General features: G+C 48.3%; 1 protein-coding gene across 1 annotated transcript; it reads left to right on the plus strand.

Moving 5' to 3' along the window:
* Window positions 1-1,572: 1,572 nt before the first annotated feature.
* On the plus strand, window positions 1,573-29,495 carry LOC142722924 (ephrin type-A receptor 8-like). The gene is made up of 14 exons (XM_075848912.1): window positions 1,573-1,759; window positions 3,072-3,407; window positions 7,203-7,327; window positions 8,218-8,380; window positions 13,308-13,404; window positions 14,228-14,295; window positions 14,980-15,105; window positions 15,430-15,615; window positions 17,262-17,323; window positions 17,530-17,739; window positions 22,231-22,380; window positions 23,325-23,515; window positions 24,951-25,106; window positions 26,424-29,495. Exons 1-14 carry the CDS (start codon window positions 1,573-1,575, stop codon window positions 26,536-26,538), a joined length of 2,172 nt encoding a protein of 723 aa, XP_075705027.1. The 3' UTR covers window positions 26,539-29,495.
* Window positions 29,496-72,089: the final 42,594 nt, after the last annotated feature.

The following is a 72,089-nucleotide window of genomic DNA, read 5'->3' on the forward strand; positions in this document are numbered from 1 at the left end:
ATGTAATATGTGAGGAGTACATCAGGGTATATGTAATATGTGAGGAGTACATCAGGGTATATGTAATATGTGAGGAGTACATCAGGATATATGTAATATGTGTGGAGTACATCAGGGTATATGTAATATGTGAGGAGCACATCAGGGTATATGTAATATGTGAGGAGTACATCAGGGTATATGTAATATGTGAGGAGTACATCAGGGTATATGTAATATGTGAGGAGTACATCAGGGTATATGTAATATGTGAGTACATCAGGATATATGTAATATGTGAGGAGTACATCAGGATATATGTAATATGTGAGGAGTACATCAGGGTATATGTAATATGTGAGGAGCACATCAGGATATATGTAATATGTGAGGAGTACATCAGGATATATGTAATATGTGAGGAGTACATCAGGGTATATGTAATATGTGAGTAGTACATCAGGGTATATGTAATATGTGAGGAGTACATCAGGATATATGTAATATGTGAGGCGTACATCAGGGTATATGTAATCTGTGAGGAGTACATCAGGATATATGTAATATGTGAGGAGTACATCAGGATATATGTGAGGAATACATCAGGATATATGTAATATGTGAGGAGTACATCAGGATATATGTAATATGTGAGGAGTACATCAGGGTATATGTAATATGTGAGGAGGACAATTATATTTCACATTGCGCTCCCTCCCTTCTGAGCTCTGCTTTGTGCCTACACAGCAGTTTACAGACACATATGGGATATTGTTGTACTCTAATATTGTGTAACAAAGTTTGTGGTACTTTTTCTCTATTTCTTGAGACATTTTGATTGGGATTATTTTTTCTCATTTTCACTGCCCAATTCTAATAAAATCTTTGTAACGTCTGAGGGGTAAAGATTCTGACTGCACTTCAAGAGGATTTCCTTGAGGGGTCTCCACATGGTGCTCCTTCTTTTCTGAGGCCGGTGTTTCAGTCACGTAGCACACTAGGGCCACTTGTGGGATACTTCTAAAAACGGCAGAATTAGGGTAATAAATATTGAGCTGTGTTTCTCTGTTATCATCCGAAGTAAAGGATTAACATTGAATATCTGCAGAAAATGACATTTGTACCTTTCCCTTCACTTTGCTAAGATTCTCGTGAAACACCTCACGGGTTCAGAACCTTACAAAATGCTTTTCGAACAGGTTGAGGGGTTCAGTTTTTAAAATGGCGTTATCTATCGTGGGGGAGGGGGTCTAATATATCGGTCCCTCAAAACCACTTCAGAACTGAATTGGTCCCTAAAAAGAACCTGTTTAAATAGATAAACTTTGCTGCTAAAGTTCTGCGCAGATACGGGGAAGGTGGTCTTGTGACCAAATCCTCTAACTGCCGCCATGTTAAAAGCTATGGATGGGATAATCTCGCCTTCCGCTGTTTACTAAGCAGTTCCGGAGGAGCAGGGGCTCCTGTAATGAAGCCCAAGGGTAAGTGATGGGGCCACATAAAGTTGTCTGTGACAGAATACAGAACTCGTTTTAGAAAGCGGCCACCCCTCTGGGTGAGTTGTGGGACGGGTCCAGGTCTATGACTCTTATAATGTGGACTTGGCCTTTGTTTTATTTTGCAGCCTGTGATCTTGGATACTACAAGTCGTCACCTGGAGACCAGCTATGCTCAAAGTGCCCACCATTTAGTCTTTCGGACACCTTGGCCTCCCAGATTTGTGAATGTGATACCAACTATTACCGCTGCTCCACCGATCCCCCCTCTACGGCCTGCACACGTGAGTCTAATACCAGAACTCCTTACACGAGGCACATCAGGAAGGGGTGAGGCGGCCGTTCTGCGGAGAACTTTGTATTCTCTATAGTACGGCTGCTGGGTAGGGAATCGTCGGGGTTTCAGCATCTTTAGCTTCAAGTTCTTCAGTTCTTAAAGCAAAACACAACCAGAAATGGGATCTGAGAAGGTTTGGTTACTGGACAGAAGAGGAGACCTCCAGATAAGTAGTGCCATGTGCCCTCGTCCCACCTGAAACTAAGAGGTCCTTCATTGAATCTCTCCCCGGTATAACCACACGTGATAATATTAAGGCTTACACTTCAAGGACGCGGCCCATGCAGCTGCTATAGGGATTCGGGGGGGGGGGGAGATCAAGTTTCCCCAAGATGTAGGAGGAACTATCGGGGCTTTCCCTCTACCCAGATTCTGCCACATTAGAGGAAATGAGTCCAGGAGAGGCGTCCGCCAACCCTACAAAGAAGCAGTCATGAGTGGCTGTTGGGTGAACGTGGGACTCTCCACCTCAGATGGGACAATGTGGAGCCAACGTATGGAAAGCCCATTCTCCTCTATATCCGCACTGCATGATCTCTAGTTGCCACATGTCCTAAATATTCTAAAATCGAGGCCAGAAATGAGAACGTAGTGAACTTGTAGCATTTATATGGGCACAGCGGGGTTAGGGACTCTGTGACATCTTTATACAAGTGGCGTAATTATTGCATGTACGTGAAGATGTAGTAATGGTGGAAATGCTGTAGACCTCCGTGTAACGGATCCGTCCCCATATAATGACGCTATTACAAAGCCCAGACACGTGTGCCCATCAGCCTGTGACCCATGCCCTGCAGTCCCAGACATCACCCAGATACTCCCATGTAAAAAACATCTACCGCAGGGGTGTACTTTTTTTGTGGGATCGGGTGGGATGGAAGGACCGTCTACTACACTATTCCATACCTTTTTATTGCAATATACTCACACACTGTATACCGGACAGACTGAGGCCACCATGGAGCCCTATAGACACATTTAGTGTTCACGTTAAGACCTTTCCCGCTGTGTAAGCGAAACGTAGGGAGAAACGTGATGTGAACAGGGCTTTATATGTCAGCCGTGGGGGGCACATTGCATCAATAGGGAGTGACTGGAATATGAAGAGACATAAAACCACTCAGATTATTCATAAGATATTAACAATCCCATGGACAGGACGATACTGCCCCCTACATATGGACCCCTCACATGAAGCATTACTGCTGGATAATCCTCAGGGGTTGTGTGTAATCTTAACCCTGTGTTTTCCCTGCTAGGTCCCCCTTCTGCTCCAATCAATCTGATCTCCAGTGTTAATGGCACCACCATAACCTTAGATTGGAGCCCACCGAGGGATACAGGTGGGCGCAGAGATGTTACGTACAATGTCATTTGCCGGCGCTGTGCTTGGGATGCGGGTCAATGTGAGCCTTGTGGGGGAGGTGTGCGATACACCCCCCAGCAGATGAGCCTCGCAAAGACCTCACTTACAGTGGCAAATCTCCAAGCCCACATGAACTACACCTTCTGGGTGGAGGCCGTCAACGGGGTGTCCGACTTTAGCTTGGAGCAACGGATGTTCTCAACTGTGAATATAACCACGAACCAGGCAGGTAGGAACCGACGCAAAACTTGTGAGTTCTTCAACTGCGGCCATGATGTTCTGCGGTGTCACCGTGTAAGAATCATTAGTATCATCATCATCCTCAGTGGTGCTCGTCTAAATACCAAGATGACTTTATGCTTTTACATTGATACACTGATCAGCCAAAACATTAAAACCACCAGCCTAATATTGTGTAGTCGCCCTCGTGCCCCCGCACAGCCCTGACCCGTCGTCATGTACTCCACAAGACGTCTGGAGGTTCCAGTGGTCTCGTGGTCTCTGGTAGCTGATCCTGTAAGGTGTGGGGTCCGGCCTCCTCAGATCGGACGTTTCTCCAGCACATCCCACAGATAATTGGTCGGACTGAGATCTGGGGAATTTGGAGACGTCTTTGTCATGTTCCTCATCATTCCTGGACAATGTTTGCAGTACGGCGGGGGCGTTATCCTGCAGTGTGGCGGGGGCGTTATCCTGCAGTGTGGCGGGGGCATTATCCTGCAGTACGGCGGGGGCGTTATCCTGCAGTGTGGCGGGGACATTATCCTGCAGTGTGGAGGGGGCGTTATCCTGCAGCGTGGCGGGGGCGTTATCCTGCAGCGTGGCGGGGGCGTTATCCTGCAGTGTGGCGGGGGCATTATCCTGCAGCGTGGCGGGGGCGTTATCCTGCAGCGTCGCGGGGGCGTTATCCTGCAGTGTGGCGGGGGCATTATCTCGCAGTGTGGAGGGGGCGTTATCCTGCAGTACGGCGGGGGCGTTATCCTGCAGTGTGGCGGGGGCATTATCCTGCAGTACGGCGGGGGCGTTATCCTGCAGTGCGGCGGGGGCGTTATCCCGTAGTGTGGCGGGGGCGTTATCCCGTAGTGTGGCGGGGGCATTATCTCGCAGTGTGGAGGGGGCGTTATCCTGCAGTACGGCGGGGGCGTTATCCCTTAGTGTGGTGGTGGCGTTATCCTGTAGTGTGGCGGGGGCGTTATCCCGCAGTGTGGAGGGGGCGTTATCCTGCAGTGTGGAGGGGGCGTTATCCTGCAGTGTGGCGGGGGCGTTATCCTGCAGTGCGGCGGGGGCGTTATCCTGCAGTGTGGCGGGGGCGTTATCCTGCAGTGTGGAGGGGGCGTTATCCTGCAGTGTGGCGGGGGCGTTATCCTGCAGCGTGGCGGGGGCGTTATCCTGCAGTGTGGCGGGGGCGTTATCCTGCAGTACGGCGGGGCGTTATCCTGCAGTGTGGCGGGGGCGTTATCCCTTAGTGTGGCGGGGGCGTTATCCTGTAGTGTGGCGGGGGCGTTATCCCGCAGTGTGGAGGGGGCGTTATCCTGCAGTGTGGAGGGGGCGTTATCCTGCAGTGTGGCGGGGGCGTTATCCTGCAGTGCGGCGGGGGCGTTATCCTGCAGTGTGGCGGGGGCGTTATCCTGCAGTGTGGAGGGGGCGTTATCCTGCAGTGTGGCGGGGGCGTTATCCTGCAGCGTGGCGGGGGCGTTATCCTGCAGTGCGGCGGGGGCGTTATCCCGCAGTGTGGTGGGGGCGTTATCCTGCAGTGTGGTGGGGGCGTTATCCTGCAGTGTGGTGGGGGCATTACACCCCACAAGACCGGGAACATCCTAAAAGACCGGGAGAACCCCATAAGACCCGTTGTTCTGGAAATGACACAGTCATCTGGACATCACAATTTGGTCCGTGTCTTAGGGTCCTTTTACATGGGTCAATTTGGGCCCTAAAAACTATTACCAATTAACGAGATATCTCATTGATCGGCGCTCGTTTGCTCGTTTCACAAGGAGCTACGATCAGTAATGTATGGGGACCGGTTACCACGACCGCTTGTCACCATCCATCTCCATCATGTCAGGAGCAGGTCGTTGTTTACACAGGGAGAAGATGCGTTGCCGACAACGATGATATTTTGTGCTGCATGAACGATTCGATCAGTTGATGAACGCTCGTTTGGCTCGATCATTGGCCCATGTAAAAGTGTTTTTAGTCACTCAGATCATCACTTTTCCTGCTTCCAGCATCAACTTCAAGAACTGGCTGTTCACTTTGTGCCCGATATATATACCACCCCCTGATGGGTGCCTTGTAACAAGACAACCAATGTTATTCACTTCCCCAGTCAGTGCTTTTCATGTTCTGGGTTATCAGTGTGTAGGTTGCTAAGTTTGAAGCACACACATCAATTCCGGGGACTTCATTGTGTCTGAAATGGTCGTTTATTCGGAACTAAGAGTAAAAATTCAAAGAAATATATTTATGTGATAATGAGGAGTTAAAACATCCAAATAGGGAACATTACCAGAACCCCCATTTATTAAGTGTGGTCAGTCAGAGCCTACAAGAGGCCTTCAAAAACACTAGGAAGACATACCACTGAAAACAGAAGAAAAGGCTAATAGAGAGAAGGAGAGAACCTCAAGATCTAAGCATTCAAAGTCTAGAAAAGTAGGTGATACTATAGACCTAAACGCCAGAACAGAACACAAGCCCTAAAATCATGATTATTAACAAGGATAGAAAGTTCTTACATAAGAAAGGAAATACTAATAATGAGTTTCTTTAAATAATGAAGATGTAATAAAGGGCAAGGAGTCATGGAAAGAGAGGAGTGTCTGAGGGAGTGGAGTCTTGGAAAGAGAGGAGTGTCTGAGGGAGAGGAGTCATGGAAGAAGAGAATGGTCTGAGGGGGAGGAGTCATCGAAGGAGAGGAGTGTCTAAGAAAGAGAAGACTTAGAAGAAGAGGAGTGTCTGATGGAGAGGAGTCATGGAAAAAGAGTAGTGTCTGAGGGAGAGGAGTCTTGTAAAAAGAGTAGTGTCTGAGGGAGAGGAGTCATGGAAGGAGAGTAGTGTCTGAGGGACAGGAGTCTTGGAAATAGAGTAGTATCTGAGGGAGAGGAGTCATGGAAGAAGAGTAGTATCTGAGGGAGAGGAGTCATGGAAGAAGAGTAGTGTCTGAGGGAGAGAAGTCATGGAAGGAAAGGAAAGGAAAGGAAAGGAGAGAAGTCATGGAAGGAGAGGAGTGTCTGAGGGAGAGAAGTCATAGAAGAAAAGTGTCTGAGGGACAGGAGTCATAGAAGAAGAAGAGTGTCTGAGGAAGATAAGTCATGAAAGGAGAGGAGTGTCTGAGGGAGAGGAGTCATGGAAGGAGAGGAGTGTCTGAGGAAGAGGAGTCATGGAAGGAGAGGAGTGTCTGAGGGAGACAAGACATGGAAGAAGAGGAGTGTTAGAGGAAGAGAAGTCAGAGAAGAAAAGGAGTGTCTGAGGGAGAGGAGTCATGGAAGGAGAGGAGTGTCTGAGGGAGAAAAGTCATGGAAGAAGAGAAGTGTCTGAGGGAGAGAAGTCATTGAAGGAGAGAAGTGTCTGAGGAAGAGGAGTCATGGAAGAAGAGAAGTGTCTTAGGGAGAGAAGTCATGGAAGAAGAGAAGTGTCTGAGGGAGAGGAGTCTTAGAATGATAGAAGTTATGGATGTAAAGGCGTCATGGAAGAAGGGGAGTGTCTAATGGAGAGGAGTCATAAAAGGAGAGGAGTGTCTGAGGGAGGGAAGTCATGGAAGGAGAGTAGTTTCTGAGGAAGAGACATTATGGAAGGAGAGGAGTGTCTGAGGGAGACGAGTTATGGAATGATAGAACTCATGGAGAGAGAGATGCCATTGAGCAGCAGAATCAGAAGAGAGAGGAGATTATTGGAAGGTGTGACCAAGAGTCATTGAGGGCAAATAGTCATTGTCAATGAAGTGATTATATAATAAATCCACAAGGCACTTTATGTAGTAGAGTAAATGAATGTTCCTATAAAAGCATCTGTCATCTGTCAGCCCCTTCTCAGGTTGTGGTCATTCGTAAAGAGAAGACGGCTGAGAATAGCGTTACCCTGATATGGCAAGAACCCGACCAGCCCAACGGCATCATCTTGGAATATGAGATCAAATACTTTGAGAAGGTGACTAGTTCCAGCTGTTCATTACTCTATAGATACGTTAAGCAGTTTTTGACATATTTACTCGACATTTTATACCCCATCCTACGGCTGATTCAGTGATAGATTCTTACAGGGGACTGGATGCAGCTCTTGCAAATCATAATATTACAAGTTTTAGTTGCTAGAATACCGGATTTGGTAATTGATCCGGGGATTTATTTTGATTGACAAATTTGTAGTCGGGAAGGAATTTTTCCCCTAAGATGAGGACTTGTCTTCTCCCAGGAGCAGAGGCTGAACTGCATGGACTGATGTCTCTTCTCAGTCGTCCATCCTCTGTTACTTTATATTATTTACAAACATGAGCATGGACATTGACTGGGGATACCAGCGCCCATGCCCAATAGCTTGTTGGCAGCTTCCCATAGCCAGATACACGTTCTACTATTTCTTAGCTGTCATTTCATTAATTGCCAAATGTTCTTATTTCAGCTTCCATAATCCAAAATGGGGGAAATATGACATAGAATAGAAAATGTGTTCATTTGAGAAACATTAGGTAGACCCGGAGCGCACCTTGCCTGCGCCATTGTGTAGTATACAGGTGGTAAGCGTGGAGTAGAGAAATGCTGTAATTATATGAGGTGGAGTGTGATCCTCGGTTGTGGGACAGAGGATCGTCCTCGCCATCTGTGGTCTGCAAATAGTCCTCCAGTAGTCCTGATGTATCCAAGGTCGTGCTGGTAAAGTCATTACAATTAGAAACAGAACTGGCAGACCAGTGCAGGACTGTTGACATGTTCTACCTGAAGAGGTGACGGACACAGTGGTGGTTGAGTGGCCGGGAATCTTCCCCGCATTATGTGCATCGTGTTTTATAATCATGACAATGATTGGATTTTGACTCCCAGGACAAGGAAATGCAGAGCTATTCTACACTCAAGGCTAAGGACACGCGAGCTGTGGTGACCGGACTCCAGCCCTCCACTCGCTATGTCTTCCAGGTCAGGGCTCGGACTTCAGCTGGATGTGGCAGGTTTAGCCAAACTGTAGAGGTGGAGACGAGTAAAGGAAGTAAGTAACTGTTCAGACTGGGACATAAACGTTAAATCACATGCTACATGATGTACATTATTGACTGTAAGGTACAGGTATATACAGCTTAGATATAGAAGTATTCCAACACTAGACCGGTATGTGTGTTATCCCCATAATAATCTTCTCAGTATTATATCATATCTATCCTGTCCTGAGCTCTGCCCCTCTGATATACTGTAACATGCTGATATATGATCATTATACCTCATATCTGTCCTGTCCTGAGCTCTGCCCCTCTGATATACTGTAACATGCTGATATATGATCATTATACTTCATATCTGCCCTGTCCTGAGCTCTGCCCCTCTGATATACTGTAACATGCTGATATATGATCATTATACTCCATATCTGCCCTGTCCTGAGCTCTGCCCCTCTGATATACTGTAACATGCTGATATATGATCATTATACTCCATATCTATCCTGTCCTGAGCTCTGCTCCTCTAATATACTGTAACATGCTGATATATGATCATTATACCTCATATCTGTCCTGTCCTGAGCTCTGTTCCTCTGATATACTGTAACATGCGGATATATGATCATTATACTCCATATCTGTCCTGTCCTGAGCTCTGCCCCTCTGATATACTGTAACATGCTGATATATGATCATTATACTCCATATCTGTCCTGTCCTGAGCTCTGCTCCTCTGATATACTGTAACATGCTGATATATGATCATTATACCTCATATCTGCCCTGTCCTGAGCTCTGCTCCTCTGATATACTGTAACATGCTGATATATGATCATTATACTTCATATCTGTCCTGTACTGAGCTCTGCCCCTCTGATATACTGTAACCTGCTGATATATGATCATTATACTCCATATCTGTCCTGTCCTGAGCTCTGCTCCTCTGATATACTGTAACATGCTGATATATGATCATTATACTTCATATCTGTCCTGTCCTGATCTCTGCCCCTCTGATATACTGTAACATGCTGATATATGATCATTATACTCCATATCTGTCCTGTCCTGAGCTCTGCTCCTCTGATATACTGTAACATGCGGATATATGATCATTATACTTCATATCTGTCCTGTCCTGAGCTCTGCCCCTCTGATATACTGTAACATGCTGATATATGATAATTATACTTCATATCTGCCCTGTCCTGAGCTCTGCCCCTCTGATATACTGTAACATGCTGATATATGATCATTATACTTCATATCTGCCCTGTCCTGAGCTCTGCTCCTCTGATATACTGTAACATGCTGATATATGATCATTATACTTCATATCTGTCCTGTACTGAGCTCTGCCCCTCTGATATACTGTAACCTGCTGATATATGATCATTATACTCCATATCTGTCCTGTCCTGAGCTCTGCTCCTCTGATATACTGTAACATGCTGATATATGATCATTATACTTCATATCTGTCCTGTCCTGATCTCTGCTCCTCTGATATACTGTAACATGCGGATATATGATCATTATACTCCATATCTGTCCTGTCCTGAGCTCTGCCCCTCTGATATACTGTAACATGCTGATATATGATCATTATACTCCATATCTGTCCTGTCCTGAGCTCTGCTCCTCTGATATACTGTAACATGCTGATATATGATCAATATACTTCATATCTGTCCTGTACTGAGCTCTGCCCCTCTGATATACTGTAACCTGCTGATATATGATCATTATACTCCATATCTGTCCTGTCCTGAGCTCTGCTCCTCTGATATACTGTAACATGCTGATATATGATCAATATACTTCATATCTGTCCTGTACTGAGCTCTGCCCCTCTGATATACTGTAACCTGCTGATATATGATCATTATACTCCATATCTGTCCTGTCCTGAGCTCTGCTCCTCTGATATACTGTAACATGCTGATATATGATCATTATACTTCATATCTGTCCTGTCCTGATCTCTGCCCCTCTGATATACTGTAACATGCTGATATATGATCATTATACTCCATATCTGTCCTGTCCTGAGCTCTGCTCCTCTGATATACTGTAACATGCGGATATATGATCATTATACTTCATATCTGTCCTGTCCTGAGCTCTGCCCCTCTGATATACTGTAACATGCATATATATGATCATTATACTTCATATCTGCCCTGTCCTGAGCTCTGCTCCTCTGATATACCGTAACATGCTGATATATGATCATTATACTTCATATCTGTCCTGTACTGAGCTCTGCCCCTCTGATATACTGTAACATGCATATATATGATCATTATACTTCATATCTGCCCTGTCCTGAGCTCTGCCCCTCTGATATACTGTAACATGCATATATATGATCATTATACTTCATATCTGCCCTGTCCTGAGCTCTGCTCCTCTGATATACCGTAACATGCTGATATATGATCATTATACTTCATATCTGTCCTGTCCTGAGCTCTGCCCCTCTGATATACTGTAACATGCTGATATATGATCATTATACTCCATATCTGTCCTGTCCTGAGCTCTGCTCCTCTGATATACTGTAACATGCTGATATATGATCATTATACTTCATATCTGTCCTGTCCTGATCTCTGCTCCTCTGATATACTGTAACATGCTGATATATGATCATTATACTCCATATCTGTCCTGTCCTGAGCTCTGCTCCTCTGATATACTGTAACATGCTGATATATGATCATTATACTTCATATCTGTCCTGTCCTGATCTCTGCTCCTCTGATATACTGTAACATGCTGATATATGATCATTATACTCCATATCTGCCCTGTCCTGAGCTCTGCCCCTCTGATATACTGTAACATGCTGATATATGATCATTATACTCCATATCTGCCCTGTCCTGAGCTCTGCTCCTCTGATATACTGTAACATGCTGATATATGATCATTATACTCCATATCTATCCTGTCCTGAGCTCTGCCCCTCTGATATACTGTAACATGCTGATATATGATCATTATACCTCATATCTGTCCTGTCCTGAGCTCTGCTCCTCTGATATACTGTAACATGCGGATATATGATCATTATACTTCATATCTGTCCTGTCCTGAGCTCTGCTCCTCTGATATACTGTAACATGCTGATATATGATCATTATACTCCATATCTGTCCTGTCCTGAGCTCTGCTCCTCTGATATACTGTAACATGCTGATATATGATCATTATACCTCATATCTGTCCTGTCCTGAGCTCTGCTCCTCTGATATACTGTAACATGCTGATATATGATCATTATACTCCATATCTGCCCTGTCCTGAGCTCTGCCCCTCTGATATACTGTAACATGCTGATATATGATCATTATACCTCATATCTGTCCTGTCCTGAGCTCTGCTCCTCTGATATACTGTAACATGCTGATATATGATAATTATACTCCATATCTGTCCTGTCCTGATCTCTGCTCCTCTGATATACTGTAACATGCTGATATATGATCATTATACTCCATATCTGTCCTGTCCTGAGCTCTGCTCCTCTGATATACTGTAACATGCTGATATATGATCATTATACTCCATATCTGTCCTGTCCTGAGCTCTGCTCCTCTGATATACTGTAACATGCTGATATATGATCATTATACTTCATATCTGTCCTGTCCTGAGCTCTGCTCCTCTGATATACTGTAACATGCTGATATATGATCATTATACTCCATATCTGTCCTGTCCTGAGCTCTGCTCCTCTGATATACTGTAACATGCTAATATATCATCATTATGCTCCATATCTGCCCTGTCCTGAGCTCTGCTCCTCTGATATACTGTAACATGCTGATATATGATCATTATACTCCATATCTGCCCTGTCCTGAGCTCTGCCCCTCTGATATACTGTAACATGCTGATATATGATCATTATACTTCATATCTGTCCTGTCCTGGGCTCTGCCCCTCTGATATACTGTAACATGCTGATATATGATCATTATACTTCATATCTGCCCTGTCCTGAGCTCTGCCCCTCTGATATACTGTAACATGCTGATATATGATCATTATACTTCATATCTGCCCTGTCCTGAGCTCTGCCCCTCTGATATACTGTAACATGCTGATATATGATCATTATACTCCATATCTGTCCTGTCCTGAGCTCTGCCCCTCTGATATACTGTAACATGCTGATATATGATCATTATACTTCATATCTGTCCTGTCCTGAGCTCTGCTCCTCTGATATACTGTAACATGCTGATATATGATCATTATACTTCATATCTGTCCTGTCCTGAGCTCTGCTCCTCTGATATACTGTAACATGCTGATATATGATCATTATACTTCATATCTGTCCTGTCCTGAGCTCTGCCCCTCTGATATACTGTAACATGCTGATATATGATCATTATACTCCATATCTGTCCTGTCCTGAGCTCTGCTCCTCTGATATACTGTAACATGCTGATATATGATCAATATACTTCATATCTGTCCTGTACTGAGCTCTGCCCCTCTGATATACTGTAACCTGCTGATATATGATCATTATACTTCATATCTGTCCTGTCCTGAGCTCTGCTCCTCTGATATACTGTAACATGCCGATATATGATCATTATACTCCATATCTGTCCTGTCCTGAGCTCTGCCCCTCTGATATACTGTAACATGCTGATATATGATCATTATACTCCATATCTGTCCTGTCCTGAGCTCTGCTCCTCTGATATACTGTAACATGCTGATATATGATCATTATACCTCATATCTGTCCTGTCCTGAGCTCTGCCCCTCTGATATACTGTAACATGCTGATATATGATCATTATACTTCATATCTGTCCTGTCTTGAGCTCTGCCCCTCTGATATACTGTAACATGCTGATAATATCTGAGATACTGTATACTGTGTACATTGTGTAGCTGATGTTGAAGTTTAGTACTTTAGCTATAAGTTGTTGTCTATTTGTTTTGTCTTAGTGGCCCTCAGATACGACACCATGACAATTGTTTGGATTTGTTTGACATTAATTTCCGGACTCATTGTTCTCCTCACTGTGATAATCTGCAAGAAAAGGTGAGATAGTGAACTATGAGTTTTCTTGTATGTTTTCTGGTGACTGCTCATTATTTTCAGCTTTTATCTCTATCTGCTTTCTATTTAATATACTTATGAGCTTTTTTGAGTGTTTTTACATCTGTCTCCTATCGTTGTGTGCTGTCATATCTGCCATAAATTTTGGGATGCTGTCACATCTGTCATTTATCTTTGGGGGCTGTCTCATCTGTCTCCTGTCCTCGGGGACTGTCTCATCTGTCTCCTATCCTTGGGGGCTGTCTCATCTGTTTCCTGTCCTCTGGGGCTGTCTCATCTGTCTCCTGTCCTTGGGGGCTGTCTCATCTGTCTCCTATGTTCGGGGGCTGTCTTATCTATTTCCTATCTTCTGGGGCTGTCTCATCTGTCTCCTATCTTTGGGAGCTGTCTCATCTGTCTCCTGTCCTTGGGGGCTGTCTCATCTGTCTCCTGTCCTTGGGGGCTGTCTCATCTGTCTCCTGTCCTTGGGGGCTGTCTCATCTGTCTCCTGTCCTTGGGGGCTGTCTCATCTGTCTCCTGTCCTTGGGGGCTGTCTCATCTGTCTCCTGTCTTTGTGGGCTGTCTCACCTGTCTCCTGTACTCGGTGGCTGTCTCACCTGTCTCCTATCTTCTGGGGCTGTCTTATCTGTCTCCTGTCTTTGAGCACTGTCTCATCTATACCCTGTCCTTGGGGGCTGTCTCATCTGTCTCCTATGTTCGGGGGCTGTCTCATCTATTTCCTGTCCTCGGGGGCTGTCTCGTCTGTCTTAGGTCCTCGGGGGCTGTCTCATCTGTCTCTTATTTTGTGTCTTTTTCCATCCTGCAGACACTGTGGATACAGCAAGGCTTTCCAGGACTCTGATGAGGAGAAAATGCATTATCAGAATGGACAGAGTAAGTTGAAGTCATGATCAGGAGGAGCAGGAGATGAGAGATGATCAGAAGGAGCAGGAGATGAGAGATGATCAGGAGGAGCAGGAGATGAGAGATGATCAGGTGGAGCAGGAGATGAGAGATGATCAGGAGATGAGAGATGATCAGGAGGAGCAGGAGATGAGAGATGATCAGGAGATGAAAGATGATCAGGAGATGAGAGATGATCAGGAGGAGCAGGAGATGATCAGGAGGAGCAGGAGATGAGAGATGATCAGGAGATGAAAGATGATCAGGAGATGAGAGATGATCAGGCGGAGCAGGAGATGATCAGGAGGAGCAGGAGATGAGAGATGATCAGGAGGAGCAGGAGATCTGTTCATGTCATTGTTGCCTTTAATGCTGGAACTTATTATCCTGCTGAGGAATTATAAGCAAAAGAGGAATTAATGTTTCTCCACTTCTGCTGTAATTTCTAGAACAAGATAGAAAAATGCTTTGAAATGAAATTCACGCCGGTTTGTACCGTGATATTAATGGGTCGAGGAGGAATTGGGACAATTAAAACGTTATTACAACTCCAGGTTTCTGAGGTCTCGGAGGAAGGGAACAATGGTGGCTGCTGGGTGGAGTAGTTGACTTCCTAACACTTAGATAAAGGGATCGGCTTTTGTGATGGGCTCTCGAGTCGTCTTTGTCTTACAGTCACCTTGGCGGAGTCTAAGGTCTATGTTGACCCCCACACGTATGAGGATCCCTGCCAGGCTGTCCGGGATTTTGCTAGAGAGATCGAAGCTTCTAGGATCAAGATTGAAAAGATAATTGGTTCTGGTTTGTATCATTTTGAACCTAATAAGTGACTTCCCGAGTTCACCTAAAACCATAATCCCTAAAGAAAGTTTCCATGCGTCCGTCATCCTCCGAGAGAACGTGTCAGTGGTGACCACCTCATGAATGACCGTAATGAAAGATTCACGCCTCTTCTCCGTCCCCGTCGGTAATACTCACATTAGATCTGTTGTCCGTGATCCTTTATAGTCACATGATGTTTGGGTCCGGGTGGATTGTCTCCGTCCACTTGACCTTCCCAGATCTCTGCTGCCTGTCCTGTCTCATATCAACATCATGGGCCATGTCTCTTCTCGGTCTTTCTAGGGGAGTTTGGAGAAGTTTGCTATGGTCGCTTAAAGATACCTGGGAAACGTGAGGTCCCTGTCGCAATCAAGACCCTAAAAGTCGGCTATAATGAGAAGCAGAGACGAGACTTCCTCAGCGAGGCCAGCATCATGGCCCAGTTTGACCACCCAAATGTCATTCATTTGGAGGGTGTGGTGACCAGGAGTAAGTAACACAATGTTATTCCTGCCATGTTTTATTGATGAGAATAATGTGGGAGTCATATATTGAAATGGGAAATAGCAGAATGATATCTGGATATAATAGGGTAATATTGGGACGTGACAACGGGAGACCTTCAGGATGTTGCTACACTATAATGAGAAAAGTATGTGACCCCTCCACATTCCACCTCCAAGAGCTTTTATGACATCCCATTATAAATCCATAGACATTAACATGGAGTTCCCCCCCCCCCCAATTGCTTCCACTATTCGGGGGTTTTCTACAAGACTTTGGGGTCTGTGGGAATTTTGGCCCCTTCATCCAGTAGATCATTTGTGAGGTCAGACACTGATGTTGGAGGAGGGGGCCGGGCTCAGAATCTCAATTCTAGTTCACCCCCAAAGGTGTTGGATGGGGTTGAGGTCAGGACTCTGTGCGGCCAGTCAATTTCCTCCACCCCAAATTCCCCCAACCAACCAGCCAGCCAACCAACCAACCAACCAACCAACCAGCCCACAAACCAACCAACCAACCAGCACACCAACCAACCAACCAGCCAACCAACCAACCAGCCTTGTCTTTAAGACTGAACCCCAAACTGTTCCCACAAAGTTGGAAATGACTATTGTTGAGAATGTCTCGTGTGCTGAAGAATTAACCCCTCACTTGAACTAAGGGGCCGACCCCTGGAAAGCACCCGCATTACCCCTCCCCACCAAATTTTACAGCTGGCACAATGCAGACCGGCGGATAACGTTCTCCTGGCATCACCAAACCCAGACCCTTCATCAGACCCCCAGATAGAGAAGCGTCACTCCACAGAACACGTCAGATAGAGAAGCGTCACTCCGCATAACACGCTGCTCCAGAGTCCAGTGGCGGCTGCTTTACCCCCCTCTATCTGACGCTTGGCATTGTGCTGGGTGATGTTCGGCCCCCGTGCCATGAAGCTCCCGGGCACAGTGCGGATGTTAATACCAGTGAAGGTCTGCAGTTATGGAGTCAGTGTAGTTTAGGTGACTTTTCTGCACTTGCTCCTCAGCACTCGGCCCCCCACTCTGTCACTTTACGTGGTCTGCACTTCGTGGCCGAGTTGCTGCAGTTTCTTCCAGTTTACAGTAATATCAGTCACAGGTGATGGTGGAAGATCTGGGAGGAGAGACATTTCCAGAAATGACGTGTTCCCCCGGTGACGTCCTATTACAGGGGGAACACGTGGGGGTCACTGAACTCTTTACCCCAACCCGTTCTACCACTAATGTCTGTAACGTGACCGCAGGGCGAGTGCCGGATGTTATACACCGGGGAGGGGGGGGGGGGATGGGGGAAACAATGATGAGAGGGGGGCACATACTTTTCTCCATATAGTGTACCTTTTAATGGGAACTTATACAGTATAACAGAAGGCAACTTTGGTACATTGTAATGAGATATAATAATGGGGCAGGATACAACTGTATAATTCCATATGAAGAAGGTGACAGCAATAGTGTGACACGAGACCTTCATCAGGAGAGCCGTATAATCCGCCGCTCCTTACAAGTATTCAGAGCGGAGTTGCCCCTTTTCTGTCACTTATGGTCAGTTACAAGCGCTGAAATGCAGCAACCCCCATACGTTCACCTTTATCCTCTTGTGTTTTACAGGCAAATTAACGATGATTGTGACAGAATATATGGAGAATGGTTCTCTGGATACATTTCTGAGGGTACGTGGATAGTGAGAACAGCTCAGGGTAGGATTTATCATTCATTTACCTTAGTGAGGAGACCCTGGGCCTATGGCTGGACATTGATGTGTTCTGGGGCACGCTCCGGCTTATCATATTATATTATTATACAGTAGATTATTATGGTGAGAGCTGCAGGAAGATGATGTTACATGTGGAGACTGTGATACGTGTATTTATTCCAGAGTCGTGACGGCCACTTCACTATAATCCAGCTGGTCAGCATGTTAAGGGGAATTGCCTCCGGAATGAAATATCTTTCTGATTTGGGCTACGTTCACAGAGACTTAGCAGCTCGTAACATTCTAGTAAACAGCAACCTGGTGTGTAAAGTTTCAGACTTTGGATTGTCTCGGATCCTGGAGGACGACCCTGATGCCGCATACACAACGACGGTGAGATAACTACATGGGTGGCTACAAGTCGGAATGAGGAGTCAATCTGCTGCCCCTTTTGATTCTATGTGAACTGTGTATTTACTGTATATGGGGAACATATCAATTGGAAGGTTTCAGTTTTTTATTATATTAAGAAAAAGTGTAAACCAAAATGTCTCACAAGTGGTAAATACAAACCTTGAGACCGCGCCGTGGACGATCTTACAATTTCTGCCTTTTTCTAGTCTCATAGTCAGTCATTTGTGTTTAATTGTTCTCTGGTCGCATTGTTCTCTGGTCGCATTGTTCTCTGGTCGCATTGTTCTCTGGTCGCATTGTTCTCTGGTCGCATTGTTCTCTGCTCATATTGTTCTCTGCTCATATTGTTCTCTGCTCATATTGTTCTCTGCTCATATTGTTCTCTGCTCATATTGTTCTCTGCTCATATTGTTCTCTGCTCATACTGTTCTCTGATAACATTGTTCTCTGCTCATACTGTTCTCTGCTCATACTGTTCTCTGCTCATATTGTTCTCTGCTCATACTGTTCTCTGCTCATATTGTTCTCTGCTCATATTGTTCTCTGCTCATACTGTTCTCTGGTCACATTTTTCTCTGTTCGCATTTATCTCTGGTCACGTTGTTCTTGGTCACGTTGTTTTCTGGTCACGTTGTTCTCTGGTCACGTTGTTCTTGGTCATGTTGTTCACTGGTCACGTTGTTCTTGGTCACGTTGTTCTTGGTCACGTTGTTCTTGGTCACGTTGTTCTCTGGTCACGTTGTTCTCTGGTCACGTTGTTCTCTGGTCACGTTGTTCTTGGTCACGTTGTTCTCTGGTCATACTGTTTTCTGCTCATACTGTTCTCTGATAACATTGTTCTTTGGTCACGTTGTTCTCTGGTCACATTTTTCTCTGCTCATACTGTCCTCTGGTCGCATTGTTTTCTGCTCATACTGTTCTCTGGTCACAATGTTCTCTGGTCACAATGTTCTCTGGTCACATTGTTCTCTGGTCACATTGTTCTCTGGTCCCATTGTTCTCTGGTCCCATTGTTCTCTGGTCACATTGTTCTCTGCTCATACTGTTCTCTGCTCATACTGTTCTCTGGTCACATTGTTCTCTGGTCACATTGTTCTCTGGTCCCATTGTTCTCTGGTCCCATTGTTCTCTGGTCACATTGTTCTCTATTCACATTGTTCTCTGCTCATACTGTTCTCTGCTCATACTGTTCTCTGCTCATACTGTTCTCTGCTCATACTGTTCTCTGCTCATACTGTTCTCTGCTCATACTGTTCTCTGCTCATACTGTTCTCTGGTCACGTTGTTCTCTGTTCACGTTGTTCTCTGGTCATGTTGTTCTCTGGTCACATTGTTCTCAAGTCCATTGAACTCTAGTTACTTTGTTCCCTGATCAATTTTTTTTTTCCATTGTTCTCTGTTCACATTATTCTCTGGTCACATTGTTTTCTATGTCCAATATTCTCTAGTCATGTTGTTCTTAAGTCCTTTGAATTCTGGTCACTTTGTTCTCTTGTCATATTATGTTACGTTTCATTATGCTATGGTCACGTTGTTCTCTAGTCCTTTGTACTGTCATCACATTGTTCTCTGATCACGTTGTTTTCTCCAATGTTCTCTGGTCCCATTATTCTCTGGTTGCATTATTCTCTGGTCGCATTGTTCTCTGGTCGCATTGTTCTCTGCTCATACTGTTTTCTGCTCATATTGTTCTCTGCTCATATTGTTCTCTGCTCATACTGTTCTCTGCTCATACTGTTCTCTGCTCATATTGTTCTCTGCTTATACTGTTCTCTGCTCATATTGTTCTCTGCTCATACTGTTCTCTGGTCATATTGTTCTCTGGTCATATTGTTCTCTGCTCATACTGTTCTCTGCTCATACTGTTCTCTGCTCATATTGTTCTCTGCTTATACTGTTCTCTGCTCATATTGTTCTCTGCTCATACTGTTCTCTGGTCACATTTTTCTCTGTTCGCATTTTTCTCTGATCACGTTGTTCTCTGGTCACGTTGTTCTCTGGTCACGTTGTTCTCTGGTCACATTGTTCTTGGTCACGTTGTTCTCTGGTCACGTTGTTCTCTGGTCACGTTGTTCTTGGTCACGTTGTTCGTGGTCATATTGTTCTCTGCTCATACTGTTCTCTGCTCATACTGTTCTCTGCTCATATTGTTCTCTTCTCATACTGTTCTCTGGTCACATTTTTCTCTGTTCACATTTTTCTCTGGTCACGTTGTTCTCTGGTCACGTTGTTCTCTGGTCACGTTGTTCTCTGGTCACGTTGTTTGTGGTCACGTTGTTCGTGGTCACGTTGTTCTCTGGTCACGTTGTTCTTGGTCACGTTGTTCGTGGTCACGTTGTTCTCTGGTCATACTGTTTTCTGCTCATACTGTTTTCTGCTCATACTGTTCTCTGATAACATTGTTCTCTGATAACATTGTACTTTGGTCTCATTGTTCTATGGTCACGTTGTTCTCTGGTCACATTTTTCTCTGCCCATACTGTCCTCTGGTCGCATTGTTCTCTGGTCATAATTTTCTCTTGTCATATTGTTTTCTGCTCATACTGTTCTCTGGTCACAATGTTCTCTGGTCACATTGTTCTCTGGTCACATTGTTCTCTACTCATATTGTTCTCTGGTCCCATTGTTCTCTGGTCCCATTGTTCTCTGGTCACATTGTTCTCTATTCACATTGTTCTCTGCTCATACTGTTCTCTGCTCATACTGTTCTCTGGTCACGTTGTTCTCTACTCATATTGTTCTCTGGTCCCATTGTTCTCTGGTCCCATTGTTCTCTGGTCACATTGTTCTCTATTCACATTGTTCTCTGCTCATACTGTCCTCTGCTCATACTGTTCTCTGGTCACGTTGTTCTCTGGTAGCGTTGTTCTCTGCTCATACTGTTCTCTGCTCATACTGTTCTCTGCTCATACTGTTCTCTGCTCATACTGTTCTCTGCTCATACTGTTCTCTGGTCACATTGTTCTCTGGCCACACTGTTCTCTGCTCATACTGTTCTCTGCTCATACTGTTCTCTGCTCATACTGTTCTCTGCTCATACTGTTCTCTGCTCATACTGTTCTCTGCTTATACTGTTCTCTGCTCATACTGTTCTCTGCTCATACTGTTCTCTGCTCATACTGTTCTCTGCTCATACTGTTCTCTGCTTATACTGTTCTCTGCTCATACTGTTCTCTGGTCACGTTGTTCTCTTGTCATGTTGTTCTCTGGTCACATTGTTCTCAAGTCCATTGAACTCTATTTACTTTGTTCTCTGATCAATTTATTTTTTTTCATTGTTCTCTGTTCACATTATTCTCTGGTCACATTGTTTTTATGTCCAATATTCTCTAGTCATGTTGTTCTTAAGTCCTTTGAATTCTGGTCACTTTGTCATGTTACGTTTCATTATGCTATGGTCACGTTGTTCTCTAGTCCTTTGTACTGTCATCACATTGTTCTCTGATCACGTTGTTTTCTCCAATGTTCTCTGGTCCCATTATTCTCTGGTTGCATTGTGGTTTTTTTTAATCCACTGTTCTCTGGTCCATTGTACAATAGTCACATAGTTCCCTGATCTCATTGTACTCTGGTCACATTGTTCTCTATTCTATTGTTCTCTAGTCACATTGTTCTTTAGTCCATTTTTCTCTGGTTATATTGTATTCTGGCTTCATTATCCAGATTGTTCTCTAGTCCATTCTGTTCTAGTCAGATGGTTCTCTGGTCCATTGTTCTCTCTGGTGGTCACATCATTGTGCGGGGACATTGTACTCCGGTCACTGTTATCTTGTCACATTGTTTTATGGTCCCTTGCTCTCTGAACTCTTATTCTCTGATCACATTGTTCTCTGTTCACATTATGTTCTCTGGTCCATTGTTTTCTGGTCCATTTTTCTCTGATCAGTTTTGTCTATTTACATTGCATAGCACAGATATATTTATACTACAGACAGGGACAATTGGTGCTTGTTAAATATATTAGTCCTGATTTTCTACTAAGGAATCCTAACAGGACAAGGAGGAGGGAGCTGTTTTCATGGTCTGTTCGTGGTGCAAAAGGATTTCCTATAATAATACACATAGAAGATTTGATCATGTAAAGTCCAATTATAATAGTCAATCAGACATTCATATCTAGATTTGTAAGGACATCAGACGGGTGAAGATATTCAAATTGTTTCTATTTTCCAATCATATGAAAATGGTAAATGTTGTAAAGATCCAACATCGGAACCCACGACAGAGTGAATCCATTTGAGTAGGTAACAAGGATAATTCCAGGGTTCACAAAATAACTAGAGAGGTTCAAATCAACATCTCCTGCTCTGCACCTTGTAGTAGGTTTCCGGGGGACATCTTAATTGTATTTTTCCAAAAATGATAATTAAATAAATTGGAACTCAGTGCGCAGCGACTGTACAAGGCAATTTAATTTACTTCACTTTGGAAAATATGATCCAAGATGACACGACTATTGTCTCATTCTAGGGAGGAAAAATCCCTATTCGCTGGACGGCACCAGAAGCCATCACCTACCGCACGTTCTCCTCTGCTAGTGATGTGTGGAGCTACGGCGTTGTAATGTGGGAGGTCCTGGCTTACGGAGAGAGGCCCTACTGGAACATGACCAATCGAGATGTATGTATGTATGTATGTGTGTGTGTATGTGTGTGTGTGTATGTATGTGTGTGTGTATGTATGTGTGTGTGTATGTATGTGTGTGTGTATGTGTGTGTGTGTGTGTGTGTGTGTGTGTGTGTGTGTGTGTGTATGCCGCCTGTGCATGTTGTGTCCGCTGCACGAATTTAAAGAATGGGAAGGGTCTGTCAAGTTCATTGTAAACATACATTTTGTGGAAAAGGAAGTACAATAAAGGTGACAAGTAGGTGTTGGACGTGAGTGATCCAACCGTTTAGTCCTAACGTTTTAGTCAAGGTCTAGAACCGCGGCACCTTCCAAAGGTTTAGTGACATCATTATCCACAAAAACTCCACTTACAAAACCCCCTGACTCTGCGCACAGAACCAGCTCTGCATTCTTTTCCTTAAATCCATTCCTCTAGCCACCCAACTTAGCCCAGGAATGGAAACCATCTCTTCTAGCTGTTCTGGCTTCATGGATGGCGCCTCCTTCCCTGTTCTCTCCACAGCTTCTCTGTAACTCATCGTCTGTCACCGGCACAGTCCAGTATTTGAGGAGATGAGACTTTGTGGTCACTAAGACAAGAAGTGATGTCATTTAATGGACAGATGTAGACAGGAGGAGATTATGTGGAGCAGAAGAGACGTCACACTGGAAAGTGGCTGCAGTCGTGTCACGGCACGTGGAATCTGTCACATAAGTCTCATGTTTATCACTGACTATGGCAGAGACTGGGGCAATGATGAGTGTTAGGAGCACATGGACCTGAACATGATCCAATGCAGTTTTATCGTCTGACCTATTGTTATTCGTGGGGGCCCAGGAATGCCTGTGTGATTCCCTGTTTTACCATCTGCCCTTCCTCAGTGCTTAGGGGGATTGTAAGGAAATGGTAAGATGCTGCAAGAGATACTACAGCCGGTTACTTTCACTCGTTTCAGGTGATAAATTCAGTTGAAGAAGGGTATCGCCTGCCCGCACCTATGGGCTGCCCAACAGCATTACACCAACTCATGCTGGACTGCTGGCAGAGGGACCGCAATGAGAGGCCTCGCTTCTCCCTAATTGTCAGTATTCTGGACAAACTTATCCGTAACCAAGAGCACCTGAAGCTGAGCTCCACTCTCAACAGGTACAAGGGACACTGTAGAATTTCTCCTATTCACCTAAGGTAAAAATACAGAAATGAGGACAGTAAATACATTGAAAATACTTTATTATCAATCATCATACACACAGTGCAAGCTACGACACAAGACACAATAAATAGTCACCCTCATGGTACATAGCACGACAGTATAACATACAGCACAGGTGACCCTACACTATATACCACATTCCCACATACTTATATATAACAAGACCAATAAGGCTTTACAGGCAGTCATGATAGGTGGGGAGTGGGACGAATAGAGTCACAACATCAAAGCTTTATTAAAATGCGGACACATAAGTGGTGAGAGGGAAGGCGAGGTCCGGTATATATCACACCTCATGTGGTTACTGGTAGGCGAGAGTGAGGCACCTGGACCTATAGCGCAGTGTCATTGACAGTGGGGTGAAAGAGTCCACCTTAGTGCCAGACCCCGTCCCCACCTGAATCATACATGACGCTTTGTTCAGGTAATTATTTCAATACAGAATGGCTTATTGTTCAAATCAGGATTTTATATTAAATATATTTATTTTTATTTTATTTTAAGTCACTATATTTATTTCAAAAATTAATCCTGAATTCTTGTAGATTTCATACTGATCAATGAACCTCACAATAGACTGATCCTTCCTGTTCTGTAGAGATCACTTCTCAGCAGACATTATCATCACATGTAGGATTACACTGACAGGTAACAACTATATATAGAGAACACAGGATCCACCATTCATGAAATAAACTAATCCTTCCTGTTCTGTAAAGATCACTTCTCAGTAGTCATTATCATCACAGGCAGGATTACACTGACAGGTAACACCTATATATAGATAACACAGGATCCACCATTCATAATAGACTGACCCTTCCTGTTCTGTATAGATCACTCCTCAGCAGACATTATCATCACAGGCAGGATTACACTGACAGGTAACACCTATATATAGATAAAGGATCCACCATTCATAATAGACTGATCCTTCCTGTTCTGTAGAGATCACTTCTCAGCATCATCTCATTATCATCCCAGGCAGGATTATACTGACAGGTAACACCTATATATAGAGAACACTGGATCCACCATTCATAATAGACTGATCCTTCCTGTTCTGTAGTGATCACTTCTCAGCAGTTATTATTATCAAAAGCAGGATTACACTGACAGGTAACACCTATATATAGGTAACACACAACCACCATTTAGAGTACACTGATTCTTCCTGTTCTGTAGAGATCACTTCTCAGTATCAGCTCATTATCATCACAGGCAGGATTACCATTTAGCCATAAACAGAATTCCTATTTACTCTCACAGCTGAGAGTCCTTCTGCTCTGCTCTTCCTCCTCGAGTTGTGACTGGTGCATTGTACTGAAAGCAGCTCCAGAATACAACGGACTTCTTTTCTGCTTCCAGATTCACCCACCCACGACTGGACAGAGGATTGTTTGATTTTGCCAGCTGTGCTACAGTGGATGACTGGCTGGACTCTATTAAGTTGGGCCAATACAAGGACAACTTTTTAATGGGTGGATACCGCTCGCTAGGGATGGTCATGAGGATGAATATAAAGTGAGTACACGGATATGTAGTGTGGGGGCCACTTACACATGGAGTAATTACACGGAGATTCATGCAGCTTTATCATTTGCATTTACATGATAGGCTAAAATGGCATTTATCATTACAAAGTTACACGGCACTCCGTTTTTTTGTGGTGAACAAGTAGGATTCCACTCCATAAGGATATAGAATATAGGACTCGGCACTCATATATTCTGCTTTTGTAATTTCAATATATTTCAAACAATCCACAGTATAATTGAACATATGAGTGTAACAGGACGTTCATCAGATAATAATACATCTTAATATAATATGCTCTTTACCATATCGAAAAAACAATGATACAATTATCTCCTCTACTGAATGATGCGTATATGGCTCCTCTACTGAATGACGAGTATATGGCTCCTCTACTGAATGACGAGTATATGGCTCCTCTACTGAATGACGAGTATATGGCTCCTCTACTGAATGACGAGTATATGGCTCCTCTACTGAATGATGAGTATATGGCTCCTCTACTGAATGACGAGTATATGGCTCCTCTACTCAATGACGCGTATATGGCTCCTCTACTGAATGACGAGTATATGGCTCCTCTACTGAATGACGACTATATGGCTCCTCTACTGAATGACGACTATATGGCTCCTCTACTGAATGATGAGTATATGGCTCCTCTACTCAATGACGAGCATATGGCTCCGCTGGGGTTTTTATGAATGAGCGTTACTTCATACATATCGGTAATGAAAGCCCGGTTACAAGTATACAGACAAAATGTGCCCCATATCCAATGACCAGAATAAACTAACACGACGACAAACCCTACACATAAACAAGTACATGGGGGTCTTACCGGATTGATAATGGATAGACCGGACGCTGGCATATGCGACACGAGTAGCGCGAGTCTATTCTTATCCGTATCAATACATTCCCAATATGTATGAAGTAACGTTCATTGATAATAACCTCAGTGGAGCCATAATCTCGTCATTCACGGAGTGAGATAATTGGCTGTATTATTTATGTATTATTTATTCCTATCTGATGGAGGTCATGTTACACGGAGATGATATATTATACTTTGGAGTGCCGGGCTCTATATTCTATAAAATGTTGTTTAGCCCCGGAGACCCTCCGTGCTGTAATGAGATCCTGACCATATCATGGGCTTGGACACCATATGGCTGCTAGTGGTGTAGGGTGGTCTTAATTTTTCGGTGTTGAGGGCATTGACGACCATGGTTGACTAGGAGATACTGTTCATGAAGTGATATCTATGAAGACATTAATAACTTCTGGACTCTGTTTCCACAGTGACATCAGGAGACTTGGCATCTCATTAATAGGACATCAAAAGAAGATCTTAACGAGCATCCAAATCATGAGGGCTCATCTCATCAACACATTGGGACCCAGAATGCACTTGTGATGAAGTCTACCATAGGAGAAGACTGACTGTCAATAAGCCACAAGATATGGGGGGCTGAACACGGAGAAAGGACCCTCTGCTTGAGACTGGGTTCCTCAGCAGAAGTCAATTGATCAGGCATGGCACAGCAGAAGCGTAGGACAGGGCTTCCTCTATGGACTCATTCCAAGCATCTCGTTTTGGGTTTCACGTGTGCTGTGTTTACATAGATATCTCTTAGTGCTGCAGTCTTATTATAGCAATAGAACAGTGTAATATATACAGGGTACTTCTGGATACAGGGTGTAACTGGTACCTCAGCTGTGTACGGAGCTCCAATGGACAATTCTAAAGAGGTCCAAGTGACTGTCACCTGAGCTTCACAATGGTGGCCACTCAAATCCTCTACGTAATATAAAAATCCACAGACCAAAATGTTGCTTCAGGTTTAAATGGAGAAGAAATCCTAATGCTGAATCTTCACATTTATCCCCAGTGATGTGGCGTGAATGTCTATAGGTTTCCACACACATGATGAGGAAATGGTGAGGTCTTCACAAGGTGACCATGAAGAGGTCTTCATGGTGGGTGGTCCTCTCCATTGAGTGGATCTTCCATATGATACACTAAATCTACAGCTTTCTGGGGGAGCAGGGAATTCATGGTTGTTTTTTTACATGGAGCTGATTCCTCACTCGGCTGTTGGTTTCCCACTAAAGACATTGGAACTGCACATTTTTGAGGAGGTTATTTGGCCTTCTATTTAATCATTCTTCGGGATGGAGGTTTATGTTAAGCAATGGTTTGAGCACCGAGAAATCCTGGAATCGTGAAATAGAAAGATTGTCATATATTGACAGTAGCGCAGGAGGTCAGGTGGAGTATTCTTGGCATCCGGTCACCATGCGATGAGTACAGAGAGGGATAACTATTCATAGGAAGGCTATTAGTGGCTGAAGACAAGTCTTTGGACCATAGTAGCCGTACTGTGGGATCAGTTGGGGTGCTGGTCTATGAGGGATGCTGTTCCTGGAGCTCCGGTGGCATTACGGCCCTGTAGTCCACATAAAGTTGTCATTTCATGCTGTGTACAGTCAGGTTAGATATGGAATATGAAGCAATAAGCACTAGAGGGGGAGGTCTGCAATACGAAGATATATGGATGTCATCAATGGGTTGGTGATGATATCTCGACGTTTTGGTCACTAGATTGTGGGAATGACTGTGACCTGCTGGGTGGATAAGAAAAACTCTGATGAAATGTGAAAGGAACGAGCTGACACAATCAATATACAGATGAGTTCAGAGAAAGCCTCATTAGCCTGTAATTCCAGCAGAGATGTGTGGCCCGAGGCGCACACAACAAACTCCATTCAGGTAAAGGATGAACCAATGTCAGACAATCACTTTTCTCTCATTCCTGATTATCCTCCAGATGACTGGGAGATGGGGCCATGGTGTGGACCCCAGGACATCTCCTCTGATGGGGGCTCAGTAACGTGGAGCATCAATGAGGGGATTATTCATGCTGTTTAAACGCACAAAGCTGAGCCGAGTCTCCATTTATCTCTCCACACCAAAGCTGCTACTGGATGGATGGTGGGAACAAATGGCTGCGGAGCTCCTAATACTAGCGGAATACACGGGTCTCATGCTCCTCGGACACACGGCCTCCACTAAGTGACAATCAGGGGACTGAACCTTCCCGAAGGTGAAATAATAGAAACTGCTGGAGACTCCCAACAATGACTCCAAGGCAATGGACTCAATAACTCATATATCAATGATGAGATGATGTGTAAAGCGGCCTCCGTCTCTAATGTGTCTCACGTTATATCCGTGCTGCTACCAATGATGTGAATATTAAAGGGAACGTTTAGCAACTCGTGATTCAGTAGATGTCATAAAGACTAAGGATTGTAAGTTGCCGCCATATCCAACAGACAGACGATTTACCACAGAGCAGGTCGAGGACAATGAGCCGGAGGCCGCAGCTCTGGGATAGTTTTCTTCAGGTTTTTACCTTGACAAGCGCCACCACTCAGCAAACAGGGCGTTAAAAATGACCCGGAGAGGGCCGAGAATCTGGCAGAGGGCGAAGTGTTTACCCACTGGGCCCGGTGTTACCCATGTTCTTGAGTCTGGGAGATTTCTGGTGATGGACCAAACGGCCAACTCCGAGGCTGCAGACCGCCCAGATTGCCGCCTTGTGTCCACGCACACGCATGTGGTACTGGAGTGGCCCCTTCTGCACTTTATTTTATGTCTTAAGAGTTGGTTTTATTTTTTTAAATTTAGTTTAATTTCAACATACTGAACTTTAAAGATTGTAAACTAAAAAACCTGCCCATGACTGAGCGTAATGTCACAGAATGCCTTCTAATAAAGCACCGAACATGAACCTCGTATCAATGCGCCAATTGTAGAATGACCTAGAGGAACGCGCTCCCGGGTGCTGGGCGTCCTGGCTGGTGATTCTATCCGTACAGTAATGATGGGGCTCAGGATCCTTTTCATTCACTTTGATAGATTTCAGGGTGTTGATACAAGGTTTGTGTTCCGTTAGTTGATGAGCGGGGATTTGGTGACGCTCTGGAGTCGGCGCTCGATGACTTGACCTTGTGTCTTGGGTGAGGATCCAGGAGGTTTAACTTCTGTAACCTGCAGACCTCATAATGCAGCAGAATAATAATACAAAGCAGCTGCTCGCCCGTATATAAGAGAACGCAATACTCAGAACCACGACATCTGATAAGCTTGACGTTTCATTTCTCGGGATCGTCCCGTTTTCTACGCACAAGTCTCGATATCTTGTATATTGGTCATTTCTTCCTATGGAAGCTGTTTTTGTATGAACAACCTCAATGCCGTGTGCTGTTTTACTGTACATCTCCATGTGCTTCCCGGGATGGTCCTCTGTACATGTGACCCTTCATGACTTTATTGTAAATCTTCACATTGTCTCATGGGAATAAAATATTGTCCTAATGAACCTCCTCCAGCTCATTGTGTGGGGTAGTGACCGGGGGACGGGGGTTTCCGGCTCTGATGTGAGATGCATTGATGATTGTGGAGTAGTACCCCTAGGTAGGTGCGGTGTGGAGAAAGTCATGTAGTCTAGTGTCACCCAAATACCATCATACACGATCAAAATAACTGCCATCCAGTGCTTAAGTATACGTTCACCTCTGAACCCCATGTCACATATGGAATATCCGTCTTCGTGGCTCGGTCCCCTCCCGCTGGTCTAAACGTGGCCCTTCCAAAAACTTAATCTGACCATGAAGGTCCCAGCACTTTACCAAATAATACATTTGTTTTTTTGTATGTGGCTCCAAAGTTACTATATGGAAGAATAACACAGAGGTTTTCCTTTTCAAATCAGAAGTGTCTCGAAAATCCTGAAAGCTTCTGAGGAGATGCGGGGAGACAGTTTATGGGTTTGTAATCATAATTAACAGATCGTCCACAAATGCAGCCACGTAACCACGTCTGTGCCACCAAGGACTGAAGGGATTATTTCTGTATTGGCATAATGGATGAATAATAGGATTCAACGTCCCCTCTATCAGCTACAAACCCCATCTGCTCCGGACCCATATATTTTGGCAATATATTTTTTGTCCATTGGCCTAATATCTTTGCCCCCCATTTCATGTCTGCACGGAGCAGAGATATGAGTCTATGGTTACCGCGTTCTCTGCGTCTTCTCTATAATGGAGGGGGATCTGCACCTCCAAGGCCTGACAAGCGTTTGCTGACAGTTTTCACAGTAGTCCATAGAACAGACGTCGGGGTTGGGCAGTTTCCATTTGGTATGGAGGACAGGACAGAGGAGAGTCGTGAAGTTGCCGCTCAGCATGAATTGGTCCTGCTACTCACAAACACTAAGAAGTAGTGAAAGGTTCTTCATGTGAAGGGAGTCCTGGAGATGAATAGCAGAATAGTCTTCGTGTAAGGTAACCCATAGAGCATCGGTGTATGTAGCGCCCATGGCCGCGGGCCGTCAGGTTCACTCACCTCCCGACGCCCGCAGCCATGGATCTGTGATCGCTGGCCTCCGTCTCCCTCCTAGGAGATGCCAGCGCTCACTTCCGATCAGTCCGGCTGGGTCCCGTAGGGTGCGCGCGCACGCTCGCGCCCGCTCTTAAAGGGCCAGCGCGCGCACATGAAAACAATAATCATTAACCCACATGATTTCCTGGTCTATAAGAATGCCCCAGCCCTTCTGATCCTTGCCTGAGCGTTGTTAGTCTTTCTCAGTCTGTCTCGCAAATGGTCCCTTAGTGTCTCCCGTTCCAGCTGTTACCCGTGCCCTGTTACCGTTCCTGTATTCCGCATTGTTCCTGTGCCTACCCGCGTTCAAGTGCCATCTGCCACGTCAAGTGCCATCTGCCACGTCAAGTGCCATCTGCCATGTCAAGTGCCATCCGCCACGTCAAGTGTCTTCTGCCACGTCAAATGCCATCTGCCACGTCAAGTGTCTACCGCTCATCGGATACTGCCCGTCACGTCTGGCGCCACTTGCCGCACCTGCCTCCATCCGTGCTGAAGCCACAGCCACCGCCCGGACTATTTCAGGTACCTAAGCATTACTGTCTGCCATCTTACTTTCACATAGACTGTGACCTGGTCAGCTGCCTCCCCGCTACGGCGGAGCGGCCTAGTGGGTCCACAAACCCAGTGTCCGTGACAGTGTACACAATGATGAGGGGAGTAGTTCAGGTGGCATCAGCTCTGGGTAGTCGACATCTCACTAAAACTTGAATCTGCTCCTCCATTGCCTATTTTCTTGTGGTGGTAATTGAGAAATACTAGGTCCAGTCTAATCGGCATCTATGAGGGGATATCAATCGGCTCAATTTCCAGTTTTTGGGGCTTCCGGCACTCTAAGGGTCACTTGCGTGCCATTTTTCATGATGGCCAGACCACGTGGATAAGGCCAACGGAAGGGCCATTTATGAGCCCTCAATGTGTCTGGCAGCGGTCTCCGTGCCGGTCGTCTGTAAAGAGTAGAAAGGGCCGTGTCCTGGAAGAGAGTTATTTCCCCCATCATGAACATTTTTAGGAGACTCCCTGGCATTCGCTTGTATGGCGGCGGTGTCAAAAAAACTGAGGGGGCCAAAAACCACAACTCTTGGGAGTCACTGTTCCAAGGCTTAGGCTGGAGGGCACAGCTGATGCATTCATCTATTACATGTCCAGCAGGGAGGCCAATATTTGGAGAGCTGGCGGATAAAGAGTCCATGTCCCTCGGCAATTTCCCCAATCCTAATATTTTTGCTTCTGCTTCGGTTTTCTTGATCCTAAATGGACAAGAAATCAGTAATAATTTTCTTTTGATATAAATGCCAATGTCTGCCCGAGCTGGTGACGTCGGAAATTATCAGGTTTTGTTTCTTTTCAACTCTATTAATTAAATGCTTCAGGTCATCGTTAATATATTTAACTGGTTGCTGACCGCCGTGTGTGTGTGTGTGTGTGTGTGTGTGTGTGTGTGTGTAGGTGTAGGTGTGTGTGTAGGTGTGTGTGTGTGTGTATATATGGTGGGCGCTCCAGGTCCTTAACACCTTTGCCACAGTATATCTATTATGGCGCGGACTTTCACCGGCTGCCCGAGTATTCAAGCAGCTAAATGTCGGGTGTCCGGCGCTCAAAAACTGCCGGGAACCCTGGAGAGAAGACAAGAGCAACGTGTCTTCTATGTTTCCTTGTACTCAGGGAGTGTGATGGATAGAATAGAGGCAGCAGCTGCTATTGGTCCTGGTGATCACGTGACTGGAATCAGTCGCTATAACACGGCAGATCCCCCCGCAGTGCAGCGCCTGTAACCGTGAAAAACAAGGTGTAAAAAAAAATATATATAAGAAGTCCCAAAGGAACAAACTAAAATAATAAAAAAATGAAAGCAAAATAAAGTAAAAATAAATACAAAAAATAATCACCCAAAAAATGACCATTCCCCAAACCAATCAGACCAATCATTGTTACGCTAAACCAGACCCAATTACCCAAAAATAGACAAGTAATATATCAAAATGTACGGCAGACAATGACAAACACCAAACTATATTATTACCAGAAAAAAATTGTCTTTCAAACTAAAAGCCTAAAAATTCTAAAATAGCAAAAAAGGAAGTGTATGAAAATAATCAAAAAGAATAAACCTGCATTGAGCAAGAAAAACATCACAAAAATCACTATTAGTTCAACAAATAAAGAAAGTTATGCTAATGTGTGCTAAAAATGGCTAAAAGGTGCCTGGTCCTGAACTGAATAAGCCTCCTCACTATCTCCTACTGATCCTGAGTTATATCCTGTATTATACTCCAGAGCTGCACTCACTATTCTGCTGGTGGAGTCACTGTGTACATACATTACTTATCCTGTACTGATCCTGAGTTACATCCTGTATTATACTCCAGAGCTGCACTCACTATTCTGCTGGTGGAGTCACTGTGTACATACATTACTTATCCTGTACTGATCCTGAGTTACATCCTGTATTATACTCCAGAGCTGCACTCACTATTCTGCTGGTGCAGTCACTGTGTACATACATTACTTATCCTGTACTGATCCTGAGTTATATCCTGTATTATACTCCAGAGCTGCACTCACTATTCTGCTGGTGGAGTCACTGTGTACATACATTACATTACTTATCCTGTACTGATCCTGAGTTACATCCTGTATTATACTCCAGAGCTGCACTCACTATTCTGCTGGTGGAGTCACTGTGTACATACATTACATTACTTATCCTGTCCTGAGTTATATCCTGTATTATACTCCAGAGCTGCACTCACTATTCTGCTGGTGCAGTCACTGTGTACATACATTACATTACTTATCCTGTACTGATCCGGAGTTATATCCTGTATTATACTCCAGAACTGCACTCACTATTCTGCTGGTGGAGTCACTGTGTACATACATTACTTATCCTGTACTGATCCTGAGTTACATCCTGTATTATACTCCAGAGCTGCACTCACTATTCTGCTGGTGGAGTCACTGTATATATACATTACATTACTTATCCTGTACTGATCCTGAGTTATATCCTGTATTATACTCCAGAGCTGCACTCACTATTCTGCTGGTGGAGTCACTGTGTACATACATTACATTACTTATCCTGTACTGATCCTGAGTTACATGCTGTATTATACTCCAGAGCTGCACTCACTATTCTGCTGGTGGAGTCACTGTGTACATACATTACTTATCCTGTACTGATCCTGGGTTATATCCTGTATTATACTCCAGAGCTGCACTCACTATTCTGCTGGTGGAGTCACTGTGTACATACATTACATTACTTATCCTGTACTGATCCTGCGTTATATCATGTATTATACTCCAGAGCTGCACTCACTATTCTGCTGGTGGAGTCGCTGTGTACACACATTACATTACTTATCCTGTACTGATCCTGAGTTACATCCTGTATTATACTCCAGAGCTGCACTCACTATTCTGCTGGTGGAGTCACTGTGTACATACATTACATTACTTATCCTGTACTGATCCTGAGTTACATCCTGTATCTCTTTATTTTATATAAATTTACAAAACATAAACTGAAAAACAAATACATAACTAATTCCATATAACCAAAAAGTCCCAACCAAATTCTTATAAACAAATTTTCTTATATACATCTCTGTATATGAGAAGAGAAAACGATACCAGACCCGGCCACATACACCCCACTCTTATATACTTACATCTACACTTCATCCGAAGCTAAACAATAACTAGAATATATACAAACATCATATAAACGTCATCCAAAGTACTAACAGAAAATCCCCCGACCCGCGTCACCCAAGGGCCTAAAGAAACAACATAATAATGATAACAAATAAAATAATAATAATAACAAAAACAATCCAAAATATAATAATACTAATCCCAATTTTTTTTTTTTTTTTTTATCACACTATACACATCCTGACTTTCCCTAACCTTACCCTTCTTACCTAAACTCCACCACCCCAGCCAGCATCTCGCCTCATGTCCTCTCACGTCCGCATAGTCCAGATGCTGGCCCCCACCACCACACCCAACACCCCAGCCCAGCCCCCCGCCCCATGTCCTCCCATGTCCGCATAGTCCGGGGCTGGGTCAGGCAAACCCCCCCCCCCCCGACCCCCTCCCAACCTATCTATTAACCCCCTTAAGTCTATCCCTATTCTAACAACATTTCTACATTATAATACAATACACGTCACCAACCTGTCCAAATACCAAACCATATACAAAATACACCGTACCCGAAAGCACCAAGTTCGGTCGCTTGTAAACCTTTTTCCTGCCATTTCAATCCTAAACAAAACAAAAATCTTCCAGTGCTTACCTAGCCCATCACCAGATAGAGAGAAGGGAAAGCCCCCCCCAGCACCCCCCCAGAGGCCAAGGTACCACGTCCACCGCTGCACCCTCCCTATCACTTGCCCTATCTCCTTACCCTATTACTAGCCCTTTCTTGACCCTATTGAAAGCTGACCCTATGCTGACCCTCACCTTTCCCTTATTCCGAGCCCTATCGCTATATTTTTTTTTTTGGTGCCTCAGCGGAACGCAGACCCCCACCTCCAGTTGAGCACCGGTGACGACCCCCCCCCCTCCCTCATGAAGGCAGACACATTAAGGCACCCAAAAGGAAAAGCCCCTCCAAAGACGAGAGGCTTTGGATGCTCCCAATCTGCCAACCTCCAAAGAATGTACCTTCACCAGGTCACCCATGATATTGCTAACAACCTCATCCACTAGGAGGATTTTCTTCTGGGTAGAAACTAGACATCGTGCATTCCACATAAAGTGCCTGACCACTATACTGACTAGAAACAAGGTTCAATGGTCCCTACCACCGAGGTCTCCGAACACTCCATAGGCCCACCCAGCATAGGAGAGGCTGGTTAGGCCTGGCCAACCAATGGAGGCTCCCACCCTTTTGTATACCTCTGTATTGAAAGGGCAATGAAGCAGGAAATGCTCCATGCTTTCCAGCACTCCGCCACACTCCTCCCGGGGGCAATCCCGATCATCAGAGCTTCTGCACTTTAGATTGTCCCTCACATACAGTCTCCCATGGAAGCAACGCCAAGCCAGATCCCAAAACTTCTGGGGAATCCTCGCTGAATTTAAAAGTTTTAATCCCACCCCGAGGTCACTACTTGGGCAGTCTTTGAGCGCCAGGGGCTTCTGGAAGTGGGTCATCAGGACCCTCCTGTCAAGAAATTTTCTCGACATGGTCCTGATCTCCCACACCTCCAGACCCCACCGGCGAACAATCTTCAGCGCCAGGGTGGCATAAGCCGGGAGATGTCCGTGAGGTGTACGCAGGTCTTTCACTTGCCCTCCTCTCTCCCATTCCTGGAAGAAAGGCCGAAACCACCCCCTGCAGGAGGATATCCACCAAGGAGCCCTCTCTTGCCAGAGGTTTGCCAGGTTGATCTTAACAAAGGTGTTCACTAGGAACACCACCGGGTTAACCATACCTAACCCGCCTAGTGTCCTTGGTAGGTAAGTAACCTCCCTCTTGATTAGGTTGAGCCTGTTCCCCCATAACAGCTGGAAGAACAGGCTATAGACCCGAGTCCAGAGAGGTTCTGGCAAGATGCACACACTGCCCAGGTAAAGCAACATGGGCACCAGGTAGGCCTTGGCCAAGTGAACCCTTTCCCTCAGGGTTAAGGACCAACCCTTCCATTGGTCGACCTTCTGGGCAACTAGATTCAGCCTATCCTCCCAGTTCTTCTTGGGGTAATCACCCGGGCCAAATTCGACTCCTAAGATCTTAGCAGACCCCTGAGGCTCTGGAAGGGTGTCCGGGAGATCAAAACCAGGATCTCCTCCTCCCAGCCAGAGACTTTTGCACTTATCCCGGTTGATCTTGGACCCAGATGCCAATGAGTAACGCTCCACTTCCGACATCACCCACTCTGCCTCCCCTCTCGAGGAGACAAAAATGGAGACGTCGTCTGCGTACGCAACCACCCTCTGAGTGGCCTCCGGCCCCTCCAGGCCGGCCCCGACTCCCGCCAATGGCCCACGATCGATCCTTTTAAGAAAAGGATCAATTGCGAACGCATATAGCAAAGGGCTCAAGGGACAACCCTGGCGGACACCAGACCCAACCTCAAAGGGGGTTCCAACCCAACCGTTCACCAGCGCAAAAGTCTCAGCCCCAGTGTATAAGGTCTGTAGCCAATTGACAAACCCCCCCGGTAGGCCGTACCTCAGAAGGACCGACCAGAGGTACTCGTGGTCCACCCGGTCAAAAGCCTTGGCCTGGTCCAAGGACAGGATGTACCCCTCCCACCGACCAGAATTTCCCTGCTCCACTGCCTCTCTGACACTGAGGACAGCACTAAATGTGCTGCGGCCTGGAACAGAGCAATGCTGGACCGGCGAAAGGAGCCGGGATGCAAACTTCACCAGCCGATTAAACAGCACCTTTGCGAGAACCTTTCTGTCCGTATTGAGCAGCGCTATGGGACGCCAATTCTCAATACGGGTCGAGTCTTTACCCTTCGATAAAACGATCAAGGCCGACCTCCTCATTGACATTGGCAAAGTACCCGAGGAAAGGCACTCATTAAACACCTCAGTCAAGAGGGGAACTAGGGTTCCTTTAAAAGTCTTATAAAACTCGGATGTTAAGCCATCCGGCCCTGGCGATTTTTTGAGGGCAAGCCCATCAATCGCCAATCCCACTTCCTCTTCCTTGATCGAATCTATCAAAACACCGAGAGAGGGGTCTACCCCTGGCTCAGGGATGGTTTCAGCCAGGAAAGCCGACATCTCGTCTCGGTTTGGATCTTGCTTCCCCAAGAGGTGCGAGTAGAAGGATCTGACGACCTCCAAGATCCCTGATTTGGATCTCTTCAGAGATCCTGTACTATCAATCAGTCCTGTCACAACCTTACGACTCACTGACATCTTACAGTTCCTGTAGGGGTCGGGCGAGCGGTACCTCCCGAAATCCCTCTCAAGAACTAAAGATGTGTGCCTATCATACTGACACCTCCTGAGCAAAGCTTTCACCACGGAGATCTCCTCCCCACTACCCCCGGTTGAGACCAGATGTTCGAGTTTCCTCCTCAGTTCCTGATATAGGCGGTACCTACTCATGGACCTGAGGCTCGAGAGCCTGCGGAAAAATCCTGCCACCCGGACTTTAAACAACTCCCACCACTCAGACTTAGTACCACTGAGATCCAACAAAGGTACCTGGCTCTGAAGAAAATCCTCAAAGGCCTGTCTTATCTCCGCTTCTTCCAAGAGAGTAGAATTCAGCCTCCATATACCTCTTCCCATCTGGAGGGACTCTGCAATGTTCAAAGAGAAAATAATCATACAGTGATCGGAGAACTCCACCTCAACAACGGACACTGGTGAAGAGATGGCTTCCTCCTTCAAAAAAAACCTGTCTATCCTAGACCTACAACTACCTCTACGATAGGTGAAACCCGAGTGGCCTGGGGTATGCCTGATGTGGATATCCACCAGGCGAGCATCGCTAACTATATTTTTTAATGCTACACTATCGTAGGTCAATTTTTTATCTCCGGAACCTCCTCTATCTCGGGGTCTCATGACAGTATTGAAGTCCCCTCCAAAGATAACTTGTCGACCTGAAAAAAGGAAAGGCTTAATCCTCATGAAGAGACTTTTACGGTCCCATTTGCTCTGGGGTCCGTATATATTGATTAGTCTTAATTCCTGTCCCCTCATGAGGACATCTAAGATCAAGCACCTCCCCATTTCTAACTCAATCATCCGTCGGCATGTTACCGGTGCGGTGAAAAGGACCGCCACTCCGCTATAGGGCTCAGCCGCAAGAGACCAGTAGGAGGGCCCGCGTCGCCACTCCCTCCTAGATTTAACGACGTCTGCCAAAAGTGACAGCCTGGTCTCCTGCAAAAACAAAATGTCGGCTTCAACTCGGCCAAGAAAATCAAAGGCTGCAAATCTCGCCCTATCTGACTTAATGCTGGCAACGTTAATTGATGCCAGCGTCAACGGAGTGGGTGCCGCCATCATGGATGTTTGAGTTAGACGGCTTTCTTCTTCCCACCCCCCCCTCTATCTGATGAGGACCCCCCTTCTTTGCCTCGCTTCTTGCAAACTGAGGAGTCCATATTCACCACCCTATTCCCATCTTCATCCCCAAGTACCGGGTCAACCTCCCCCTCTGGGGGCAACGGCCCCTGCAGCAGGGGAGGCTCAACGACTCTAGGGTGCCCTACCATGCCCTCCCTCTTAGTATGAGAGGCTGGAATGTCCACGAGAGCATGGTATCGATCAGTAGAGCGCACCAGGGGGGTACAGGATTTACCTTCCTGGGCCAGGGCGGGGCCAGATGTATTTGGCCCTTGGGTTTTGCCCGGTGTCCCTTTTGCTGTAGGCTGAGTCCTCTCTTCCTCTCCCACACTTTCATAGTGGGAGGACTGAGAGTCCTCAGCCCTCTGCTCCCTTTGGATCCTCCTCATCTCCCCATTCAATTCGGCCTCCCCAGGGGCATCAGATTCAGGGGGGGCATCCAGATCCGAATCAGAGGTTGTCCCAGTTTCCTGGAGCGCCCTCCAAATCCTCTCCTTCCTTCGCTTCTGCGCCCTTCTCTGGCGAGAAGGAGGACCCTTCTTTGCATTCTTCCCTTGCCCCTGTGCCCCATCGTCCCTGCCCGCACCCTCACCCACGGAGGCCTCCCTCCTTTCATCCTCCGCAGGTTTGGAACAAGCATTGACAACAGAGCGAGGACACCGACTGAACGGGTGACCTAAGTCACCACACAGGTTGCACCGAATACGGTCACACGATGCGGCTAGATGACCAATCCCCCCACAATGAGCACACTTCTGCACCTTGCAGCCTGCACTCAAATGTGAGGGGTCGCCACACCGGTGACACAACTTCGGCTGCCCCTGGTAGAAGACAAGGATCCGATCTCTTCCCAGGAAAGCAGACGATGGTATGTGGGACACCGTCTGTCCCAGACGCTTTAATTTAACCATGAACGTCCAGGCCCCTGACCAGATGCCAAACTCATCCATGTTCTTCCGTGGCATCTCTACTACCTCTCCGTACCTTCCCAACCAGGTCATGATATCAATACAAGAGAGTGACTCGTTACGGGTAAGAACGGTCACTCTCTTGGGACCACTTTGGCGAGAAATTGCTTGTGCAGCAAAGTCTCGCCAGCCAGGCTCGTCCTTCATCAGCTCGTAGTTCCCCCAGAAGACCTCAAGGCCCCCTAGGTGAACAAAGCTGATGTCAAACTCGACCGAGCCATGAGGATGTATCAAGGCAAAGATGTCACTCGCCTTGAAGCCCATCCCCAGCAGCAGCTCCACCACCCTCTTTCTGGGAGGGCACGCATCATTGCCACGCCACCGGAGACGGACCACATTCCTCCTGGCTACAGCCTGCCCGGCTGTTGGGAGCGACCCAGGGGCGGACATACCGCATGTGCAGCCGGTGCAGCTGCACAAGGGCCCCGCGTGGGAAGGGGGCCCGTTCCTCTGCTGGCCGACTCAGTTCTCAGCTGCGCGATGCTGAGGACTGAGACAGAGGCCCGTGGACCACTGGCGTAGCTATAGGGGTCGCAGCGGTCGCAATTGCGACCGGGCCCCGAAGCCAGGGGGGCCCACGGCCCCCCGCACCACATCAATAAAAAGTTACTATAGTAACTCGGGCCGCGGGCCCCTGTTACTATAGTAACATACTTTACTTACCTTCCTGGTTCCGGATCGCAGCGGAGGTCCTGACGTCAGGCGCTGTGCGCAGCGCATGACGTCACAGCGCTATGCCGCCGCGCACAGCATCGAGACTACAGAACTCCCGCCGCGGCCGAAGAGGAAGGTAAGATAGCCCTGACTGGCGGGGTCCGACTCCTGGGACCCGCCAATCAGCTGTTTTGAAGGGGCCGCAGCACTCGTACGAGAGCTGCTCCCCTTCATTCCTGTCACTTCATTCCGGTCACACTGTGAATCGGTGTCGGCGATTCACAGTGTGGGCGAGTAGTGAAATGAAGGGGAAGCAGCTCTCGTACGAGTGCTGCGGCCCCTTCAAAACAGCTGATTTGCGGGTCCCGGGCGACACATCAGCTATTGATGGCCTATCCTGAGGATAGGCCATCAATGTTTAGGGACTGCACAACCCCTAAGCCTACGATGTAGCAGGCTTAGGGGGCCCATGAGACAGGATCACAGATTGTGTGATGCTGTCTGCTGGGCCCTGTATCTAAGCCAATCACATGGTAGGCTTAGATACATGGCCCATGCGTGATCCTGTCTGCTGGGCCCTGTATCTAAGCCTACCACACTGTAGGTTTAGATACAGGGCCCCAGCACACAGTAATCTTATACTGTATAAGATTACTGTCTGCTGGACCCTGTATCTAAGCCTACCTTGTGGTAGGCTTAGATACAGGGTCCCACAGACAGTATCACACATGGGCCCTGTATCTAAGCCTTAGGGTATGTGCACAGACACTAATTACGTCCGTAAGTGACGGATGTATTTCGGCCGCAAGTACCGGACCGAACACACTGCAGGGAGCCGGGCTCCTAGCATCATACTTATGTACGACGCTAGGAGTCCCTGCCTCGCTGTGGGACAACTGTCCTGTACTGTAATCATGTTTTCAGTACCGGACAGTTGTCCGGCAGCGAGGCAGGGACTCCTAGCGTCGTACATAACTATGATGCTAGGAGCCCGGCTCCCTGCAGTGTGTTCGGTCCGGTACTTGCGGCCGAAATACGTCCGTCAATTCCGGACGTAATTAGTGTGTGTGCACATACCCTAACACATGTGTTACTAATCATTTTTTGTGTGTTTTCTTACAGGTTCGGTCGTTGGACTACGGCGGATTCCAGGACTACTTCGATGACAGCTTTTTTTTTTATTAATAAAATGGTTAATGAGGGTTGTGTTTTTTTTTTTTATTTCAATAAAATATTTTTTCTATGTCTTTGTGTTTTTTTTTAAACTATATTACTACCGCCTTAGTAATGGCCGCCGGCTGATTGACAGCATCCATTGCTAAGGCAGGGCTTAGTGTTAGCCGGTGCAGAGGCTAACACTAACCCCCTTTATTACCCCGGTACCCACCGCCACCAGGGGTGCTGGGAAGAGCCGGGTACGATCCAGTACCTGACCATCTGTAGTGATGGTCGGCCACTGGGGTGGCCGCAGGCTGGTATTATCAGGAGGGGAAAGGCCAGATACAGTGGCCCTTCCTACCCTGGTGATGCTAGGCTGCTGCTGCTTTATTGTATCTGGCTGGTTATGAAAATGGGGGGGACGCCACGTCATTTAAAAAATAATTGGAAAGAACGATGTCGGGTCCCCCCCAATTTTCATAACCAGCCAGATACAACACAGCAGCAGCAGGCAGCATTACAAGGGTGGGAAGGGCCACTGTTTTTGGCCTTCCCCAGCCTAATACTACCAGCCTGCGGCCACCCCGGTGCCTGCCCGTCACTACAGCTGGTCGGGTACTGGTTTGTACCCGGCTCTTCCCAGTACCCCTGGTGGCGGTGGGTACCGGGGTAATAATGGGGGTTAGTGTAGACTCTGCACCGGCTAACATTAAGCCTCGCCTTAGTAATGGAGGTTGTCAATCAGCCAGCGGCCATTACTAAGGCGGTGATAATAAAGTTTAAAAAGATACAAGCACATAGAAATTTTTTTTATTGAAATAAAAACACAACCCTCATTAACCATTTTATTGAGAATAAAAAAAACGCCGTCATTGAAGTCCTCGTATCCGAAGTCCAACAACCGAACCTGTAAAAAAAACACAAACACACAAAAATAATCAGTAACACATAAAGAAGCAAAATTATTATTCTTACCTTTCCTGGGTCCAGCGCTGGAGCCGCAATGTCAGCGAGCTGGGCCCTGTATCTAATCCTATCATGTGTGATACAGTCTGCTGAGCTGTGTATCTAATCCAATCATGTATGATACTGTGCTGGGCCCTATATCTAATCCGATCATGTGTGATACTGTCTGCTGAGCCACTGTATCTAATCCTATCATGTGTGATACTGTCTGCTGAGCCACTGTATCTAATCCTATAATGTGTGGTACTGTCTGCTGAGCCACTGTATCTAATCCTATCATGTGTGATACTGTCTGCTGAGCCACTGTATCTAATCCTATCATGTGTGGTACTGTCTGCTGAGCCACTGTATCTAATCCTATCATGTGTGGTACTGTCTGCTGAGCCACTGTATCTAATCCTATCATGTGTGATACTGTCTGCTGGGCCACTGTATCTAATCCTATCATGTGTGATACTGTCTGCTGAGCTGTGTATCTAATCCTATCATGTGTGATACTGCCTTCTGAGCCACTGTATCTAATCCTATCATGTGTGATACTGTCTGCTCAGCCACTGTATCTAATCCTATCCATAGTTTATAGGGTCGTAGTGCTATAGATATGCTATGCTGTCTCCTATACACACACTTTTTTTTGGGGCGGACACATATGTATTGGGGCTATTTCCCGGACATTTTAAGCCCTGAGGGTATGTTCACACGGCAGCGTCTGTTACGGCTGAAATTACTGTGCTGTTTTCAGGAGAAAACAGCACCGTAATTTCAGCCGTAATGGCATGTGCAGGCGTCTTTTGCTGCGTCCACTACGGAAGTAATTGAAGCTGGTTTTCCATGGAGTCCATGGAAAACGGCTCCATTTACATCTGAAGAAGTGACAGGCAGTTTTTTACGCGCCGCCTTTCGACAGCGGCGCGTAAAAAAAAATGACCATCGGCACAGAACATCGTAAGACCCATTCAAATGAATGGGCAGATGTTTTCCGACGCTTTTGAGCCGCATTTTCGGATGTAATTCAATGCTAAAACGCCCAAATTACGTCCGTAAATAGTGTGTGTGTGAACCCAGCCTTAGTGACGCCCCGGCTGCTAGTGCTGCATTGTTGGGTCACTTAGGAGACCCAGCGATGCAGCTGAAAGCGGACCGTCGGCCATGAGAAGTTTGCGGGGTGGGGGGGGGGGGGGGCCCTGGCACATTATCTGCACAGGGGCCTTTTGCAGTCTGTGTCCGCCACTGGAGCGACCACTGATCTCCTCGTTGCTCTCGGAAGGCATTTAGGCCATATCTGTCTATCCAGAAAGACAGGTCCTTCTGCACTCCCCCTATGGTTAGGGTTTGCTTTCCCTCTCTTAAAGCGTCCAAGAGACGTTGTTGCAAGTTACCGTCCCCGGACCTTGAGGATGAAGATGGGTGGGCCCGCTGTCCCCCCGCTGCCACACCAGCATAAGACCTGCCGGATGTCACAGCAAGAGGAGCGCCAGGCCCATTGCCCCTGGTTGATACCCCATCCCCACCACCCACCACCTACAGACACAGCACTCAACACCCCATTACCAGCAGACACTCCAGCAACTTTATTTACAGACACCTGCATACCCCCAGCAGTTCCCACATCCACAGCCGCAACTTTTTCATTTAACCCACCAGGTCCCCCTGCAGTCATCCTTCTGGCCAGGCCTGGTCCTATGTTATGTATTTTTCCTGTACATTTTGTGTGGGTAGACACTGCTTCAGTCTCCGCATCATCAGGCACCTTTGCAGGGACGCCACCAGATGTTATAAGCAGTGTCCCCGCTGTGCCCTCCGCCTCATTAACCTCCATCTTTTCTATGTGCGGAACATTTTTGGGAAAGGGGCCACCGTCGCCCCCGACGCCAGCAGCCCCCTTCTCGCCTACACCACTTTTCAGTGATGCGGACGAAGGAGCCACTGATGTCACTGGAGCCGCCTCCGGCGCCGGACCACTCCCCCCTCCCACAGAGGAGTGGCCAACAGAGCCGGAGCCCCCTCTGTGACCGCCCTTGTCCGGAACGTCTGACGGCTTTACTGCGACACCGACAGACTTCCGGCTTTCAGACACCACATCCGGTTTCTGGTTTACCCGTTCTCCAGACCGCTGACTCGCATCAGAGACCAGTTTCCCGGGCTCGCCATTAACCGGACACGGGGACACACCCCCTGGCGTCACCAGGCCACCAGTACCGCCCCCTTTGCAGGGGTTGGCGTCCGGCGCCATTTTGACCACCACGTGTTCTAATGCCGGACCCGTAACACTCTCCCCGCATTCCCGCTCCAGCCCCACTGCAGAGGCTTGAGCTGGGGGTCTTGCGGGACCTGCGCCCTGATCCTGACTTTCATCAGGCTCAGAGCACAGGAAGGATCTTGCTGTATACACCATTTTAAATGAACCTTCAGCAGATTTTTTTTCCTTTGTCTTTTTTTTCTTCTTAAATTTTTTTTTCTTTTGCTTTTCCTCCTCTGCGGGTAACTCCGCACCAAAACAAAATCCCTGGAAGGATACCGGCGACTCCACATTACGGATCTGAGTGAGTAATCCTGGAGGCCGCTCACTGTCAGTATCAAAACTCTCCTGATTTCTCCCAGCTGTGAGTCCACCCTCCTCCTCCTCACTGCTCCTGGGTGCATCAGAATCTGAGCCTTCTCTGGACTTTACATTCTCATGCTCCATTGTCTCCCCCACAATTTCCTTTGTTGTGTCTGGGGCTCTGCTGTCTTCCTCCACACTTTCTATTTTTATAGGTTCTGCCATCTCGGCAAACCTCTCTTCATTTTTTAATTTTTCACCAAACACCCCTCCGCCTGCCAAAATCTCCTCACGTCTCTCTTCCACTTCTTTTATTTCCTCCAACAAGGATTTCACATTTAAAAGGTATCGGGACCTCTTACCTCCTGAGGCTTTTGCAGCTCTTCCTCTGGCGACCGCCAAGTCCGCACGGAGCCGTTGCAGCGACTTCCTGAGGTCCCGATACTCCTCCAACCGCATAGCCAGACGGGAGCTGAAGTTCTCCACCGTCTCTCCGGTCCTCAGCTGTCCCCATTCCTCCACACGACCGTCATCCAAATGTCCGGACGGCGCTGGTCCTTCTCCAGATGACAACACCTCGATCACCCTGCCGGACCGCGTCTCCATACCCTTATCCAGGGTTCCAGCGTCAGGGGGAGCCAGGACAGCCTTGCCCCGAGATGATCTCCTCACCCCCGCGACTGTTTGCATATTCCCAGCCAGCTGGGATGACCCTCTACCCCCCGCTGGCATGCTCCGGGAGGTAGAGGTCTGAGGCTCCATCCTAGGATGGAACCCCCCTCAGGGTACTTTCCAAGCCCAGGCAGATGGTATGAGGCCTGGGCAGATAGAATAAGGAAAGTCCCTGGATCCAAGGCCTGCACGGTAGTCTCAGCAGCTCTCTCCACACGTCCTACTCCACCCACTCCAGAGCTGCACTGACTATTCTGCTGGTGGAGTCACTGTGTACATACATTACTTATCCTGTACTGATCCTGAGTTACATCCTGTATTATACCCCAGAGCTGCACTCACTATTCTGCTGGTGGAGTCACTGTGTACATACATTACTTATCCTGTACTGATCCTGAGTTACATCCTGTATTATACTCCAGAGCTGCACTGACTATTCTGCTGGTGGAGTCACTGTGTACATACATTACATTACTTATCCTGTACTGATCCTGAGTTATATCCTGTATTATACTCCAGAGCTGCACTCACTATTCAGCTGGTGGAGTCACTGTGTACACACATTACATTACTTATCCTGTACTGATCCTGAGTTATATCCTGTATTATACTCCAGAGCTGCACTCACTATTCTGCTGGTGGAGTCACTGTGTACATACATTACATTACTTATCCTGTACTGATCCTGAGTTACATCCTGTATTATACTCCAGAGCTGCACTGACTATTCTGCTGGTGGAGTCACTGTGTACATACATTACATTACTTATCCTGTACTGATCCTGAGTTACATCCTGTATCTCTTTATTTTATATAAATTTACAAAACATAAACTGAAAAACAAATACATAACTAATTCCATATAACCAAAAAGTCACAACCCAATTCTTATAAACAAATTTTCTTATATACATCTCTGTATATGAGAAGAGAAAACGATACCAGACCCGGCCACATACACCCCACTCTTATATACTTACATCTACACTTCATCCGAAACTAAACAATAACTAGAATATATACAAACATCATATAAACGTAATCAAAAGTACCAACAGAAAATCCCCCGACCCGCGTCAACCAAGGGCCTAAAGAAACAACATAATAATGATAACAAATAAAATAATAATAATAATAACAAATAAAATAATAATAATAACAAAACCAATCCAAAATATAATAATACTAATCCCAATTTTTTTTTTTTTTTTTTTTTTTTTATCCTTTTTTTTTTTTTTTTTTTTTTATATATATATATTTTTTAATCACACTATACACATCCTGACTTTCCCTAACCTTACCCTTCTTACCTAAACTCCACCACCCCAGCCAGCATCTCGCCTCATGTCCTCTCACGTCCGCATAGTCCAGATGCTGGCCCCCACCACCACACCCAACACCCCAGCCCAGCCCCCCGCCCCATGTCCTCCCATGTCCGCATAGTCCGGGGCTGGGTCAGGCAAACCCCCCCCCCCCCCCGACCCCCTCCCAACCTATCTATTAACCCCCTTAAGTCTATCCCTATTCTAACAACATTTCTACATTATAATACAATACACGTCACCAACCTGTCCAAATACCAAACCATATACAAAATACACCGTACCCGAAAGCACCAAGTTCGGTCGCTTGTAAACCTTTTTCCTGCCATTTCAATCCTAAACAAAACAAAAATCTTCCAGTGCTTACCTAGCCCATCACCAGATAGAGAGAAGGGAAAAGCCCCCCCCAGCTCCCCCCCAGAGGCCAAGGTACCACGTCCACCGCTGCACCCTCCCTATCGCTTGCCCTATCTCCTTACCCTATTACTAACCCTTTCTTGACCCTATTGAAAGCTGACCCTATGCTGACCCTCACCTTTCCCTTATTCCGAGTCCTATCGCTATATTTTTTATTGGTGCCTCAGCGGAACGCAGACCCCCACCTCCAGTTGAGCACCGGTGACGACTCCCCCTCCCTCATGAAGGCAGACACATTAAGGCACCCAAAAGGAAAAGCCCCTCCAAAGACGAGAGGCTTTGGATGCTCCCAATCTGCCAACCTCCAAAGAATGCACCTTCACCAGGTCACCCATGATATTGCTAACAACCTCATCCACTAGGAGGATTTTCTTCTGGGTAGAAACTAGACATCGTGCATTCCACATAAAGTGCCTGACCACTATACTGACTAGAAACAAGGTGCAATGGTCCCTACCACCGAGGTCTCCGAACACTCCATAGGCCCACCCAGCATAGGAGAGGCTGGTTAGGCCTGGCCAACCAATGGAGGCTCCCACCCTTTTGTATACCTCTGTATTGAAAGGGCAATGAAGCAGGAAATGCTCCATGCTTTCCAGCACTCCGCCACACTCCTCCCGGGGGCAATCCCGATCATCAGAGCTTCTGCACTTTAGATTGTCCCTCACATACAGTCTCCCATGGAAGCAACGCCAAGCCAGATCCCAAAACTTCTGGGGAATCCTCGCTGAATTTAAAAGTTTTAATCCCACCCCGAGGTCACTACTTGGGCAGTCTTTGAGCGCCAGGGGCTTCTGGAAGTGGGTCATCAGGACCCTCCTGTCAAGAAATTTTCTCGACATGGTCCTGATCTCCCACACCTCCAGACCCCACCGGCGAACAATCTTCAGCGCCAGGGTGGCATAAGCCGGGAGATGTCCGTGAGGTGTACGCAGGTCTTTCACTTGCCCTCCTCTCTCCCATTCCTGGAAGAAAGGCCGAAACCACCCCCTGCAGGAGGATATCCACCAAGGAGCCCTCTCTTGCCAGAGGTTTGCCAGGTTGATCTTAACAAAGGTGTTCACTAGGAACACCACCGGGTTAACCATACCTAACCCGCCTAGTGTCCTTGGTAGGTAAGTAACCTCCCTCTTGATTAGGTTGAGCCTGTTCCCCCATAACAGCTGGAAGAACAGGCTATAGACCCGAGTCCAGAGAGGTTCTGGCAAGATGCACACACTGCCCAGGTAAAGCAACATGGGCACCAGGTAGGCCTTGGCCAAGTGAACCCTTTCCCTCAGGGTTAAGGACCAACCCTTCCATTGGTCGACCTTCTGGGCAACTAGATTCAGCCTATCCTCCCAGTTCTTCTTGGGGTAATCACCCGGGCCAAATTCGACTCCTAAGATCTTAGCAGACCCCTGAGGCTCTGGAAGGGTGTCCGGGAGATCAAAACCAGGATCTCCTCCTCCCAGCCAGAGACTTTTGCACTTATCCCGGTTGATCTTGGACCCAGATGCCAATGAGTAACGCTCCACTTCCGACATCACCCACTCTGCCTCCCCTCTCGAGGAGACAAAAATGGAGACGTCGTCTGCGTACGCAACCACCCTCTGAGTGGCCTCCGGCCCCTCCAGGCCGGCCCCGACTCCCGCCAATGGCCCACGATCGATCCTTTTAAGAAAAGGATCAATTGCGAACGCATATAGCAAAGGGCTCAAGGGACAACCCTGGCGGACACCAGACCCAACCTCAAAGGGGGTTCCAACCCAACCGTTCACCAGCGCAAAAGTCTCAGCCCCAGTGTATAAGGTCTGTAGCCAATTGACAAACCCCCCCGGTAGGCCGTACCTCAGAAGGACCGACCAGAGGTACTCGTGGTCCACCCGATCAAAAGCCTTGGCCTGGTCCAAGGACAGGATGTACCCCTCCCACCGACCAGAATTTCCCTGCTCCACTGCCTCTCTGACACTGAGGACAGCACTAAATGTGCTGCGGCCTGGAACAGAGCAATGCTGGACCGGCGAAAGGAGCCGGGATGCAAACTTCACCAGCCGATTAAACAGCACCTTTGCGAGAACCTTTCTGTCCGTATTGAGCAGCGCTATGGGACGCCAATTCTCAATACGGGTCGAGTCTTTACCCTTCGATAAAACGATCAAGGCCGACCTCCTCATTGACATTGGCAAAGTACCCGAGGAAAGGCACTCATTAAACACCTCAGTCAAGAGGGGAACTAGGGTTCCTTTAAAAGTCTTATAAAACTCGGATGTTAAGCCATCCGGCCCTGGCGATTTTTTGAGGGCAAGTCCATCAATCGCCAATCCCACTTCCTCTTCCTTGATCGAGTCTATCAAAACACCGAGAGAGGGGTCTACCCCTGGCTCAGGGATGGTTTCAGCCAGGAAAGCCGACATCTCGTCTCGGTTTGGATCTTGCTTCCCCAAGAGGTGCGAGTAGAAGGATCTGACGACCTCCAAGATCCCTGATTTGGATCTCTTCAGAGATCCTGTACTATCAATCAGTCCTGTCACAACCTTACGACTCACTGACATCTTACAGTTCCTGTAGGGGTCGGGCGAGCGGTACCTCCCGAAATCCCTCTCAAGAACTAAAGATGTGTGCCTATCATACTGACACCTCCTGAGCAAAGCTTTCACCACGGAGATCTCCTCCCCACTACCCCCGGTTGAGACCAGATGTTCGAGTTTCCTCCTCAGTTCCTGATATAGGCGGTACCTACTCATGGACCTGAGGCTCGAGAGCCTGCGGAAAAATCCTGCCACCCGGACTTTAAACAACTCCCACCACTCAGACTTAGTACCACTGAGATCCAACAAAGGTACCTGGCTCTGAAGAAAATCCTCAAAGGCCTGTCTTATCTCCGCTTCTTCCAAGAGAGTAGAATTCAGCCTCCATATACCTCTTCCCATCTGGAGGGACTCTGCAATGTTCAAAGAGAAAATAATCATACAGTGATCGGAGAACTCCACCTCAACAACGGACACTGGTGAAGAGATGGCTTCCTCCTTCAAAAAAAACCTGTCTATCCTAGACCTACAACTACCTCTACGATAGGTGAAACCCGAGTGGCCTGGGGTATGCCTGATGTGGATATCCACCAGGCGAGCATCGCTAACTATATTTTTTAATGCTACACTATCGTAGGTCAATTTTTTATCTCCGGAACCTCCTCTATCTCGGGGCCTCACGACAGTATTGAAGTCCCCTCCAAAGATAACTTGTCGACCTGAAAAAAGGAAAGGCTTAATCCTCATGAAGAGACTTTTACGGTCCCATTTGCTCTGGGGTCCGTATATATTGATTAGTCTTAATTCCTGTCCCCTCATGAGGACATCTAAGATCAAGCACCTCCCCATTTCTAACTCAATCATCCGTCGGCATGTTACCGGTGCGGTGAAAAGGACCGCCACTCCGCTATAGGGCTCAGCCGCAAGAGACCAGTAGGAGGGCCCGCGTCGCCACTCCCTCCTAGATTTAACGACGTCTGCCAAAAGTGACAGCCTGGTCTCCTGCAAAAACAAAATGTCGGCTTCAACTCGGCCAAGAAAATCAAAGGCTGCAAATCTCGCCCTATCTGACTTAATGCTGGCAACGTTAATTGATGCCAGCGTCAACGGAGTGGGTGCCGCCATCATGGATGTTTGAGTTAGACGGCTTTCTTCTTCCCACCCCCCCCTCTATCTGATGAGGACCCCCCTTCTTTGCCTCGCTTCTTGCAAACTGAGGAGTCCATACTCACCACCCTATTCCCATCTTCATCCCCAAGTTCCGGGTCAACCTCCCCCTCTGGGGGCAACGGCCCCTGCAGCAGGGGAGGCTCAACGACTCTAGGGTGCCCTACCATGCCCTCCCTCTTAGTATGAGAGGCTGGAATGTCCACGAGAGCATGGTATCGATCAGTAGAGCGCACCAGGGGGGTACAGGATTTACCTTCCTGGGCCAGGGCGGGGCCAGATGTATTTGGCCCTTGGGTTTTGCCCGGTGTCCCTTTTGCTGTAGGCTGAGTCCTCTCTTCCTCTCCCACACTTTCATAGTGGGAGGACTGAGAGTCCTCAGCCCTCTGCTCCCTTTGGATCCTCCTCATCTCCCCGTTCAATTCGGCCTCCCCAGGGGCATCAGCTTCAGGGGGGGCATCCAGATCCGAATCAGAGGTCGTCCCAGTTTCCTGGAGCGCCCTCCAAATCCTCTCCTTCCTTCGCTTCTCCGCCCTTCTCTGGCGAGAAGGGGGACCCTTCTTTGCATTCTTCCCTTGCCCCTGTGCCCCATCGTCCCTGCCCGCACCCTCACCCACGGAGGCCTCCCTCCTTTCATCCTCCGCAGGTTTGGAACAGGCATTGACAACAGAGCGAGGACACCGACTGAACGGGTGACCTAAGTCACCACACAGGTTGCAGCGAATACGGTCACACGATGCGGCTAGATGACCAATCCCCCCACAATGAGCACACTTCTGCACCTTGCAGCCTGCACTCAAATGTGAGGGGTCGCCACACCGGTGACACAACTTCGGCTGCCCCTGGTAGAAGACAAGGATCCGATCTCTTCCCAGGAAAGCAGACGATGGTATGTGGGACACCGTCTGTCCCAGACGCTTTAGTTTAACCATGAACGTCCAGGCCCCTGACCAGATGCCAAACTCATCCATGTTCTTCCGTGGCATCTCTACTACCTCTCCGTACCTTCCCAACCAGGTCATGATATCAATACAAGAGAGTGACTCGTTACGGGTAAGAACGGTCACTCTCTTGGGACCACTTTGGCGAGAAATTGCTTGTGCAGCAAAGTCTCGCCAGCCAGGCTCGTCCTTCATCAGCTCGTAGTTCCCCCAGAAGACCTCAAGGCCCCCTAGGTGAACAAAGCTGATGTCAAACTCGACCGAGCCATGAGGATGTATCAAGGCAAAGATGTCACTCGCCTTGAAGCCCATCCCCAGCAGCAGCTCCACCACCCTCTTTCTGGGAGGGCACGCATCATTGCCACGCCACCGGAGACGGACCACATTCCTCCTGGCTACAGCCTGCCCGGCTGTTGGGAGCGACCACTGATCTCCTCGTTGCTCTCGGAAGGCATTTAGACCATATCTGTCTATCCAGAAAGACAGGTCCTTCTGCACTCCCCCTATGGTTAGGGTTTGCTTTCCCTCTCTTAAAGCGTCCAAGAGACGTTGTTGCAAGTTACCGTCCCCGGACCTTGAGGATGAAGATGGGTGGGCCCGCTGTCCCCCCGCTGCCACACCAGCATAAGACCTGCCGGATGTCACAGCAAGAGGAGCGCCAGGCCCATTGCCCCTGGTTGATACCCCATCCCCACCACCCACAGACACAGCACTCAACACCCCATTACCAGCAGACACTCCAGCAACTTTATTTACAGACACCTGCATACCCCCAGCAGTTTCCACATCCACAGCCGCAACTTTTTTATTTAACCCACCAGGTCCCCCTGCAGTCATCCTTCTGGCCAGGCCTGGTTCTATGTTATGCATTTTTTCTGTACATTTTGTGTGGGTAGACACTGCTTCAGTCTCCGCATCATCAGGCACCTTTGCAGGGACGCCACCAGATGTTATAAGCGATGTCCCCGCTGTGCCCTCCGCCTCATTAACCTCCATCTGTTCTATGCGCGGAACATTTTTGGGAAAGGGGCCACCGTCGCCCCCGACGCCAGCAGCCCCCTTCTCGCCTACACCACTTTTCAGCGATGCGGACGAAGGAGCCACTGACGTCACTGGAGCCGCCTCCGGCGCCGGACCACTCCCCCCTCCCACAGAGGAGTGGCCAACAGAGCCGGAGCCCTCTCTGTGACCGCCCTTGTCCGGAACGTATGACGGCTTTACTGCGACACCGACAGACTTCCGGCTTTCAGACACCACATCCGGTTTCTGGTTTACCCGTTCTCCCGACCCCTGACTCGCATCAAAGACCAGTTTCCCGGGCTCGCCATTCACCGGACACGGGGACACACCCCCTGGCGTCACCAGGCCACCAGTACCGCCCCCTTTGCAGGGGTTGGCGTCCGGCGCCATTTTGACCACCACGTGTTCTAATGCCGGACCCGTAACACTCTCCCCGCATTCCCGCTCCAGCCCCACTGCAGAGGCTTGAGCTGTGGGTCTTGCGGGACCTGCGCCCTGATCCTGACTGTCATCTGGCTCAGAGCACAGGAAGGATCTTGCTGTATACACAAGTTTAAATGAACCTTTATCAGATTTTTTTTCCTTTTCCTTTTTTTTCTTCTTAAATTTTTTTTTCTTTTCCTTTTCCTCCTCTGCGGGTAACTCCGCACCAAAACAAAATCCCTGGAAGGATACCGTCGACTCCACATTACGGATCTGAGTGAGTAATCCTGGAGGCCGCTCACTGTCAGTTTCAAAACACTCCTGATTATTCCCAGCTGTGAGTCCACCCTCCTCCTCCTCACTGCTCCTGGGTGCCTCAGAATCTGTGCCTTCTCTGGACTTTACATTCTCACTCTCCATTGTCTCCACCACATTTTCCTTTGCTGTGTCTTCCTCCATACATTCTATTTTTATAGGTGCTGCCATCTCGGCAAACCTCTCTTCGTTTTTTAACTTTTCTCCAAACACCCCTCCGCCTGCTAAAATCTCCTCACGTCTCTCTTCCACTTCTTTTATTTCCTCCAACAAGGATTTCACATTTAAACGGTATCGGGACCTCTTACCTCCTGTGGCTTTTGCAGCCCTTCCTCTGGCGACCGCCAAGTCCGCACGGAGCCGTTGCAGCGACTTCCTGAGGTCCCGATACTCCTCCAAACGCATAGCCAGACGGGAGCTGAAGTTCTCCACCGTCTCTCCGGTCCTCAGCTGTCCCCATTCCTCCACACGACCGTCATCCAAATGTCCGGACAGTGCTGGTCCTTCTCCAGACGACAACACCTCTATCACCATGCCGGACCGCGTCTCCATACCCTTATCCAGGGTTCCAGCCACGGGGGGAGCCAGGACAGCCTTGCCCCGAGATGATCTCCTCACCCCCGCGACCGTTTGCATATTCCCAGCCAGCTGGGATGACCCTCTACCCCCCGCTGGCATGCTCCGGGAGGTAGAGGTCTGAGGCTCCATCCTAGGATGGAACCCCCCTCAGGGTACTTTCCAAGCCCAGGCAGATGGTATGAGGCCTGGGCAGATAGGATAAGGAAAGTCCCTGGATCCAAGGCCTGCACGGAAGTCTCAGCAGCTCTCTCCACACGTCCTACTCCACCCACTCCAGAGCTGCACTGACTATTCTGCTGGTGGAGTCACTGTGTACATACATTACATTACTTATCCTGTACTGATCCTGAGTTACATCCTGTATTATACTCCAGAGCTGCACTCACTATTCTGCTGGTGGAGTCACTGTGTACATACATTACATTACTTATCCTGTACTGATCCTGAGTTACATCCTGTATTATACTCCAGAGCTGCACTCACTATTCTGCTGGTGGAGTCACTGTGTACATACATTACATTACTTATCCTGTACTGATCCTGAGTTACATCCTGTATTATACTCCAGAGCTGCACTCACTATTCTGCTGGTGGTGTCACTGTGTACATACATTACATTACTTATCCTGTACTGATCCTGAGTTACATCCTGTATTATACTCCAGAGCTGCACTCACTATTCTGCTGGTGGAGTCACTGTGTACACACATTGTATTAGTTATCCTGTATTATACATACTTATATTGTCCTTTGTACAATTTACAACATATTTCTGGAATGTAGCCGGACACTTTATAAGTAAGGAGGAACCTAGGGACATGGAAAGCTCCAAATTGTTTGCATATCACGACATCTTAGCCACGGCCACTGCCCGGATCTGAGCCCCGGTATTACCTGTACACTCCGGCTATGAGCACTATGGTTTCTTCACAGGGTGGAAGCGCTAAAGGTTACAGACAAATGTCTTGCTTTGAAATGCAACATAAGAAGCATAAAATCTTCTGTCCGCCATTCGCATCAGTTATCAGCCGTCCCTCCACCGTCCCCACAGCAGTTATCAGCCGTCCCTCCACCATCCCCACAGCAGTTATCAGCCGTCCCTCCACCGTCCTCGCAGCAGTTATTAGCCGTCCAGTGGCGGACACAGACTGCAAAAGGCCCCTGTGCAGATAATGTGCCAGGGCCCCCCCCCCCCCCACCCCGCAAACTTCTCATGGCCGACGGTCCGCTTTCAGCTGCATCGCTGGGTCTCCTAAGTGACCCAACAATGCAGCACTAGCAGCCGGGGCGTCACTAAGGCTGGGTTCACACACACACTATTTACGGACGTAATTTGGGCGTTTTAGCATTGAATTACATCCGAAAATGCGGCTCAAAAGCGTCGGAAAACATCTGCCCATTCATTTGAATGGGTCTTACGATGTTCTGTGCCGATGGTCATTTTTTTTTACGCGCCGCTGTCGAAAGGCGGCGCGTAAAAAACTGCCTGTCACTTCTTCAGATGTAAATGGAGCCGTTTTCCATGGACTCCATGGAAAACCAGCTTCAATTACTTCCGTAGTGGACGCAGCAAAAGACGCCTGCACATGCCATTACGGCTGAAATTACGGTGCTGTTTTCTCCTGAAAACAGCACAGTAATTTCAGCCGTAACAGACGCTGCCGTGTGAACATACCCTCAGGGCTTAAAATGTCCGGGAAATAGCCCCAATACATATGTGTCCGCCCCAAAAAAAAGTGTGTGTATAGGAGACAGCATAGCATATCTATAGCACTACGACCCTATAAACTATGGATAGGATTAGATACAGTGGCTGAGCAGACAGTATCACACATGATAGGATTAGATACAGTGGCTCAGAAGGCAGTATCACACATGATAGGATTAGATACACAGCTCAGCAGACAGTATCACACATGATAGGATTAGATACAGTGGCCCAGCAGACAGTATCACACATGATAGGATTAGATACAGTGGCTCAGCAGACAGTACCACACATGATAGGATTAGATACAGTGGCTCAGCAGACAGTACCACACATGATAGGATTAGATACAGTGGCTCAGCAGACAGTATCACACATGATAGGATTAGATACAGTGGCTCAGCAGACAGTACCACACATTATAGGATTAGATACAGTGGCTCAGCAGACAGTATCACACATGATAGGATTAGATACAGTGGCTCAGCAGACAGTATCACACATGATCGGATTAGATATAGGGCCCAGCACAGTATCATACATGATTGGATTAGATACACAGCTCAGCAGACTGTATCACACATGATAGGATTAGATACAGGGCCCAGCTCGCTGACATTGCGGCTCCAGCGCTGGACCCAGGAAAGGTAAGAATAATAATTTTGCTTCTTTATGTGTTACTGATTATTTTTGTGTGTTTGTTTTTTTTACAGGTTCGGTTGTTGGACTTCGGATACGAGGACTTCAATGACGGCGTTTTTTTTATTCTCAATAAAATGGTTAATGAGGGTTGTGTTTTTATTTCAATAAAAAAAATTTCTATGTGCTTGTATCTTTTTAAACTTTATTATCACCGCCTTAGTAATGGCCGCTGGCTGATTGACAACCTCCATTACTAAGGCGAGGCTTAATGTTAGCCGGTGCAGAGTCTACACTAACCCCCATTATTACCCCGGTACCCACCGCCACCAGGGGTACTGGGAAGAGCCGGGTACAAACCAGTACCCGACCAGCTGTAGTGACGGGCAGGCACCGGGGTGGCCGCAGGCTGGTAGTATTAGGCTGGGGAAGGCCAAAAACAGTGGCCCTTCCCACCCTGGTAATGCTGCCTGCTGCTGCTGTGTTGTATCTGGCTGGTTATGAAAATTGGGGGGGACCCGACATCGTTCTTTCCAATTATTTTTTAAATGACGTGGCGTCCCCCCCATTTTCATAACCAGCCAGATACAATAAAGCAGCAGCAGCCTAGCATCACCAGGGTAGGAAGGGCCACTGTATCTGGCCTTTCCCCTCCTGATAATACCAGCCTGCGGCCACCCCAGTGGCCGACCATCACTACAGATGGTCAGGTACTGGATCGTACCCGGCTCTTCCCAGCACCCCTGGTGGCGGTGGGTACCGGGGTAATAAAGGGGGTTAGTGTTAGCCTCTGCACCGGCTAACACTAAGCCCTGCCTTAGTAATGGATGCTGTCAATCAGCCGGCGGCCATTACTAAGGCGGTAGTAATATAGTTTAAAAAAAACCACAAAGACATAGAAAAAATATTTTATTGAAATAAAAAAAAAAAACACAACCCTCATTAACCATTTTATTAATAAAAAAAAAAGCTGTCATCGAAGTAGTCCTGGAATCCGCCGTAGTCCAACGACCGAACCTGTAAGAAAACACACAAAAAATGATTAGTAACACATGTGTTAGGGTATGTGCACACACACTAATTACGTCCGGAATTGACGGACGTATTTCGGCCGCAAGTACCGGACCGAACACACTGCAGGGAGCCGGGCTCCTAGCATCATAGTTATGTACGACGCTAGGAGTCCCTGCCTCGCTGCCGGACAACTGTCCGGTACTGAAAACATGATTACAGTACAGGACAGTTGTCCCACAGCGAGGCAGGGACTCCTAGCGTCGTACATAAGTATGATGCTAGGAGCCCGGCTCCCTGCAGTGTGTTCGGTCCGGTACTTGCGGCCGAAATACATCCGTCACTTACGGACGTAATTAGTGTCTGTGCACATACCCTAAGGCTTAGATACAGGGCCCATGTGTGATACTGTCTGTGGGACCCTGTATCTAAGCCTACCACAAGGTAGGCTTAGATACAGGGTCCAGCAGACAGTAATCTTATACAGTATAAGATTACTGTGTGCTGGGGCCCTGTATCTAAACCTACAGTGTGGTAGGCTTAGATACAGGGCCCAGCAGACAGGATCACGCATGGGCCATGTATCTAAGCCTACCATGTGATTGGCTTAGATACAGGGCCCAGCAGACAGCATCACACAATCTGTGATCCTGTCTCATGGGCCCCCTAAGCCTGCTACATCGTAGGCTTAGGGGTTGTGCAGTCCCTAAACATTGATGGCCTATCCTCAGGATAGGCCATCAATAGCTGATGTGTCGCCCGGGACCCGCAAATCAGCTGTTTTGAAGGGGCCGCAGCACTCGTACGAGAGCTGCTTCCCCTTCATTTCACTACTCGCCCACACTGTGAATCGCCGAAACCGATTCACAGTGTGACCGGAATGAAGTGACAGGAATGAAGGGGAGCAGCTCTCGTACGAGTGCTGCGGCCCCTTCAAAACAGCTGATTGGCGGGTCCCAGGAGTCGGACCCCGCCAGTCAGGGCTATCTTACCTTCCTCTTCGGCCGCGGCGGGAGTTCTGTCGTCTCGATGCTGTGCGCGGCGCATAGCGCTGTGACGTCATGTGCTGCGCACAGCGCCTGACGTCAGGACCTCCGCTGCGATCCGGAACCAGGAAGGTAAGTAAAGTATGTTACTATAGTAACAGGGGCCCGCGGCCCGAGTTACTATAGTAACTTTTTATTGATGTGGTGCGGGGGGCCGTGGGCCCCCCTGGCTTCGGGGCCCGGTCGCAATTGCGACCGCTGCGACCCCTATAGCTACGCCAGTGGTCCACGGGCCTCTGTCTCAGTCCTCAGCATCGCGCAGCTGAGAACTGAGTCGGCCAGCAGAGGAACGGGCCCCCTTCCCACGCGGGGCCCTTGTGCAGCTGCACCGGCTGCACATGCGGTATGTCCGCCCCTGTAGCCGTCCCTCCACCGTCCTCGCAGCAGTTATCAGCCGTCCCTCCACCGTCATCGCAGCAGTTATCAGCCGTCCCTCCACCGTCCCCTCAGCAGTTATCAGCCGTCCCTCCACCGTCCCCGCAGCAGTTATCAGCCGTCCCTCCACCGTCCCCACAGCAGTTATCAGCTGTCCCTCCACCGTCCCCACAGCAGTTATCAGCTGTCCCTCCACCGTCCCCGCAGCAGTTATCAGCCGCCCCTCCACTGTCCCCGCAGCAGTTATCAGCCGTCCCTCCACCGTCCCCGCAGCAGTTATCAGCCGGTCCCTCCACCGTCCCCGCAGCAGTTATCAGCCGTCCCTCCACCGTCCCCACAGCAGTTATCAGCTGTCCCTCCACCGTCCCCGCAGCAGTTATCAGCCGTCCCTCCACCGTCCCCACAGCAGTTATCAGCCGTCCCTCCACCGTCCCCGCAGCAGTTATTAGCCGTCCCTCCACCGTCCCCACAGCAGTTATCAGCCGTCCCTCCACCATCCCCAGAGCAGTTATCAGCCGTCCCTCCACCGTCCCCACAGCAGTTATCAGCCGTCCCTCCACCGTCCCCACAGCAGTTATCAGCTGTCCCTCCACCGTCCCCGCAGCAGTTATCAGCCGTCCCTCCACCCTCCCCACAGCAGTTATCAGCCGTCCCTCCACCGTCCCCGCAGCAGTTATTAGCCGTCCCTCCACCGTCCCCACAGCAGTTATCAGCCGTCCCTCCACCATCCCCAGAGCAGTTATCAGCCGTCCCTCCACCGTCCCCACAGCAGTTATTAGCCGTCCCTCCACCATCCCCGCAGCAGTTATCAGCCGTCCCTCCACCGTCCTCGCAGCAGTTATCAGCCGTCCCTCCACTGTCCTCGCAGCAGTAATCAGCCGTCCCTCCACCGTCCCCGCAGCAGTTATCAGCCGACCCTCCACCGTCCCCGCAGCAGTTATCAGCCGTCCCTCCACCGTCCCCGCAGCAGTTATCAGCCGTCCCTCCACCGTCCCCACAGCAATTATCAGCTGTCCCTCCACCGTCCCCGCAGCAGTTATCAGCCGTCCCTCCACCGTCCCCGCAGCAGTTATCAGCCGACCCTCCACCGTCCCCGCAGCAGTTATCAGCCGTCCCTCCACCGTCCCCGCAGCAGTTATCAGCCGTCCCTCCACCGTCCCCACAGCAGTTATCAGCTGTCCCTCCACCGTCCCCGCAGCAGTTATCAGCCGTCCCTCCACCGTCCCCGCAGCAGTTATCAGCCGTCCCTCCACCGTCCCCGCAGCAGTTATCAGCCATGAGCACTTTATGATAGGAGAATATCTGTCCATCATCTCCCATGAGGCCTAGCAGCAGAGGACTTCCCTAACACCAGCATCGGGGTCACCCTGCCTGTCTGCATCGGGGTCACCCTGCCTGTCTGCATCGGGGTCACCCTGCCTGTCTGTACAATTTATCTTACATAGTAAATCGCTGTTCGCTCAACCACAGAAACTCTCATTTCTCTCCATTCTGTCTAAGCAAATTACTCTGTTCTATTTTCATTTCAGAGTTTTTTTTCCCTGTAATGTCCAATTTTCTTCTCAGTTTTCATTACCAGCAACTAAGTCTGTCCAGAATGGAAAATCAATGGATGTAGAGCAGAAAGCCGCCCGATGTTCAGGGCTCGGGTTGAGCTCCGACTAATGATGGTGCTGGGGAAAGTCATTACAATCTGCCTGACAATATCTGCTGCTAAACACAAGGCAAACAACAGGAGGCGCCAAATAATAAATCGGAGAAAGTTAAAAACTGCCTGAAACTCTCCTGAGAGAAGAACAACTCGGAGTCTCAACTGAAGAAGCTTCTCCAACGGTCTAATCTGTGACCTTCATGATCTCCCTCACAGTGACCTCAAGTATTAACGATACAGTAAATGTAGGATAAACCAATCACCGAGCAATGACTCGTACTAGCTCCATCCAACAATGTCACACAGTGACCTCATCCATCATCACACCGTGACCTCATCCAACAATGTCACACCGTGACCTCATCCATCATCACACTGTGACCTCATCCAACATCATCACACAGTGACCTCATCCAACATCACACAGTGACCTCATCCAACATCATCACACCACGACCTCATCCAACATCATCACACAATGACCTCATCCAACATCATCACACAGTGACCTCATCCATCATCACACTGTGACCTCATCCAACATCATCACACAGTGACCTCATCCAACATCACACAGTGACCTCATCCAACATCATCACACCATGACCTCATCCAACATCATCACACAGTGACCTCATCCATCATCACACTGTGACCTCATCCAACATCATCACACAGTGACCTCATCCAACATCACACAGTGACCTCATCCAACATCATCACACCATGACCTCATCCAACATCATCACACAGTGACCACATCCAACATCATCACACAGTGACCTCATCCAACATCATCACACAGTGACCTCATCCATCATCACACCGTGACCTCATCCAACATCATCATACAGTGACCTCATCCAACATCATCACCTATCCACCGCTCATTACCTGTCCACTGAACATCACCTGTCCACCGCTCATTACCTGTACACTTAACATCACCTATCCACCGCATATTACCTGTACTCTGAACATCACCTATCCACCGCTCATTACCTGTACTCTGAACATCACCTATCCACCGCTCATTACCTGTACACTGAACATCACCTATCCACCGCTCATTACCTGTACACTGAACATCACCTATCCACCGCTCATTACCTGTACACTGAACATCACCTGTCAACCACTCATTACCTGTACAATGAACATCACCTATCCACTGCTCATTACCTGTGCACTGAACATCACCTGTCCACTGCTCATTACCTGTACAATGAACTTCACCTATCCACCGCTCATTACCTGTACACTGAACATCACCTATCCACCACTCATTACCTGTACACTGAACATCACCTATCCACCTCTCATTACCAGTACACTGAACATCACCTGTCCACCGCTCATTACCTGTACACTGAACATCACCTATCCACCGCTCATTACCTGTGCACTGAACATCACCTATCCACCGCTCATTACCTGTACACTGAACATCACCTATCCACCGCTCATTACCTGTACACTGAACATCACCTATCCACCGCTCATTACCTGTGCACTGAACATCACCTGTCCACCGCTCATTACCTGTACACTGAACATCACCTATCCACCGCTCATTACCTGTACTCTGAACATCACCTGTCCACCGCTCATTACCTGTACACTGAACTTCACCTATCCACCGCTCATTACCTGTACACTGAACATCACCTATCCACCGCTCATTACCTGTGCACTGAACATCACCTGTCCACCGCTCATTACCTGTACACTGAACATCAACTATCCACCTCTCATTACCTGTACACTGAACATCACCTATCCACCGCTCATTACCTGTACACTGAACATCAACTATCCACCGCTCATTACCTGTACACTGAACATCACCTATCCACCTCTCATTACCTGTACACTGAACATCACCTATCCACCACTCATTACCTGTACACTGAACATCACCTGTCCACCGCTCATTACCTGTACACTGAACATCAACTATCCACCGCTCATTACCTGTACACTGAACATCACCTATCCACCACTCATTACCTGTACACTGAACATCACCTATCGACCGCTCATTACCTGTCCACTGAACTTCACCTATCCACCGCTCATTACCTGTACTCTGAACATCACCTATCCACCTCTCATTACCTGTACACTGAACATCACCTATGCACCGCTCATTACCTGTACACTGAACATCACCTATACACCGCTCATTACCTGTACACTGAACATCAACTATCCACCACTCATTACCTGTACACTGAACATCACCTATACACCGCTCATTACCTGTACACTGAACATCAACTATCCACCGCTCATTACCTGTACTCTGAACATCACCTATCCACCTCTCATTACCTGTACACTGAACATCACCTATGCACCGCTCATTACCTGTACACTGAACATCACCTATACACCGCTCATTACCTGTGCACTGAACTTCACCTATCCACCTCTCATTACCTGTGCACTGAACATCACCTATCCACCGCTCATTACCTGTACACTGAACATCAACTATCCACCGCTCATTACCTGTACACTGAACATCAACTATCCACCACTCATTACCTGTACACTGAACATCACCTATCCACCGCTCATTACCTGTACACTGAACATCAACTATCCACCTCTCATTACCTGTACACTGAACATCACCTATCCACCGCTCATTACCTGTACACTGAACATCAACTATCCACCGCTCATTACCTGTACACTGAACATCACCTATCCACCTCTCATTACCTGTACACTGAACATCACCTATCCACCACTCATTACCTGTACACTGAACATCACCTGTCCACCGCTCATTACCTGTACACTGAACATCAACTATCCACCGCTCATTACCTGTACACTGAACATCACCTATCCACCACTCATTACCTGTACTCTGAACATCACCTATCCACCGCTCATTACCTGTACTCTGAACATCACCTATCCACCGCTCATTACCTGTACACTGAACATCACCTATCCACCTCTAATTACCTGTACTCTGAACATCACCTATTCACCGCTCATTACCTGTGCACTGAACATCACCTATCCACCGCTCATTACCTGTACACTGAACATCACCTATCCACCGCTCATTACCTGTACACTGAACATCACCTATCCACTGCTCATTATCTGTACACTGAACATCACCTATCCACCGCTCATTACCTGTACACTAAACATCACCTGTCCACCGCTCATTACCTGTACACTGAACATCACCTATCCACCGCTCATTACCTGTACACTGAACATCACCTATCCACCGCTCATTACCTGTACACTAAACATCACCTGTCCACCGCTCATTACCTGTACACTGAACATCACCTATCCACCTCTCATTACCTGTGCACTGAACATCACCTATCCACCGCTCATTACCTGTACACTGAACATCACCTATCCACCGCTCATTACCTGTACACTAAACATCACCTGTCCACCGCTCATTACCTGTACACTGAACATCAACTATCCACCGCTCATTACCTGTACACTGAACATCACCTATCCACCGCTCATTACCTGTACACTGAACATCACCTATCCACCGCTCATTACCTGTACACTGAACATCACCTATCCACCGCTCATTACCTGTACACTAAACATCACCTGTCCACCGCTCATTACCTGTACACTGAACATCACCTATCCACCTCTCATTACCTGTGCACTGAACATCACCTATCCACCGCTCATTACCTGTACACTGAACATCACCTATCCACCGCTCATTACCTGTACACTAAACATCACCTGTCCACCGCTCATTACCTGTACACTGAACATCACCTATCCACCGCTCATTACCTGTACACTGAACATCACCTATCCACCGCTCATTACCTGTACACTGAACATCACCTATCCACCGCTCATTACCTGTACTCTGAACATCACCTATCCACCGCTCATTACCTGTACACTGAACATCAACTATCCACCGCTCATTACCTGTACACTGAACATCACCTATCCACCGCTCATTACCTGTACACTAAACATCACCTGTCCACCGCTCATTACCTGTACACTGAACATCACCTATCCACCGCTCATTACCTGTACACTGAACATCACCTATCCACCGCTCATTACCTGTACACTGAACATCACCTATCCACCGCTCATTACCTGTACTCTGAACATCACCTATCCACCGCTCATTACCTGTACACTGAACATCACCTGTCCACCGCTCATTACCTGTACACTGAACATCACCTATCCACCTCTAATTACCTGTACTCTGAACATCACTTATCTACCACTCATTAGGGCACTGTTATGAGGACACTGTTCTGCAATGTTGTGAGGACACTGTTCTGCACTATTATGAGGACACTGTTCTGCACTATTATGAGGACACTGTTCTGCACTGGTATTATGACACTGTTCTGCACTATTATGAGGACACTGTTCCGCACTATTATGAGGACACTGTCCTGCACTGTTATGAGGACACTGTTCCGCACTATTATGAGGACACTGTTCTGCACTGTTATGAGGACACTGTTCCGCACTATTATGCGGACACTGTTCTGCACTGTTATTAGGACACTGTTCTGCACTGTTATGAGGACACTGTTCTGCACTGTTATGAGGACACTGTTCTGCACTGTTGTGAGGACACTGTTCTGCACTGTTATGTTTATTCGTTATACTAGTACTTAAATAGTGTTCCCAAGGATTAGGGGAGCAGAACTGTAGATACAGCGCAGAGAAGAGCTGACGACCTGACTACTTGGGTGAAGCGGATGAGTCAATAAATGTAGTGCAGGTTTTATTAACACATCGCATGCTGACATAAATGTTCATTTAGGGATAATCCTGTCAGCACACACCGAGGTTACGAACCAGGACGGGGACTTGGAGCTATGGACGGTTTCTGCACAGGACAGGGACTGGGAGCTATGGACGGTTTCTGCACAGGACGGGGACTGGGAGCTATGGACGGTTTCTGCACAGGACAGGGACTGGGAGCTATGGACGGTTTCTGCACAGGACGGGGACTGGGAGCTATGGACGGTTTCTGCACAGGACGGGGACTGGGAGCTATGGACGGTTTCTGCACAGGACGGGGACTTGGAGCTATTGACGGTTTCTGCACAGGACGGGGACTGGGAGCTATGGACGGTTTCTGCACAGGACGGGGACTGGGAGCTATGGACGGTTTCTGCACAGGACGGGGACTGGGAGCTATGGACGGTTTCTGCACAGGACGGGGACTGGGAGCTATGGACGGTTTCTGCACAGGACGGGGACTGGGAGCTATGGACGGTTTCTGCACAGGACGGGGACTGGGAGCTATGGACGGTTTCTGCACAGGACGGGGACTTGGAGCTATTGACGGTTTCTGCACAGGACGGGGACTGGGAGCTATGGACGGTTTCTGCACAGGACGGGGACTGGGAGCTATGGACGGTTTCTGCACAGGACGGGGACTGGGAGCTATGGACGGTTTCTGCACAGGACGGGGACTGGGAGCTATGGACGGTTTCTGCACAGGACGGGGACTGGGAGCTATGGACGGTTTCTGCACAGGACGGGGACTGGGAGCTATGGACGGTTTCTGCACAGGACGGGGACTGGGAGCTATGGACGGTTTCTGCACAGGACAGGGACTGGGAGCTATGGACGGTTTCTGCACAGGACGGAGACTTGGAGCTATGGACGGTTTCTGCACAGGATGGGGACTGGGAGCTATGGACGGTTTCTGCACAGGACGGAGACTGGGCGCTATGGATGGTTTCTGCACAGGACGGGGACTGGGAGCTATGGACGGTTTCTGAACAGGACGGGGACTGGGAGCTATGGACGGTTTCTGCACAGGACAGGGACTGGGAGCTATGGACGGTTTCTGCACAGGATGGAGACTTGCAGCTATGGACGGTTTCTGCACAGGACGGAGACTTGGAGCTATGGACGGTTTCTGCACAGGACAGGGACTGGGAGCTATGGATGGTTTCTGCACAGGACGGAGACTTGGAGCTATGGACGGTTTCTGCACAGGACGGGGACTGGGAGCTATGGACGGTTTCTGCACAGGATGGGGACTGGGAGCTATGGAAGGTTTCTGCACAGGACGGGGACTGGGAGCTATGGACGGTTTCTGCACAGGATGGGGACTGGGAGCTATGGACGGTTTCTGAACAGGACGGGGGCTGGGAGCTATGGACGGTTTCTGCACAGGACAGGGACTGAGAGCTATGGACGGTTTCTGCACAGGACAGGGACTGGGAGCTATGGACGGTTTCTGTACAGGACAGGGACTGGGAGCTATGGACGGTTTCTGCACAGGACTTTGCACCCCACCACTTGCTCGATGGATTTCAGATTTTTCCGCACTTCTATCTCCGTGGAGTTTAAATTCCCGTCCTTTAGTCCCTGGAGAGGATCCCGGGTGCAGCAGATCAATGGGTACGTCAGGTCAATGAGCTTACACAATTCTGGCACCTACAAGTCAACAAACATCCCCCCACCGCAGTCCCATTCATCTCCCCTCTGTTTCCAAGTCACTGAGATCCCAGCACGCCATCGTCGTCATGTAACTCTCGCAAGGTTGACAGGAATAGAATAAATGCCACACGCCATCCAGGCACGAAAATCCTGTCACGGAAACATGCAAACAGATCAATGCTCTGCACGGCGCCGTCCTCTCAGCGGCACAGCGGGCAGCGAGCAGCTCCACCAAACAGCACACACTTAACCCTAAAGCTGCGGCACCATCTGAACGGGATCAGGTCCGGAAAAGCCTCATGAAATAAATTTGTAGGACTAATATAAAGTGACAGCACTGGCAGCGACTTCTCCTTGTATTTCTATGTAGAGAGAGGGGTTAACGACACATGGTAGCAAAGATCAGGGGTCACAGGGACAATGGAGGCGGAAGCAGGGACAGAGAAGCTGAGGGCTCACGTGACCAGGAAAGTCGCAGACTGTGGTGAAGACCTTATTACCTGACAGGGGGGGGTGAATGAGCATCAGAGATCCAGACGACACCCGATCCAGCGGCCCTGCCCGAGATCCAGACGACACCCGATCCAGCGGCCCTGCCCGAGATCCAGACGACACCCGATACAGCGGCCCTGCCCGAGATCCACACGACACCCGATCCAGCGGCCCTGCCGGAAATCCACACGACACCCGATCCAGCGGCCCTGCCAGAGAGCCAGACGACACCCGATCCAGCGGCCCTGCCCGAGATCCAGACGACACCCGATCCAGCGGCTCTGCCCGAGATCCAGATGACACCCGATCCAGCGACCCTGCCTGAGATCCAGGCGACACCCGATCCAGCGGCCCTGCCCGAGATCCAGATGACACCCGATCCAGCACCCCTGCCCGAGATCCTGACGACACCCGATCCAGCGGCCCTGCCGGAGTTCCACACGACACCCGATCCAGATCCCCGCCCGAGATCCAGACGACACCCGATCCAGTGGCCATTCCCAAGATCCAGACGACACCCGATCCAGCGCTCCTGCCCAAAATCCAGACGACACCCGATCCAGCGCCCCTGCCCGAGATCCAGACAACACCCGATCCAGCGCCTCTGCCCGAGATCCAGACGACATCCGTTCCAGCGCCCCTGCCCGAGATCCAGGCGACACCTGTTCCAGCGCCCCTGCCCGAGATCCCGACAACACCCGATCCAGCGCCCCTGCCCGAGATCCCGACCACACCTGATCCAGCACCCCTGCCCAAGATCCAGATGACACCCGATCCAGCGCCCCTGCCCGAGATCCCGACAACACCCAATCCAGCGCCATGCCCGAGATCCAGACCACACCTGATCCAGCACCCCTGCCCGAGATCCAGACGACACCCAATCCAGCTCCCCCGCTCAAGTCTTCATAGCTGGAATCAGCCCTGAACAACTTTCCAAAATCCTATAAATGAGGGCCAGGACTGTAATTGTGGGAGGAGGGGGCCCTGGTGCCTGAGAGGGGCCACATAAGAAGACACATATTACACATGGCACATGTTATCAACATGAGTCTCACAGGCTAAGTTACTGGTTAGGTGCAGCCGACATTGTGTTTAGACACCTCCACGATTTAGATAAATATGAATATAGGAAACTCCAAAATATCATGAAACAAGAACGAAACCAAGGAGTCGCAACGCTGCAGATAATAGAGAAAAGTATCAATTGTATTCATTACAGTATCACAAAAAGAAAGATATAAAAACCATATGAGGATCTAAAACTAAGTCTATATGAGGACCACTCCACTCCACGAGAGGATAATATTGCCATGAATAAATGGCACATGGGGGCTGGGGGCCCGGAGCTTCATGTGGCCCCTCTGGTGAGGGATCAGAGTCTGGTACTGATATCAACCACATCACACGTCATCTGAACATCTCCTGCCAGATATTCTGCCAAATCCACCATCAGTCACGTCTGTCCACTCCTTCCTGAACCTCCTCCCCTAAAACTGCCCCCGAGGGGAAGAATCTGCTGCATTACCAATAGTTTTTGGTACACACAAGTGACCAAGAAAAGAAATGACTCACAAGGGTACAGCCTATCACAAGCCTCTCCACAACGAGAACCCTCCAAGCCAGAAGGTCATGCAAGGGTGAAGGTGAGACTTCTGAGGGAAGGTCCTCCCGACAGGCGAGATGGTCCTGACTCCACCCACTCATGATGCTGTGCTGGGGCATTATGGGATTGGTAGCATATTACAGAACAAGAGAAAGAAGGGTGAAATCTAAAATTCAAGATGGCGTTTGATCAGAAGCAGAGAAGAGGCCGGACTGCCGGGAAGTCCAGACCTGGACAGACAATCAGGGTGCGTTCTATGATGGAAAGTGGTTCTATCCTGGAGAAACAAGACACAATAAATAATCCCATACATGACAGTATAACATACAGCACCGGACACCCGACACTATACACCACACACTATATATAACAAGACTCAATAAATAATCCCATACATAACAGTATAACATACAGCACCGGCACCCTACACCGAGGGTCTCAAGCACACAGCCCGCGGGACACAGAGTCGCTAGTACAGACTCTGCTCCGGGACCCTGGAACCTTCTGACATCGCTATCCACATATGGACAGCAATGTCTGGGGCTTCCCCAGCATCGGAGTCTCGGGCAGAGCGCTAGTATAGGCTCTGCTTCGGGACTCTGAGGAAGCCTCTGACATCGCTGTCCATACATCGACATTGATGTCAGGGGCTTCCCCAGAGCAGGAGTCCCAGTAATGTCAGGAGCACAGCTGGAGTCCCAGGAGGAGCCTACTATCGCTCTGCCCGAGACTCCAGCTCTGGGGTTGCTCCCGACATCCATGTCCATATATGGACAGTGATGTCAGAAGCAGAGCTGGAATCCCAGGCAGAGTGCTAGGAGGGGCTCTGCTCCGGGACTCAGGCTCTGGGCAAGCCCCTGACATCACTGTCCATATATGGACACTGATGATAATGGCTTCCCCAGAGTTCCGGCGCAGAGCCTATACTAGTGCTCTGCTCCGGGACTCCGGCTCTGGGGTTGCCCCTGATATCACATTCCGGTCCAGGGGCTCCAACAGTAGAGGAATTCCCAGCCAAAGCGTCGGCAACCCTCTGGCCTGGGATTCCACTCCTAGAGGGAGCCCCAATTGAGCTATCTACTTGGGGTGTGTGTGGCATTATCTGTGGAGGGCACTGTGGCAGCATCTGCGGAGGGCACCGTGGCAGCATCTACAGAGGGCACCGTGGCAGCATCTACAGAGGGCAATGTGGCAGCATCTACAGAGGGCACCGTGGCAGCATCTACAGAGGGCACTGTGGCAGCATCTGCAGAGGGCACTGTGGCAGCATCTGCGAAGGGCTCTGTGACTCCAAAGTACTTGCAGTTTTGCCGACAGAACTACTTTGTGTATATCCTGCAAAAGGACCTGCAGACATAAGGCCACATGACCGCAGCTACGGACACCCAGGTTCTTTTACTCTTCGGACAGTCCTTAAAAGAGAGTGCAGCCAGTCCACAGAGGTTACAGCTTGTCTTCTAAGAAGATTCCTTGGCCTTGTGTCCTCTTGCAGGCGTCTTCCTCACAGTACTTCATAGCATGACATTCCTGCGCCATTTCTGGGAAGTAGAATTTGCTCAGAAAGAATGACTTTGGCAGATATTGGAGACTGTCATCTTGCTAGTCCAGAAACCGTAACTGTTCAGGATGTGGATGAGATGCCTGACCACTATAGAGAAGCACCTCCGGTACGTTGTGATGTCTGCCGGTGGGACGTATATGGGTTTCACTTTCAAAGTGTCACCCGCCTCTCCAAAATTTGGATGGTGCAGTTGCTTTCAAAGTCAGAGAATGGGATTGAAGCTTCACAGCTTTCACCATCTCCCAGCACCTTCTGCCTGCATTGATGGATGTAGAAGATCCCTGTCACCAAATTGTGAATGCTGAGGATTTCAACCTTGGAAAAACCTTGGTCCATGAGCATCTTCTATCAGAACACATCACGGAATATGTCCAGCACTCTCCTGTCCACCTTCTTTAGCTTCATGGCAACAGTTGGCCTCATGCAGGGCTTCAGTGCTGGGTGGTGGAGATGATGGTGGTGGTGGTGGTGGATGTGGTATAGGAGATGATGATGGTGGTGGTGGAGGTGGTGTAGGAGATGATGGTGGGGGTGGTGGAGGTGGTGTAGGAGATGGTGGTGGAGGTGGCGTAGGAGATGATGGTGGTTGTGGTGGAGGTGGTGTAGGAGATGATGGTGGTGGTGGAGGGGGTGTAGGAGATGATGGTGGGGGTGGTGGAGGTGGTGTAGGAGATGATGGTGGTGGTGGTGGTGGTGGAGGGGGTGTAGGAGATGATGGTGGGGGTGGTGGAGGTGGTGTAGGAGATGATGGTGGTGGTGGTGTAGGAGATGATGGTGGTGGTGGTATCTTCAGGAGATGGAAACATCAAGGACTTGTCAATACCGCTTGACCCTGCATTCTTCTTTCCTGTCTTAACAGGTGCGTGTTGGGGCCATGGCTCTTTCCAGTAGTTTCTGACCCTAGTTTTTTCCCCCGTTGGTCGAGGTTATGCACATTTTCCTTGGTGCTACTGGACAAAGTCCCTCAAAGGATGTTCTTTGTCAAGTGCTTGGTCTTCCTCAACAAAATTCCTCAAAGAAGGGTCTTCGTCGAAGCTTTGTCTTGGTATTCCGATGTTTGTCTTCAGATGTAGAGATGCAATCTGTGGCACTAAACCAATGTCAAACACAAGGCCAGAAGGCCAAGAGGTGGTCAGGAGCTGAGTCTTTATTTTTTCCAAGGAAATGGCCCTGCACCCAAACACAGCAGTGAACTGGATCATCGTTACCTAAAGACCGAGCGCAGGTGGTACCCAAACGGACCTGAGCGGTTAAGT

This window comes from Rhinoderma darwinii, unplaced genomic scaffold (assembly GCF_050947455.1).
Source record: "Rhinoderma darwinii isolate aRhiDar2 unplaced genomic scaffold, aRhiDar2.hap1 Scaffold_540, whole genome shotgun sequence".
Taxonomy (NCBI): Eukaryota; Metazoa; Chordata; class Amphibia; order Anura; family Rhinodermatidae; genus Rhinoderma; species Rhinoderma darwinii.

Coding starts and splice junctions, on each gene's coding strand:
- LOC142722924 (XM_075848912.1), top strand. CDS start 1,573: ATGTGGACTTGGCCTTTGTTTTATTTTGCAGCCTGTGATCTTGGATAC. Junction 3,408..7,202: donor TATAACCACGAACCAGGCAG/GTAGGAACCGAC, acceptor GTCATCTGTCAG/CCCCTTCTCAGGTTGTGGTC. Junction 17,740..22,230: donor ATGCCGCATACACAACGACG/GTGAGATAACTA, acceptor GTCTCATTCTAG/GGAGGAAAAATCCCTATTCG.